General features: G+C 34.4%; 2 protein-coding genes and 2 long non-coding RNA genes across 4 annotated transcripts; 1 reads left to right on the forward strand and 3 right to left on the reverse strand.

Annotated features, from left to right (window-relative positions):
- Positions 1-27,359: 27,359 nt before the first annotated feature.
- LOC115887095 lies at positions 27,360-28,006 on the reverse strand. Its single transcript, XR_004051004.1, has 3 exons — positions 27,896-28,006; positions 27,705-27,830; positions 27,360-27,651 (listed from the first exon to the last, which is right to left on the reverse strand). It is a non-coding gene; the product is annotated as an uncharacterized LOC115887095 (long non-coding RNA).
- A 72-nt stretch (positions 28,007-28,078) lies between these two features.
- On the reverse strand, positions 28,079-29,822 carry LOC115887056. The gene is made up of 4 exons (XR_004050992.1): positions 29,667-29,822; positions 29,308-29,448; positions 28,302-29,249; positions 28,079-28,231 (listed from the first exon to the last, which is right to left on the reverse strand). It is a non-coding gene; the product is annotated as an uncharacterized LOC115887056 (long non-coding RNA).
- Positions 29,823-33,726: 3,904 nt separating this feature from the next.
- Positions 33,727-35,361, reverse strand: LOC115887029 (tigger transposable element-derived protein 7-like). The gene has a single exon (XM_030906352.1). The coding sequence runs from the start codon at positions 35,359-35,361 to the stop codon at positions 33,727-33,729; it is 1,635 nt and encodes a 544-aa protein (XP_030762212.1).
- A 16,671-nt stretch (positions 35,362-52,032) lies between these two features.
- Positions 52,033-53,161, forward strand: LOC115887073. The gene is made up of 3 exons (XM_030906393.1): positions 52,033-52,258; positions 52,352-52,474; positions 52,711-53,161. The coding sequence occupies exons 1-3, from the start codon at positions 52,102-52,104 to the stop codon at positions 52,761-52,763; spliced, it is 333 nt and encodes a 110-aa protein (XP_030762253.1). The 5' UTR covers positions 52,033-52,101; the 3' UTR covers positions 52,764-53,161.
- Positions 53,162-72,089: the final 18,928 nt, after the last annotated feature.

Raw genomic sequence — 72,089 nt, forward strand, 5'->3', positions numbered from 1 at the left:
GTTCCATCCTCTCTCAGATTATATATAGCTTGAAATTCGCTTAAACCCTCCGCCAATGATTCTAGGTTCTGGACGTCTGCTGATTCGTTATTATGAAAATAACCGTGAAATCGTAAGAAAGTCTGGACATCTTCTTGTGTTAGCTCACCACCTGCAGGGTGAATAAGCACAACAACCACTGCCACTATCGCTAAAATAACATACATGTTGTTCAGACAAGATTAGACTGTCAACTGAATGTAAGTAGTTTGTTAACCACCATATATACGGGTTTAAGGTCTATATATCACTTCTAAACGTTCAAGCTCCCTTAAAATCTTGAAAATATCCTCGTTTTTTCATTGGGTCTGATCCAATACATACAGTCTATCAACCAGTTCATTAATGTCGTCGTATTCCAGAGGAGGAGAGTTATCGCTTGGAGGAGAGTTCGTTATATCATCGTATTCCAGAGCAGGAGAACTATTGTTTAAGACTTGTTCGTTTATATCATCGTAATCCAGAGAACAATTGCTTACTTGTTGTTTGTTTATGTAATCATATTTTAAAGGTATATCCTGACTTCCTTGTTGTTTCACAATACGTTTTCTTTTGCATAAGTTTGTGCTCTTCCTTGCCGGTGGAAATAGTTTAGAAATAATATTTACATGTTTCCAGCTTTTGCTTGAATTAATGTGTCTATCCTGATTAAACTGACGTCTATGTGCGTTTGTCAATAACAGTATAAACTTATAATTCTCTAAATCTATTTCGGAGTACTTAGTAGGATGCGATTGAGTAAGAAGATTCAATAATCCGCTCGTCAGTTCAAATTTTTCATCTTTAATCGATAGACCACCATCTTGAACTTTAACTGGCTCGTTACCAATAAGCAGACGTTTGTTCGCCCTTCTAATACCAAATACATTTTGGTTTGGTATATCCAAGAGTTTTAACCTACACCGTTGTTGCTCCATGATCGATGACGTACTAATGATACCTTTCATAAGAATATGTAGTATTTATACCCAACACGACAGTAAAGCAACACGAACACGACAGTAAAGCAACAGGATCACGGCAGTAAAGCAACAGGATCACGGCAGTAAAGCAACACAGACCTGATTGAACTGTCCTGTTGGATCTGATTGAAACAGACCTGATTGAACAGACCTGATTGAAACAGACCCGATAGAGCGGTTTTTGCCCTTGAAAAAGGTTCACGCTAACCAAAGCTGAACGTTTCACATATTTTTTAACCAAATCTTAATTGTATTAACCTGATGGCTGGCGTTTACCCATCCATCAAAATTTGTTATCTATGGTTTAAAAATATTGTTTAAAAATGTTTAAAAATTAATTAGCGATGCTATTGGGTAATTTAACAAAAATATAATATGGGAAAATTGATAATAACATAATTTTTTTTTTGGAATATATACAGTGTGTGAAAAAAATAAACTGTAATATACGGCATAAAAGCAATACGCGATAATTCGTCACCATCGTTCGGTTTTAGCGATAAATATTTAAGTAAAATTAAAATAAATCAAACTTGGTGCTAATACATGTAAAATAAAAAAGGTTTAATCAGTTCCTGTGGTTTCCTGTATAACAGTAATGAGATCATACTTTTTCTAGAATATTTTAGATCAATTTTAACAACAAAACAACAAATTTAACAACATTTCAATCAGATCCACAATCGTATTTTTCGATGGTTAGACAATTTAGTCATCTAGCGGATGTTGTGGTTTTTGAAAGGAAATGATGCTATAGCTCGTGAAACAATAGATATGACGTATTTTGGACGTGTATATGTTTTTTTCTTTTCAGTGCAACGTAGCTCTTTCTGAGTTGCCTTACTGACGCTTAAGTTTCTTGTATTGTTGCTTTTAGAAGATCTCGGGCGCCACCTCTAGTTAATAAGTGGTTAGAGGCCCACCAGTGCCGGTTCGGGTAGCTTTTAAACAGTGGAGAAGTATGGCAGTGTTGCAGTTCTTTTAGCTCAGAGGTGGGGAAAAATAAATTAAACAATAGTCTGTAGTTATAAAATAAAGAGCAGGTCGTGTTTTCCCAAAACTATTTACAAGTCAAAAGTTTATTTTAGATTCAAAGAAAAATGTCTTTCTTCTTAATCAGGGCGGAAGGCAAGGCGATGTGTAGGTGGCTAGTTGAGACACCTAGCGCTTAAATTGGCTCCGATGCGGAGAGTCTCGTCACCGGGTTGGAGCAAATCTACACAGAAAAGAATATTAATAAAAACTAGAGACTGTTAGGGGAAGGACGGCACTCCCAAGTTAATAATAAAAAAAAATAATTTATTCTTAAATAAAAAAAAAATTAATGTTAGCACTTGCTCATAAATTCAAAAAGAAAAAGGAAGACAAAATTTACTTGAGAGTGATAGTGTAAAGAATTGAAAATATTCTATTCAATGTTTTAGTCAAAATATTAAACGTATACGGGTGTGTCAATAAGAAAATGTTGTAATTCCTATTTAATTGAATTAAAAATGTTTCGGAGTTAACAAGAAATTGTTCTAATAATTATTCTATTTATTTTTAAAAGTATGTCGGTGAGAATAAGAAAATACTAAAAAAAAATATTTATTTAACATTAAAAGTACGGCGGGGCTAAGGTCTAAATAAGGCAACGGAAAGAAATAAAAAAAAATTAAATTACGAAGGAAAGGAAATGCGGAAAACTATAAGAGTTCAGCGAGAATATCTATAGTGAAGGGATCGGTGTATAAGAAACCTGCCGGGATTTATCGCACTCACAAATTTCCCACGTTCCTAATCTTCACTAGAGATATGCCGCTTATTTATTAATAGAACTGATAGAATGATTTACTGCGGGTGGTTTTCGGAAAGAAAAAAAACTAAAGACAGTTTATCTGAGTAGTCAATGAGGAACCTGGAATTCGAAGCAACTTGCCGGGATTTTTCGCACTACAACTTACTTATTTTACCTAGTCCTCATTAACAACCCAAATATGTTTTAAGTGATTTAAAAAAAAATCTATGACCTGACTTAATGATTTTTAACTAAATTACCAATAAGGAATTTAGAGTTTGAAGCAAACTGCCGGGATTTTTCGCACTCGCAGTTTACTTGCTTTTCCAAGTCCCTATTGATAACTCAAGCGTATTGGATTTTACAGATTTGCTATTGATATTTAAAATATTTTTTTTTTACTTTTGGAATTTTATTCTTAACTATTTAGACCTTGCCACGGTATAGGATTCCTTTCTGAAAAAAATAAAAAAAAAAAATATTAAAAACCCAAATAAACAATGAATTCTCGATACTCAATACTATACCAAACTAATCCTGAAGGTTACCTTGCGGGCGGTTTCGGAGCGACGGTGAATTCAATAAAAACGGAGGACGGCAGGCTTTCCCACTGCTAGGCGGCGGCTGGTTCTCGGTGCTGGCTTCTGCGTGGCGGGCTGCGGCGACTGTGACTGCTGGTGCTGGAGCTGGTGCTAGTACTGTCGGTGGTGGTGGTGTAGGAACTACCTTCCTCTGGCTAGCGCGTCGCTTCTTATTTTCCCCAGTCCTTCCCTCCAGTTGAAAACCGTCGTGGTGGCGGCGTGCGCCGAGCCGGGTGCGCGTCTCGATACGCCAATCTAGTACTAGCGGTACCAAGCGGGCTGCATCGAGCGCATGGAATGCGTTCAATTATTAATTAGCGCGTTTTAAGCTAATTAATGAGTTCGGTTCGTATGTTAATTCAACAAATAAAATTTTATATAAAAAGTACTATCTTCTCGAAAAAGAATCAACATTTTCTAATGTATGGAAGAGTAGAAAGATAATTTAACTAAATAAAATTCGTAATCGGCGGAAAAATTGAAAAAGTTAATTAAATATATAAAAAAAATAGTAACTTCGTTACATCAGGTACCTAGCGAGATATCCTTATTGTGCATCCTTTCTGAACGTGCCCTTTAAAAGGTTATAAATATACCTTGATTGGTTTGGTTGATATCATTATTGATTTGACCCTTGAAGGGTTAAGACGTGTTTAAAGTGTGTCTCTCTTTAGTGTGATGTCTTTTGTTGTTGACCTTATTAAGCATATCGCTGCCTTACTCGGAATTTTTCGGGAGAAAGGTAACGATGAAGCTCTTCGGGAAGGACTTTGTGCATGTATTAAGGCTACTAGACGTATTAATAAAGCGTTAAAAAAAGCTTCGAGTGTTGCCGAAAAACAACAATTACAAGCGGCTCTCATTAATGTAAAAACTCTAAGGCAACAATTTAAATTAAAACAAAAGAAAGGGGCGGGTCTCAATAAAAAGAAAGAGACGGCATGTTCTCGTGTTAAATGGGAAGATGTACACTCTGCTTTCGATTCTCGCGTTAGAACGGGCGTTATTATCAACCTTTATCATACGGATCCGAAACTGTTTTTAAATGACTGTAAGGCCTTGTTCAAAAGACGAATTCTGAATGCGCTGAAAAAGGTTGATGCTTTAAAAGTGAATGCAGTGTTTTCTGGAGAGTTTACTATGAACAAAGCAGATCAGGTAAAGACTGAATTAAAATATTTAAATACTAAAAACGGAATAATTTATAAAGGTACTAATTTAGAAAATTGGTTTGTTAAAAATATTCAAAATTCTTTGCTAGTTGAATTGGAAGAATTTCAAGAAAAAGATAGCGGTTGGGCATTATCTGAAATTAAGAATTTAACTGTGAATATAAATAAATATAATCCTTTAAGAGCCGGTACCTATATTGATCTTCCCACACAAATTAAAAGAAAAGAGGCTTGTGTAAATGTCCAAAATACTGACGACATGTGTTTTGCGTGGGCTGTACTATCATATTTGTATCCTGTCTCTTCAGATGTTGCAAAAAGAACTTCTTTTTATCCAGATCCTCAAAAAGTATTAAATCTAAAAGGTATTCAATTTCCTATGACTCTTAAACAAATTCCGCAATTTGAAAAACATAATAATTTATCAATTAATGTATATGGGTTGGAAAAATTGTGTAAATCTTTTCGTGTGTTTTCTACTTATCTAACCAAAAATAAACTAGAAAAGCATATCAATCTACTTATGATTCAAGACAATTATTTCGGTTTTGATAACGAAGAGCAAATATTTACTCCTGTTAAATTTCATTATGTATGGATCAAAAATTTATCGCGTTTAATTTCAAGCCAGATAAACAAGGACTGTAGAAAGAAAATTATATGTGACCGGTGTCTTCATTATTTCTATGATGAAGACAAATTAAATTTACATTTAAAAGATTGTATAGATCACAATAATGGTCCTATTCCAAAACTTCCACAAAACGATAAAAAGTGGATTGAATTTAAAGATTTTCCATTTAAAACTAAAGTTCCTTTCACAATTTATGCCGACTCTGAATGTCTTTTAATACCCACCGATGATAACAAAAATAAAAATACTCAAAAATTCCATACACATATACCGTTTAGCGTAGGATACTATGTTAAATGTGATTATGATGATTCACTCTCGTTTTATAAATCATACACAGGACCGGACTGTATTGAATGGTTTGTTAGAGAACTATTTGATTTTGCTGAAAATGTAGAAACGGTTTTTCTTTGCGATTTGCCTATGGATCCCTTAACACCACAACAGACGCGAACTTTTAATAATTCTAAAAACTGTCATATTTGTGAATCAATACCCCTCACAATCGTTATGTTTTTATACTAAATCATTTAGCATTATGTATATAATTTATTATTATTTTTGCTAAACTATCCTATAAACTATTAATTAGAAATTTGGGGCTTGCGCGCACGACAAAGGATAGCGACCTTACGATAACAACCGATGTTTGCCGAAGTCTATGACAGCACTTTGTTTACCTAAACTTTTTCCTTTTGTTTTTTATAGGAAATTGCATCATTAACTTTAATTACTTTATGCTAATAGCGCTTATTAGTTAATAATAATAATATTTTAGGTACTTACCTTGCGCGTAGAAGTTGATATTCGCTGCTGCTGCCGTATCCTTCTCCTAAACAGCTGATGTAGACGGAATAGCTATTGTGGTAAGTAAATAATATTTTTAATATTTTATTTTATTTTTGATAAATTATTAAGTCTTGTTAAAATGATGAATGCGCTAACATTTTATTTAGCATTAATTTTTATTCCCCATTTAGTGGGCTTATTTTTTATGTACTGTTTGATATTTAAACTTCCTTGAATGACACCATTTGCTCATCAATACAAAGATCGGTTTCAAAGGGTAGAGAAAGGTATCGATCTCTGATAGCGTCATATAGGGGTCTTGTTTTCCATAATCGATAATAATTATTATCGGGCTTTTCTTCAATATTTACAAAAGGAATTATGTTGCCGTAATTTGAAAAATCTGTTTATTGACATATTTTCCGAAACGAGACGGATACTAAGCTGGGGTTGCCAGTAGCACCGTAATCTTGGGTAATGATAGTTGCCCATGTGTACGCCCATAAAAGTTTCCATTTCGGCAAGCGTCGTGGGAATAAATTTAGTGTTTTGTTGAATGGCGTATAAGTTAGTATTATCAACCATTAGCTGAAACAGGTTTTCAGAAAAATATTGTTGGAAAAAATACATAGGGCTTTCTAGTTCCATTCCAGGGTCAGAAGTATTCTTCCTTTCATACCAAGAAACATTAGGAGAAACGTAAGTTACATCCTTCATCCATACAATGTCTGTTTTCTTAGTCAAGTGATTCTCCTTCATGAAATTCTCAATTCTTTTATCTTTATCTGCTTTCAACTCTTTTTCCTTACCTTTTGAAGAGTTTGCTCGTCTAAGCGACTACTTGTGCCCTCCATCGGATCATCGTCATCTTGTCCTAGCTCTAATTCCTTATTGGAAAGTTCCGTAGAGTTTACGTTTTCTCCAGGACATTTTGGCTGGTTCTCGCTTTGGGATTCCGTCCTATTTTGAGTTTCATTCCCACTCTCGTTTTCTGAATCTTCCGACGAACGCCCTATGTCATCGTCATCATCGCTTAAAAATTCTATGTCGGAGAGTCCTGATTCCATCAAATCGAGCAATTCTGCATCAGTTAACGGGTTTTTCCTATTATATTTTGCGGCCTAAGCGAAAAAACAAGCAAAATGAATAAGTTTTTTAAAAAAAGTGAGGTTAGGTTTACCATGATTTGAAATCCACCGAGTCACAATGTATTTAATTGAATACACCACTTTTAGGGCCTTCTAGGCGAAAATACCAAACACCATAGAGTAAAAATGGCTCGAAAACTAAAAAAAGTAACCTATTTTGTAAACAAATTTACCTAAGCTATTAAAAAACAATCGGTTTTTACCCGCAAAAAGCGCTGAAAAAAAAATCAATGTTATGGACAGACGCAACCGTCATTACAGATAGCCGTTACAATTTACGTCAGATTTGCAATTTACTTCACAGATGTCGCCACATATTTTTTTAGGATCTAAATGAAGTAAATGAAGCATTGATATGAAATGAGACAGATGGCCTTAGGTGTCCGCAAAAGAATCATAAATTCCATGTATTCAATTGAATACGCTATGACCGAAAGGGTTAACACACACTCAATGAAGTCAGGCACACAACTGAATCATGTCATGCGACGATGTTCTTTCGAAACTACGCCGCAAACAGCTGGTATTTCTTCAACGACGCTACTTCCTCTAGCGGCTATTAGTGCAACTACATTTACATCGTTGTTCCACCATACGTGTTACATATTGTCGCGACCTAGCTGGGGGGTTGTTCGCTAGGATCGCTATACCAGGTTCTCTCTCTTAGTAAAAACAACCATGAAGAACATACACATTTATTTAGCATAAGGTTTACAGTGTGGATAAAATTATTGGGACGATTTCAGGAAATGGAAAAACTTAAGGTTTACTTAAGGGTTAAAGAAGTACTTACAGGAACATCTTCATTCTTCGCTGTCTTCTACTGGTTCTGACTAGCCCACTAACTAACTAACAATGCCACTAACATCGACGGACTGACTGGCCAATTAACTGAACATTGGACTGCAACTGATTAACCAGCTAACTCCCTCCCTATCTTCAGCATCCCCTTTTATCTTTGTCCGCTCGTCCCAATCATCGGCGGGTGCGTGCTCAAAAGTTTTCTTTGTATATTTCCAGCACCGATGTTTAGTACGAGCTTGCCTTGAAACATCACGCTACATCGACCTGACTTTAATTGTTTTAATTAACAATGTTTACTATAAGAGCAAGTCTAGGTCAACGTATACGTGAACGATTCCCTTGGATCTACATCAAATTGGTTTACTGGAATTATATTTTACATGACTTTTCCCAATTTGATGTAAACCCAAGTTGGCCTATATTTAAGTCTTGACAATATTTTTGAGAACACTAGGTTATTTAACTACAATTACCAAAATTTTGCAATTACGTCATTGTTCTTCTGGAACAGCGATATATATATAAAGTGTATCAATTCGTTTAGAAATATAAACTAAAATAAAAACTAGCAAATACTTATTTTTCTACATCATATACTAAATAAATGTCTTATCATAATGTTCGTTTTTTTTCCTACATCACAACCCACTTCTTCCAATATTCTTTTTAACAGCCATCCATTAATTCCGCTTGGCAGTAATGTTTTTCCATCTCTAACCATTCCTCTGTCAGTATGGATTGGCTTTGGTAAATATGTACTAATTTCCCTTAAACGGGCAACATTTTAATTTGAATAAAACAAAAACAAAATTCATGTATTTTTTTATTAAATGTGCTCAAAAAGTTTAACAATCGCAATTTTTATTTTTTCGTGATCACTTTAGCAAAAATACTGTTAGTGTCTTCCAAGATACAACGCCTGATCAAGTAGATTTCATATGATAAAGAGAAAAACAATTCCGCGGCTTACTTCCTGGAACCAAACATAATCGTATTCCACACTTTTTTACAAAATATCACTGTTTGGCCAGTTGTGCATAGTTTACAACTGCCTTTTTCCACAAATGCTGAAAAATATCCTGTCTGGTCATACCTGATATCATCAGAAGGCTTAGCACTGACAGGAACACTAATTTTTTTAGATGGCTGCTCTTATGTACAGTGCTAAATTTATTCTAAATATTTTGAGTTTATCGTATTGTAGATTTCCCTTCTGTAGAGTAGCCAGGCATTGTTAACATCAATATCGATTAGTTGACTGAATATTCCTAAGTACCATCTCTGACTTATAAGGGGTCTTAAACAGCGTCTACACTATCCCCGAAATGTTTTACGAAATATTTCTGAATTTTCTAAATGTACACAACATTATTTAAAAAATCGTCTAATTATCTATTATTTCCGGTTATGGTAAATACTATTTATACTGTAGTCTGTAGCTGTAGCAAAGTTTAGTTTACAAATTTGGTTTTGTTTTTCTAGTTTTAATTGTCTAAATCCCTGCCTAATAAATACTAGTTGAATGGATTTATATCAAACATGCTGGGTGTTAATAAAAGTATCGTTTACATATTTCTCTTAACCCATATAACCCTGAAACTATTTTTTTGCATTTTATGTATTTTTTTCTTGAAAACGGGTCACTTGAGCTAGGAAAAAATGCAAAAAAAAATTTGGTTGTTCAGTTTTCCAAAAAAATGGTGGCCTTTTAAAAGGACAGTAGGTTTAAGAGCTGCTGCTAAATAAATAAACTACAAATCAAAAATATGTTAATTTATTCTATCAAAAAGTTTTACAAAATATTTAAACTCAAAATTTAAACTAATTGGTATGATAGTTGATAAAACAATCTTTTGGGTGAAGAGAAATATTGCATTTTTGACACAAGAAATTTGCTTTTTTGTGGCACACAGCACACCTTCGCTGATTTTCTTGGTATATCACTAAATGATCTAGTCTGCCATAGCGCGTATATTGGTGCGCGTTTTTCGCCAACTTTAAAGGCCCTTTCTTAGTGCTTTTCTTGTAGGATTCTAATAGTTCTGTACCGATATCTCTTCTAAATTGTAGTTGGTCAAGGGTACCACCATCATTTTTATGAAGGTGCCAGGTTTTGTACTACCATGTCGACACAATGCGAAAACAAAGGAAAATACCACTTCTTACCACATATGGAAACTCTGTATTGGCCTATGTTTTGGTCACTGCGATCTACGCCACCCATGTTTTCGTTATATGCTTTAATTAATCGTGGCTGATCTATACTCACATGCTTTTTCTCAGACTGAGAAAATCTTTTCACTTTATGTACTGGAAAAACTGTACAAGCATTAGTGGCCAAAGTAACGACGCTATTGTCATTCCATTTCTGTACCCCAGGATAAAAGTGTACAAAAAGTCCAAATTATCGATTTTTGGGAAAAGCCAATTAAAGAGTTATTTTTGCAATTTTGTTATTTTTCCGATTTGTTTATTTTATTAGAGCATTCAAAATTTTTATAGGAGAAATATTACTTATTATTAATAGGTACCCAATACAGTTTTAAAGAAAGTGAGTTTTTACTTGGGTTTTGGAGTTAAATTTTTTTTTGGACTTAATATTATTTTGTTACAATGTTATGTGAAGTAATAGAACTTGATACTGACATTATTTTAATACAAGCTAGAGAAACAATGTGTTAAGTAACAGTACTGCTTTAAAAAAATGTCATTTTTTGAAGTTCGGTGGTAGATTTCACCGATCAAAACTAAGCTTCTCTAATGGCCTAAATTTCCGATAGATTTTTGAAATTTATTAACACTAGGGATTTTTAATAATTAAAAAATTAAAGTCGAGTCATCCAATTTCGTTTAAATAAAAGTAATGTAACTCTTTTCAACAAGATTTTAATAGTAAATTTAAGGTGTCAAACTAAAAAACATAAAACGTATTTTTCTTAAGTGTACCCACAGGTGCTCAACCATACTTCATTAATTCTCATCTTCGTGTTGACCATCTTCTACATTTGCGTGCTTTAAGTTTTGTAAATTCGTGAAACTGTTTTGGTATCCACTTTAACAATGTTTGAAGATGGTTAAATTTTTTTGAAGATAAAGGATTAGCTTCAAATCTTAAATTTGGAACTTCTGCGGGGAATGTTGCTCTTCTTCCGGTCCGAATTAAATCGATCGATTGGAAATTCATAGCACCAAAGTTGGTTTTAAAGTACAAAATTCCATGGTCTTCTGCACGCACTTGTAAAACTACAACCTTTGATATAGCGAAGTCACTACCTGTGCTATCTTTTTTTCGGGATATAAATGGCGCCGTAGAACTGCAAAACAATTGCTTAAAATCTTTAAAATCCTCTATTTCCATGTTTATGATTTCAAAGGGATTATTTATGCTGCACATTCGTGCTATTTGCTGCCAATCCCATGGCGTCATTATTTGAAAACCAACAGTCTTTTTTTTCTCGCGCTCAATTAGGGAATGACATGCGTCTACCTCTAGATGAGTATGGCCTCTCAATAAGAATTTATGCTCAATCCTTTTCAAAGATGGAAATTTTTTGAGAAGATAAAAATAAGCCATTACCATAATTAAATTTCGGTTCTGGGATGGGCAGTTATCGGACCAGATAATTAGATTTTCGTGAGTTGGCTTTATATTTGACATTGCCCATTTTAACATTCCAGAAGCCATCTCATTAGCACCACGCCCAGATTTAGATTCGTCCCACATTACACATGTAGTGACTTTGTTGGTGACATTGTAGACGGTATAATTGTAGGTCCATAATTTCAAACTATAAAAGCTTTGAGAGTTTGTTAACACTGGTGTAGGAAGACACTTCTGCATATCAACACAAACCATTATGCTTTTGAATTTATCTTCCAAATATTTTTGTTTATCTTCTTTCTTCAACTTATACCTCTTTGAAGCTTCTTCTAAATGTAAATCATATTCCTTCTGCAAAGTTTCCTTTTCTACTATACTAGGTTCCTCACGAAATTTTATTAAAAAATGATCACATTGATCGCAAGTGTCATTATCTGGGTATTTGAAGGAGAGGTTAAATTCCGTATTAAAAATTTCAGCATATAACCATTCTTTGGCGATATGAGCCTGCTCTACATTATTTTCCTCACACTCTGCTTGATACATTCTGTACATTTTTGCGATGCTTAAATGACTTCCCAAAAATTTTCTAGCAGATCTTTCTCGAGAATAGTGCGATTCCTCAACTGGAAACTTCCCTATGTGCTTACGAACATGTTGCTTAACGAATTCAGGCGTTTTGGCGTGTTGGTCATGTTTACCTCTCCCATCTGCAGCAATGATACCGCCGGGCTCTTTTTTGTTTAAAGCAGTGGTTACAAAAGTTTGAGAAATATTTAAAGTATTATGAAAAAACGTCCGGCATACCGAACGGTCAAATCATTCATTTCAAAATAATAATTTCTGGTATGACTTCTAGCATCATTTCTAGCTCCGGTCCTACGCCTCTTTCTTAATATTGGGACAACTTTTACATGGGATGCGACGAACTGTCTCTTTTGGTTTATGTCTTTAGTACCATCCCAAAACCTGGCATGAATGTTTAATCTCTCCTCGTGGCAAACTTTTTCACTGCATTTAAGGCGGCAAGAAATATTACAAGGCGGACCTATGGTTTTTTTAGAGATCACCTTCTTTTTTGATTTATGTTCTAAACCAGAAACTACTTTCATGTGTTGTTCATTGATTTTCCATTTTTTTTCTTGTCGTTTCCGCTTTCTACTCTTCTTATTATTATTTTCATTCCTTTGACTTGCAGTGCTGTCACTCGAGTGATGTGAAAAATCGTTGTCACTTTCATAATTTGGATCTAATAAACTATCATCATCTGACTCTTGCAATTCTGTTTCGTCTTCCATAATATTAGTAAGGCCTATCATTTGTTCCCTCTTATCGCTTGTATAAATAGTTAATTTAGACCTGCAGGATGGGCCATCTAAAAGTGCAAGAGTATTAGGCCGCATAAAACAACGCAACTAGAATACAATACCTTCGGCCTCACTGTGATATTTTTCATTTCCGTTACCACTGGGCAAGTTTCATTTATACAGGATAGACCTTCTAAAAGTGTAAGAGTATTAGGCCGCATAAGGCGTCGCAATTAGAATACAATACCTTCAGCCTCACTGAGATATTTTTCATTTCCGTCACCACTGGGCAAGTTTTCATTTATACAGGATGGGCCTTCTAAAAGTGTAAACGTATTAGACCGCATAAAACGACGCAATTAGAATACTATACTTTCAGACTCACTATATTTTCCATTTCCTTCACCACTGGGCATATTTTCATTTATGTTGACTGTGTCAAGATACTCAAAATCGGCTACTGTATAACTAATTTCTTCTACCGGAATTTCGCTATTTCGGGTCTCTAAAAGTCAAGTTGGTGTTAAAAATAGTAAAATTAAAATGGCACTATACCTTTAATAATCCCATTTTCAGGTGCTACAAGCTATTTCTACTGCAATTATTATTTTTTGCTCAATTATTAATTTTATTTTGAGGTTAGGATAACTTACCATCAGAATTTTCAGGTAGTTTAATACTACTTCCTTCGTTTTTCAGCAGACCCAGAATCCTTTTGCTTCTTGAACTCATGCTTACAAGACACTCTTTCTATTAAAATCACTAAACAGGAATAAATTATTGTTTATGCTTATTAACCACTGATGCACTTCATGTCCAACAAATAACTGCCGATATTGTGGACTTAATACTGTCTATGCCATCATAACATTAGACAAATATGGACTTAATATTATATTTTTTCACAGGTGCCGGTAAGAAAGGGTTCTATTCAATTTAATATTGTTTTCTTCCGGGGACATATTGTGACTTAATACGGTTATAAAAATGTTATTTTGTTTAATATTGTAGATAGAACTTGATACGGTTTTGCATATTAAAGTGAACTAAATATTTCACATAATGCAGCAAAAATCCTATTTTCGAGAAAAGTGGACTTAATACACTTTTATTCTGGGGTACAGATTTGCACAAGGCGACTTCATTGTCAGCAACTCCATATTCAAATGTGCCTCTAGCCTTTTTCTTTAAAACTGTCGAGTTACTGAATGGTGATTTGGGGATCTTATTTTCGCGTATAGTACCAGTTGCCTGAATATTCCTCAATTTTAACTCTTTTAGAAGCGATATTTAGGGCTGATAAGGCATTTTTTGCAACATATCGGCATATTGGAGTACAACTGACGCTCCCAAACCCATATGCTTATATTTTTCTGAAATTGTTGTCGACGAACCTTGGTACGGGTCAAAATAAACTATATATCCTAGTCGTAGAGTACCTACCCAAAATTTATACCCCCACCTTATCGGCTTTCCTCTTATAAACTGCTTGCAGGTATGCCTCCCAAGGTACGGTATCATTGCTTCGTCAAAGCTGTGGTTCTGTTCAATTGGTGCAAAATCAAAAACCTTTTAATTTAGATTGTTAAATAATGGGCGAAGTTTACAGTATTTGTCATTTTTGTCAAGAGTCGTATTATTATTACAATGAAGATTACTCATTATGAATTGAAACCCGTCTCTGGATATAGCGGCTGATATAAGCTTATTCTGAGTATCATCGCAGTTCTGCCAATACATATGCCGTCTTGAAACGCTTGCATAACCACTGACAAGTAACACCCCTAAGAAGCAGTACATCTCGTCTACCGTAATGTCACCGGTGCGGTTTTTTTGCTGTGAATATACATTGCTAAAATTAACAATTTCTTCTACTAAGTCTTTATCAAAAAAGATCTTAAATGTAGTTCCAGGTGAACGATTATTTTTTACATTTTGAATTGGTTGCCATTCCAAAAACGAATTCTCTAAATCTTTATTTAGGGTATAAGCAAACGTCTTGCTATTTTTAGGTCGCCTCTCTATAAAATTTGACAATGGTAAGCCATCATCGCTGTCCCAATCGTTGTCACTTTCCACCTCAAAATCAATTTCGGCCTGAGCTCTCAACTGCACCCCAGGTAAATTATTCGGTACTACATCATTCTCGTCCCCAGAATCTTCGTCTGTGTCGCAGGTATCGTTGGCATTTTCCGGTGGAAAAATCACAATGCCTTTAGGAACCTGCGGTATAGAATCACTTTCTAACTCCTCTAACAGTTCTGCCAAAGTCAGTGGCTTTTTCCAATACCTAAAAAATCATCCATAGTAGTATAAAACCCTACCATCCTTTTAAAAGGACATGCTCAGATGCACAATCAATGGTCAATGGATGGAATAACAAACACAAAATATAACTTCCAATACAAAAAACGATTAGTTTACGTTGTTCTTGGTTAGAAATAAGTAAAATAATAAGAAAATTATAAACAAGTTTGAAGATAACTCACCTTTTGTCACTCATTGTAAACTTGTAGTATTCAATAGATTTTATTACCGTCACTATCAATGTAAAATCAAAAGGAATACGATCGAACCAAATTAATTCTGTTTCAGAAATGTTGAATTTAAAGTGTTAGACTGGCGCCATCTTCAAACTAATAAGTGAACTGGATATTCGCAGGTTTCTTTTTAAAGTCCTTTTAAAAGGACAGTAGGTGTAAATGGGTTAAGAACAATAAAAGAGCATTGCTTCTAAATAATGTCCGTCGACCATACTTATGTTACGAGTTATTACTCATCAAGCAATATATATACTACTCTTATATTAATCAATTAAGGCCGTAAACAAACATATAATACACAATTTTAAAATATTCACCCACGCCCTCACGAGTAGTTTTTAGGCGCTTTTAAGAATCGAAACAAGGTCGAGGCAAACAGAAGTGGGTGACAGAAGTTTGGTGACGAAATGCGACCTTGTCATGTTTCGAAGAGTTTTTCGCATAGTGTAGAGGCTGTTTTATATAGGGCAATAAGCATATCTGCTAAGTCAACGCCCCCTATAATGGGTATTATTTTGTTTTATTATTTGAGTGCATGTAACATCAATCTTTCTTTGATCATCTTTGCTGTACCTTTTGACTTGAACAATTGGACTATAAGAAACACAGGTGCTAATCAAGGTGACACATTTAGTGCCGGCTCACTTTACTACTGCAATACCCGCCGCATTATCCAGTTTGTAGTCAAAAGTTCCTCTACCCATTTTCAACAGTGATTTGTCCTGTTCCAATTCGCAACCTCTCAAGCGGCTACTTCTTACAGTTCCCAAGCTGTTGATACCAAAATGTTCAAACGGAATGAGCTCTAAGGAGGTGAACCAGTTGTCAACATACTAGAGATGAGCAAAACTGCGATTTTCCAATCGCAGTTGAAACTGCGATTGTGATTTATAAATCGCTGCGACTGTAACCTGCGATTGCGATTTTGATATTTTTAAATTGGTATGCTGTGAACTGGTAAGCTCAATCCCAAAATTTTCAATAAAAAACAGAATAAATAGCGGAATCATTTTTTTTTATAAAAAACTTACAAAGAAACTGTTGGGTGTTTCGATGCCATGTGCCTTTTAAAACTTGTAGTGCTTGTTTTTTATAATACTTTTGCTGCACACATATTGCACTTAACATTTTCATCAATTACCAAAAAAAATTCCAAATAATTTAGATTCCTTTTTTTATACATTTTTGAATAGAACAGACCGAATAAATTTAAAAGAGAAATTAAAAATACAAAAAATGTTCAAAATATTCGAATGTGCTTTTAGACAGTCTATAGGTATACTAACGAAAAATTTATTATAAGAAAGGTTGCCGCCAACCTTAATAGATTATCCTACTAGTCAGAAATATAATACAATTATCGCCTTAAAGAACAGGATATTGTATATATCAGATGCATGTTTTCATAAAGAAAATTTAAATAAGTTATTTAATATATTCGTTAATAATGGTTATCCAAAAAATATATTACGAAAACTAATTTATAATACAAGTAAACCGTATACACCAACAAAGACCACGGAAGGTTTGAATATTGTTTATAAAAAATTACCTTACATACAGAACTTAACAGATAACATTATTTCATATTTAAAAGAATATGATATTAGAATTGCTAAATATAATTCGTTAACATCTAAAAATTGCTTCTCTAGGACTAAAGATAGGGTACCAACATTACAAAGGAGTAATATTGTTTATAATATTCCGTGTTTGCAATGCGATAAATGTTATATGTATAGGGCAGACATCACAAAATCTTAAACAGAGGATTACGCAACACAAGAGTGACTGCCGTCTCGGAAAAAAGTCTTGTGCACTAGCTATTCATTTTCAGAACCAAGATCATCAATTTGATTACGACAGTACATCTATACTGGAACAGGAAGGCAATTTCCGAAAAAGATTTTTTTTTGGAAATGGTTCACATTAATAACAACAAAAACTCTATAAATTCAAGATCGGATATTGACAGCCTTAGTTCCATATATTGTAATTTATTAAGGGAGTTATAAATCACTTAAATAAAATAACACACATACATTTAAATATAGCAGCAAAAATAAGATGGGATGCGATGCCTGCAAATATGCAGTTTACAACCTTTTTATAGTTTTTTTTAGTTGTTTGTTTCTTGTAGCGTTCGCTCTTCACTAAAGCGAAAAAATTTGATATTAATACACTTCATGTTTATTTTATATACGTACGTTGTCAATGGTGGTTTGTAGATCAAAGTAGTTCATTTTGTTTTACATTATTGTATGTTTTTTTTTTGTAAAATTTGACTCTAATTGTAAGTATTGTTTTTGTTTTGTTTTATTAATTTGTTGTAACGTATTTTAATGAAAAAACTTTTTATTCCTAAGTTACAATTGTAATGACTATTGTTTTTAGCTGACGCTCCTGATGAAGACATAAATGATGTCGAAATATAGTGCTATTTAGATTAAAGTGAGTTTAATTGAAACAGACCGCTTCCCGATATTATACCACATTTATATATATATATATATATATATATATATATATATATATATATATATATATATATATATATATATATATATATATATATATATATATATATATATATATATATACTAGTAGGGACCTGGTAGGGTCTTTAAAAAATATAGTCACATTATGAACGTCAAAAAAACAATAAAAATTCTATTTTGTTACCTTGAACGTAGATTTCGGCCGTTTTGTTTTAGTTTTTATTTTAATTTTTATTGTTTTCTTTTTACAATTTTATCATTTTCATTCTGAAATCTATTTTTATAAGGTGGCGTGAGAGAAAAAAAACATAAAAAGCCTACCTTAGCGAAGAAAATAATCCAATATCCAACATTGCTATCCACACACATAACATAAACATATCGATACAGTCGTCACAATTTTTGTAGAGACATACACATTGAATGGATTTTACAATACTGAATAATATATTTTACTCAGGTTGTTTAAATCCCTCCTATCATTAACAGAGTGTTGGTTTTTTTGGATAGCAATAGATTCAAGAATTTCTCTTTTTCTGGTGTTATATTCGGTGCCAATTATTTTTGTACTTTCGAAGTTAAAACTGTGATTTTCTTGGATTTCATGCATTTATTGTGGTTAAATGGACGTTCATAATGTGACTATATTTTTTTTAGTAATAAATTTTGATAAAGACCCTACCAGGTCGAAACGTCATGAAATTTTTAATATAAAAAAACCGTTTTTTTCTCATTGTTTACCTGACCTAAAGCCAAGAAAAAATTAAATAAAATATATATTCAAAAGGTCAAAGAAAAGAATTAAAAAATATATATATATATATATATATATATATATATATATATATATATATATATATATATATATATATATATATATATATATTTTTTTTTTTTTAATTCTTTTCTTTGACCTTTGAATATATATTTTATTTAATTTTTCTTTGGCTTTAGGTCAGGTAAACAATGAGAAAAAAAACGGTTTATATATATATATATATATATATATATATATATATATATATATATATATATATATATATATATATATATATATATATATATATATAAAACAATATAAACAAGAAAGAAATAGTGAGGGAAATGTATAAAAAAGAAGAAAAATATTATACGGCTCAGCCCTCAACAACTCGCAACCGTATACACCAGTGCAGACACGCACACTCACAAACTCACACAACCACACACCTACACTAGTGCACACTGATGTTACTGCCTTCAGGCTTCATCAGTACGGTAAGGAACCAGGAAGCGATGAAACCGATCCCAAAACACAAATCAAGCAAATTGGGGCTTTAGGCTCCCGTTTGCTCCTTTTTATTTTCCATCATTTATTTTCGTTTCTTCATCAATTTTTTTTTCCATCTCCTGGGTTGCACACGGTGCCTCGTTGCGTCGTTTGCTTCCTGGTTTTTTGTGTTTTGGGATCGGTTTCATCGCTTCCTAGTTCCTTACCGTACTGATGAAGCCTGAAGGCAGTAACATCAGTGTGCACTAGTGTAGGTGTGTGGTTGTGTGAGTTTGTGAGTGTGCGTGTCTGCACTGGTGTATACGGTTGCGAGTTGTTGAGGGCTGAGCCGTTTAATATTTTTCTTCTTTTTATGTATATATATATATATATATATATATATATATATATATATATATATATATATATATATATATATATATATATATATATATATATATATATATATATATATCGCTTCTTTGGCTAAAATTGAGGCTGCATTCTAACTCTGTTATTTCCATCCCGGAGGACCTGTTCTCTTCTTCATTCATTTTAATAATTGGATCGCTATTAATTCTTGTTGAATCTGGAATTAGTATATCTCTATAGCATGGTTTTTTGTTGTTTAGTATAGATGGAAAATGGGGTCTGCTTTTTTGTACTAGAAATATACTCATGTTTTTTTGGGATGGAAGTATCCAGTATGCTGACTGTTGAGATTTTATAATTTTTAAGTTGTCTGGGGAACAGTTTATTGGCTTCGTAGAATGAGATGTTATGTTTTGCCATTGCTTCATTAATGTTCTTCTGTCTGCTAAGTTCTTCGCGTAATGGACTAGTTGGTGCATGTTTCCCTTGCAGTTATTGCAAAGAATGTCTCCCTCTTTGTTGCACTGAGTCTCTCCATTGTGAGTTTCACCGCAGATTTGACATCTGGTCTACTCCTATACTGTTCAAACCTATAGCAATTTTTACATGATATAACAGGATTCTTATACGTTGAAGCATTGATTGTATTATATAAAGAAAACTCTAAAGGAATAGCGTTACCTTTAAACGTAATAACAAAACCATTGATTTTGACTTTGTTAATGTATCCTCCAGTATATATTCTTTTGTAAATTCTCCTAACATTCAGTACTTTTATTTGTAGGTTACCACTAATTCCATTTCCATATTTTACGATATCTTCTTGTTACAAACCCCAATATCTCTGCAGGTTATCATTCTTGATGTGCAAGATTCTTGGGGTTAATAGTGCTCGTTCTTTAAACCAAGAGGCAGGTTTATTTTGACAATTGTCCAGTCCAGACTTAACATCCTGTATCATTTCACATAAATTTTCAGGAATTTTTATTTTGCCGTCTTTTTCTTCAATATTGCCGTCCCCTATTTTTAAAAGTATATTAGAAAAATTCCCTGCTTCCATATCACCTTGTAAATGTACACTCATTTAATTTTAGATTTAAGTTTACGTTACTTCAGAAATTATTTGGAAAAAATCGAAATAAAAATGAAACTTCTTCACCCTGTATCTCCGAAACTAAGCGTTTTAGGACATACGTTTATACGAACTTTTTTACTTATTTTTATCTGCAGAATATGCTGCCGAAGTTTGCGGAATACAGTTCGGATCACCCTGTATATCACTTTCTTGGCTAAAATTGAGGCTGTATTCTAACTTTGTAATTTCCATCCCGGAGGAGCTGTTCTCTCTTCATTCTTTTTAATAATTGGATCGCTATTAATTCTTGTTGAATCTGGAACTAGTGTGACTTCTATAGGATGGTTTTTTGTTTTTTGATATAGGTGGAAAATGGGATCTGTTTTTTTTTGTAGTGGAAATATACTCATATTTTTTGGGATGGATGTATCTTGGGATGGAAGTATCCAGTGAACTGACTGTTGAGATTTTATCAAGTTGTCTGGGGAACAGTTTATTGGCTTCGTAGAATGAGATGTTATGTTTTGCCATTGTTTTATTAACGTTCTTCTGTCTGCTAAGTTCTTTGCATAATGGACTAGTTGGTGCATGTTTTACTTTGCAGTTGATGCAAAGAATTGCTCCTTCCATATTTTACGATATCTTCTTGTTACAAACCCCAATATATCATTAAGGTTATCATTCTTAATGGAATTTGAACGTTCCAATATTTTGTGTTAGATTGTCGATTGTCAAGAATTTATTTGCATTATCGGGGAAGTTAAAGACCCCCATTTTGTTCCTGCCTTTACTTCCTATTTTCTGAATTCCATCCAGTTTGTTTTCGGATAATATCTTTCCTACATTCATTGGATGTAGAACTAATTGGATATGAATAATTGTTAGAAACGGCGGGAAGCTGGTTATTTCATATTTATTTTTTATCAGTTGTAAATTTTCCTGATATTAAAAAAACACTGTGATATTTGGGCTTGTACTTCAATATTGTCTTTAAATTGAGCTCGTAATTTATATAATTCTGATTCCAATTTTTGGAGTTCTTCGTTGGTGGGTTTTCTACCAGATAAATTTCTTTTTATGTTTTCACTCAAATCGCCACTGGTGATTGATAACAGATCGGCTACTCTAACAGAGGATTGCAATATGAGAGAACATGATGCAAAAGGAGAGCCCAGTGGCTATCCTTCAGGATCTAACATTCAGTTAAAAAAACCTTTACGACATGCTAATATAGGTTATGAAAATGTTTTTGTATTATTTATACTACCAAAGGATGCTATGGGCACTGCAAATTTCATAGTGAAAATGAACGACTTTTTTAATTTGTTAAATTCAAATAGTTTAGAATGTTTTCAAGAATTTATGGCACCAGCAAAATCAATCATTTGAGAGAAATGTTTTTTTTAAACGTTACGTGTTTTAACATGGCAGGAAAAGTTCGGATGGAGATTAACTATCAATTCTATTTTCTATTTTCGTTTAATGGGACATGCTAAAGGAAAAGGGGTATAAATGTCTTTTCATCCGTAACTTAAATCAAGACTATATCGAAAAGTTGTTGGTCAAGTTAGAAACTCTTAGGGGAATGTTAAAAATCCAACTCCAATGCAGTTTTGTAGAGATTAAAAAATATTTGCGCTTGAGTTTGAGCAATATATCTAATTGCTCAAACTGAAGAGACTAACTGCATTGTTGATATCAAAACACACATTGTTAATATCACAGATATTCAAAATACAAGAAACTTATTAATAACTTCATCTTCTTCCAACCATCTTAAAGTATTTACGAACGATTACGCAAATCTAAAAAGTCCTGAGGGAAATAGTTTAATATATGTAGTCGGCTATATTTAAAAAAAAAGATGTTTATTACAGCATTCCTGTCAAACGTGTACTAATTTTAACCCCGACAATACCCCGCTTGGTGGTTTAACTATGCCTAATAAAGATATAGTTGATGCTATTTTGAATATGGAGCATATTTTTATTAAAGACTTTAATAATATGGCTGGTCAAAATGAAATAGGTTATTATTATAAAAATAAATTCTCAAGTTTAATTTTTTCTCATCCCTGTAAGGACTTACCTTATGATTATTTTGTCTCTTTATATACAAGAAGTCGGATTTATTTAACATTGAAATTTTTCAAGTTGAAAAAATCAAGTAACAACATCGGCAGGAAAGGTAGTCATAAAGACATAAAAGTCCAAAAATTATATCTATTTTAAAAATTTTTTAATTTATCTGACTTATGTATTGTACCGATTATACCACTCTATGTATATTTTTCCTATATAGAAGGATGTGGTTAATAAGTGATTATCGTTTGGTGGCCATATTGTAATTGTCATTTTTTGAAATATTAATTCAGAAGTCATTTCTGTCAGTTCCACAAAATATCCCGTCAATTCTTATTACAAAATGGCAAAATATATGTACTTTTTTTATTTCGTTGTATACTCGTTTGAATACAACTCGATGTCTCGGGATTATCTAATACTTTTACCTGACACTCAACGCGATACTGGCAATACTATTCCTCCTTCGGAGTCGTAGTGTTGCCGAGTAACGCATTTCGTGTTAGGTAAAAGTATTATTCGGTAATCCCGAAACATCTTGCGGTATTACATTCGAAAATCATCCCACTATTTTACCTATCGAGTTATATATATACGAGTATATACGAGTTATATAATCTCAGGACGAATTCTTTTGGTAAGACTTTACATGGTCACTAAAACTTGACATATTACTTAAATTTTAATAAAGTGGTGCAAATATTTGAACCCGTTGCTAATGTTTCAAAATGTTTTTAAAATATATATTCAGTTTTGCAAATTAGCTCCACAAATTTATCATTTCGCATTTGTAGGTTTCCAAATGTATCATTGTTTCGATTTTAATATGCTTTTAAAAAGCAATAAAAAGATGAATCATCCAACACAGTGCAAACACAACTTTGCTATAACTTATACAACTTTCACAAGAGTGTATTTTTAGTGCCTTATTTAGGAGGTATCTGCATACATATCTTATAAAAAAATGTTGTAACAATTCATCTTTTGAATAAGTTAGATTAATTATTTATTATTTCTAAGTCTGGGTGCAAATTATATTTTTTAGCCTCCTCATCCTCAGGTACAAAATATTCTTGAAGGTCAGGAAACTTTAAGAGCATCTGATCAACATCTCCCTCGCAATTTTCTGTATCCGAGTTAAGGAGATTAATGCACTGCAATTAACGAAAGGTTCTGTGGTTGTGATGGGGTTGTAACTGTATGGGGGTGGGATTTACGCAGTTGCCATTTAGCCTTCGAATTTTGCCAAAATAATTTTCAAGACAATCTTGATTCAATCTCTTAGTTAATACATATTCGCAGCCTGCAGTGTCATGAAGGAAATTGAATAATTCAGTAGTACTCTTTATCGTTATTTGAATACTTTTAACAAATTTAAGTTTTCTAGTAACATTAATATTATTTTTATCCCTAACCACAAGCTTTTCAAATAAAGAAAAGCATTCTTTTAAAAATTGCAATTGAAAGGGTGTACCTTTAAAGGCTGCATAACATTTTTTCGAGGCAAATTGTTGGGAGGAATTTAATATGTCAAATAGCTGATCCATTTTGTTTAAAAATTCAGCAGTTTCGGTTGCTTCTGCTGGAAGGTATCCAAATCTCACCAGGGATGAGTTTTTATTCATCCCTATATGTACAGGTTAATAGCTGAATATCTGAGTGGCTAATTTTACCTTCGTTTTCTGGAAGTTGGTGGGATAAATATGCGAATCTGTCAATTTACGCGCAGCTTTTACTATTTTTTATCAATTTCATAAAAGTCTTTGATATATTCCAGGAATTTTTTTTGTCATCAACATAAAAATCATATTGCATTAGCATATTTTTTATGGCTTTGATTACATGTGGGATATCAAAAATGTAAAAAAGATACCAATCTTCTAAATAAAAACCTGTTTGTTTGGGGGAGACTTTTAAAATATTTGAAAGTTTTTTAGCCCAACAGTTGTTAACTTTTGCAGTGCATTGGTTAAAATTTTTAACATTAATTCGACCGGACAGGAAATATGACACATGAAATAAGCGATAGGATGCTTCCATTTACAATAAAGACCCATCAGCATAAGTACAGAGGCAGTCAAAGTCGGTTTGAATACCTTTTCCTCGTTAGTACCCATGGCTATTCCGATTATACAATCCTCATTACGCTTGTAAAATAAATTAGCCTTTATAGCCATTTCGTCAAAACATAATATGCAATATTTGTTTTGTTCCTGAAAACTATCAACCTTTTTTATAAATAATTTATAAAATTTTGGGTTTTCGGGCCCTATTTTAATTGCTCTAATTCCACTTAGCAATGTAGTTGGAGAAGGAAGAGCGTATTTTTTCATTAAAAAGTTTTATAAACGCCGGGACCTCCAAAATATATGGATAAGCATTCGATTTTAAAGGATTTGCTATAACCTCTCCCTCTTGGGTGCTTATTCCCATGTGCTATTTGCATATTTATACATTTAGCAGTGTCCACGCAGTTGCAAAACTTATATGCAAGAGACAAATACTCATTAAGAGATATATTGTCTAATTTCTTATCTAATTGGTTTTCAAGTAACTGATTCTTTTGTCGCAAATATTTGTTTTCTAATGTTAACGACCTAATATTCTGCCTACATTTCCTCTTTCTCGGAGTACCCGCAGTCAAACTGGTTGATGTTTGGGTTGATGTTGGAGACATCACAGGGCTAGTATTGCTAGTAGTTGATATCTGAGAATTACTCCTACTTTTCGAGCTCGGTGTCAATTTTAAGAGGCTGAAGTGGCTGATCAGCTGCAAGAAATACACTTTATTTAAACAAGTGCTTTAGCAAAGGATAAGGCAGCTTAGCTTAATTGTTACTTTTTGAATTAAAAAAATAAATACCTAAATCAGCGTTTGCAACAGTTGGAACCAATGGTCTGTCACTTTCTTCAATAGAGGGAACTAAGGCTGGAACTATTATTCTATCATCCAGAATTTGTACTTTTGCAGAATATAGGGGAAGTGCGCTATTCGAATGGTCACTTTTATAGCTGCCTTCAAGTGATGGAAATAAGGTTGGTAAAGCATTAGCTACTAATCTGGTATGAAGATTACTGGAAAACATTCTTTCCTCGATAAATAAAATAACCGTCAACTGCGACGTCATTAAGGGTCTCCTTATAATGCTTATTTAATCCGGTCGAAACCAAAACTCTCCTTAATTCGGATTCTCGATGATGTGCCATGGCAAGGAGTCGGCCGGCATCCCCCAGCCACTCCAACAGATTCCGATCTCCCCCTCCTTCTTCCTTTAACAATGCTGAAATGGCCTTGCCAATAGCAGTCATACCAGCACCTATCCATTTCTGAATATCTGCCAATGTATTATCTCTACTCTTATGCTGATCCGAGAGAGACATCATAATTTCAGGATTTACCTTGGGCGCTGCTACCAACTTGCAATATTCAATGGGCGGATATTTATTAGCTAACATAGCGATCACATCATCCGATAATCCATTTTTTAAAACATTCTCCCACGTCCTTGCCACAGTAGGGTGTATTTTGTCCGATGTTAAGGTTTGCTGATGGCTATCAGCGCCAAGAATGCCCAAAATGGAAGGATCTAGCTGCTCTTCCTCTAAAAAAATAAAAATGTGCTATTTTCCACTAGCGCCATCTTAATTTTTAAGGGATAACAATAGGACGCCATCTATTAGTAGTTAGTAATACCATCAGCATTACAGTATACTGAAATTTAAAAATCCTATTGGTATTTTAAATTTTATGATTTCGGTATTAATAACCGGATCAATAAAAATCTTTGTGATTGTGAGGTTAAGTTAGCATCGCTAGATCCGGTGTCTGACGAGGATGACTCTGAAGACTGCCGTTGCCGCTGCCGCCTTCGCAATTCTTCCAATTTCGCTAATTTTGAGCGAAGATGTTTAATTCTAATTAGTCTTTCCCCGTGTGATAAATCACTTGGTGAAACTGATCTTTTTCTCTTTCCCATTTTTATTCTTATATGCCTAAAACGAAAGACGCGAAACCGATTTAAGTATCTTGACACCTTTGCACAATAAGGAATAATGAAGAAGGGAACCGACGCGCGACGCTAGGGTATGGAGGGCAGGATACGAGAGCTTTCAAAATTGTGGCGACACCTGTGCAATACCGAGTATACTACATAATTATTCTAGAGCGGGAGGCGCAAATAACATTTTTAAATTTAAAAGCAATAAATTGTTTTCTTGACAATTTGAAGAACTTTTTTATAACTAAACTCAATTGTATAACATGATTTTGTAATATTTGTTTTTTAGCAATTAGAATAAAAAATAATTCAGATGCTATTTCTAATTTGAAAGATTATTATTATTTATCAGTTTTTTTCAATTAAATATACAGGTTTTCTAAAAATATCTAATTTACTTATTATTTTGACATACACTAACTTAATCATTTTTTTCTTTCAAGTATTTGTTCTTTTTTAAAAATAAATTAAGATTGATTAAGAACTGATTAAAACTATTTTATTCCAAAAATATAATAACATAAATATATACATATTTAAAAAAATATTTATTACATATAATAAGTACATGTTATTGATAGTATAATACACAAGTTTTTTTTACTAGGTACTATTTATATTTGGCACAATAAGTAGTGGGTTTTGTTTCTGAAAACAATACATTTTTATATTAAGACTTTGCTGCAAATATGTATGGATAATTTATTTACCTTTATATTTTAATGTTCAGATTTTACTGTAGTTTAAGCTATATCAATCAAAGGTATCCTGAATATCTTCCATCCTTTAAATTCTTCGAAACCTTACAGAATGTGTATTTACGAATTATTATATTTATTTTATACAAAGTTTTACTCACTTATAATAGAAATATAAAATACCTTACACATTTGTCCTACGTCAGATAAATTTCTGTAATCTTATATCATTGTTCTGTTAAGATATTCTAAAAAGTATTCGAAAACACCCAAGTTGTGTCTATGCAGGATTTTTTTATCCTAAATCTTAATTTTCAATAAATCTATAAAATAAATGAGTTAACGAAGTTATAAATAGCAAAACAAAAATAAATACCTTTACAAGATCAGTCCTATGCTCTGTGGGAAAATTCCATTCGAGCTATGGGGAAATTCCATCGATTACATTGGTACATTGGTGCCGATTTTCATGTATACGAAGAGAATATGGCCAATATGCTTACTACAATAAGATGTATTGAAGAAAGCATATCAAATCATCAGATTAAGTGGTTATGTAATAAATACTTGGTATTTTTCTATCTCTCACTAAATCACCGTAGCGATTCACACCTAGACATGTAAACACCAACCCAGGCTTGCCGATATGTCCTTGTGCTAGAAGAATAATATAGAGGTCTGTGGTCTAGCAAGACTGACACTTATATCTCATATGATCGAAAAAACGGCGTCCAGTTGGCTTGGAAATGACGATCGATGACATTCCCTATATAATTTTACATATGAAAGACATTGATCATATTGTACCTACCAGGTACCTACCTTTCTCATATATAATATACCCTATGGCTATGCCTTATGATTTTAAAGATGATAAATTGTTTTTGTATTATACGTATATAGCTGTAATTTAAAAGAAATAAATTTCGTAAAACACACGATATACTGAATAGATTCATAATACAATACTTACTAGTTTACTAACTTGCCAGTTTAATGGTACTTAGTTATCAGTTTTTAATCAGTTTTCCTGTGAGTTTGAGATTTCTTTAACCTTAAAGTTCTCATCTCTTTTAAACCATCTCATGCTTAATACATGCCCGTGCTGTTTCCTGAAGAATCAATTTTTGTAAGCTACAACATATAGATATAGTATTTTGGGGTTTGTCTGTAACCGTCCGGATGCATCTGTCAGTTATATCCAATGTGGACATGAAAAAAGTTTTACAAACTCGAACTTTGGCTCCTTCCTGGTCTGACAAATGAAATGCGTTATTATTGCGCCGGGTTAGTGTTTTGTACTGATACTTGGGAACATTGGCCGAGATATTGAATGCAATAAAATTCCTTTTACTTTGCAAATCCGGTAGTCTATAGAAAGAATCGAAGATATGTTGACGAGTGGCATGATCAAATTTTGTAGAGCATTTCAAATGGCATTTTTCAGGACAACCTAGTCCTAGTCTTCTTTGTCGTACAAGTTTTTTGTTTTTACCTAAATACTCTCCTGAATTTCTTAAACGTTTCGCGATATTACTCTTCCAATTTTGTGGATTGGCTTTTATCTTTCTGGATAATTTATTTTTGTCTATTTCCGGTGTCCTTCTTCTTCACTAGATTCTGATAAGTCGTTCTTCGCATCCCTACAATCAGGATCTGTAATGTCATTATCTGATGAAGTCATTTCTTTCTTCTTTTCCCGATCCATTATTTTCTTCTATCTTCTCCTCTACCGGACTTTTCCTTTCTTCTAAAATTACTTCTGAATGGGCGTTATTCTTCATGACATGGCTAGTTTGACTGGTTTCATTGTCAGATGAATTTGAAGTCGAACTCGTTGAGGTGCAAGAACATGACGACGAGGATGATGAAAATGAAGATTTTCGACTTGAATTCAATCTGTTTTCGTCGCTGTTATAATCTAAAAATCAGTGATTTATTATACTGATATCGAAAGAAAATATTTTTTATATTAATACCAGCATGATCATTCGTTTGTTCACAGTGAGCCGTTTCAGTACAGTTTAGAATGTTCACATCATTCTCCATGTTTTCTTTGGGATTTATTGTAGAAGATGATGGTTGACAAGAAACTTCTAGGTTTTCATCGACACAGGTTTCTATAAACATGAACACTTAATAATTCTATAGTAAGTTTAATAGTAAGTGCGTGAATGGGGATCTCCAGGTAACTAGTAGGTTGAGTACCTACTCAATATTATGTATATATATATATAATTTCAATATTATGACAAAAATGATGTTTTGATACGAAATTGTGACCTTTTGAACCCGCAAGTTATAATAAAACTGCTTTTGACTATACCTATAATAATACCTGCAGAATAATTATTTTTCTGTTCAACATTAGCTACTGTTGTCGAGGTTTGTGGTGTTTCATCCTCTGGATATAGGTAAGTTATGGAGAAAAGTGATGATAGTTCATCCGGCGAAATTGATAAATTTCCATTAACACAAGGTTCTAAAAATAAAAATGTTTAGAGTTTTTGTTGGCGCATTTATTGTAATAGAACGAAAACATAAAAGTTAAATAAAATGGTTTGGGGCTCTTCACCTTTTACCGATAAAGGGAATGGCTCGATAAAGTATCACAAATCATTTCAATAGACTTTGAAAATAATACTATACCATTGTTTAAAATATTATGTTCGTTGATTTACGAAGTGCTGCTTTTTTTAATTGCTCCATAAAAAGTGCTCTCTCTGCCATCGTGAGATCTTAATCCTGGCCGTCTCGATGATTCTTAACGTTCTTGATCATAACTTTAAAAAATTTAAAAAGCATAATTGAATAAATTTTTAAGATGATCTAAATCAATGACATTTACCTCAAAATTTGATTAATAAAGACGCATTTCAAAACGAGGAACAGAATTGTGGTCATTCTTTCGAAAATAACGAAGTTTTTTAATTACGACAAAATAATTTAGTCTATTTGTCATGAATATTGGCTTAAGTACGATGGGTTAGTATCAAAGATAAATAATTAAAAAAAAAGATCATATTTTTTTCAAGAAAACAGACATATTACAAAATAAGACAAAAAAGAAACTTACCTTTAACACAAACAACGACGAATTTCGAAATCCGCCACTTTTCTTCATGAAAATATTTAATATTTCACGCCCGAATTCGTAACGCCCGTTCGTGTTTTCATTGTGACATAAATGGAGCAACTAATTTACGTCGATGTCCGCGAGAAACATTGGTATCTTTTGTCTCAAGCGGATACTGACGCTTTCTCTTTCTAGCTTTTTTTCGGCGAATTTCGCTGTAAGTCTTTGTTTACGATAAAATATAGGTGATTTATGATCGTTTTCTGTATTTATCTCAATTTTGGCAAATTTTGAGTTGCGTCGTTATTCTTACAAACCAGCGATATATGACCTATATACAGGGTGGCCCATCGAAAATGTTCCGCAAGGCATAACGGCCAGGGTATTTTTTTTTTCAAAAAATCCAAAAACACGTCAATTTTGTTTGTGAGGGGGACAACTTTTGCCCCAAAAATGATTGCAAAATCTTCAACCCACTAAGCGGGGGTGTCATCCCCCAACTTTTTTTAAATGGGAAGGGGGGTCAAGTCGCGTCGCAATGAAAAGAGCTTTCTATTCTCTATATTTCCCCGCTTCGTTTTTGAAAATCGGTCAAGTCATTGAGGAAATATAAAAGATTGAAATTTGAAAAGTTTATTTAAACATTTATCAGAGTAAATGATAAGGATAAATTCCTTCGACCAATTTGCTGTTTTTTTTCTTATTATTTCTAGATGTTTACGCATTTTTTCACTTGCCACAAGGTTGAATGATCAGGTGCGGTAGTTGCTAGAAAGCTGTTCTGTGACTTGTGCGTTGAAGTTCTTCTCAATATCGTTAAACTGACCCACAATAGAATTTCCAAAAATACCAGCCCACGCGTTCAATTTCGGAGGGTTTTGTGTGTGTACCTCGTGAAAAACCCTGGGGTTGCCCAGTACCGACAGTTGTGCCGACTGAATTTTGTACGGATGGAACTTGGTGTTTTTTTAATATCCTTTATGGACACTTGTACGATTCACGCCGGTCTCATTGGCTAATTTTCTTGTACTCAGCGTACTATCCATGGCAACTTGGCTATCCATGGCAAATTCATTTACTACAGGATTTTCCCTCTGCCTCTTTTTATTAATAACGGAACCAGTTTCGTGAAATTTTGCTACTATCTCGCGAACGATACATTCAGTATTTTTAAAATAGTTCGATTATTTCCACTTTTTATGCAAGTGAGTACAGCATAATTGTTAAAAAGTTTTACGATATTGAGAAGAACTTCAACGCACAAGTCACAGAACAGTTATCTAGCAACTACCGCACCTGATCGATCAACCTTGTGGCAAGTGAAAAAATGCGTAAACATCTAGAAATAATAAGAAAAAACAGCAAATTGGTCGAAGGAATTTATCCTTATCCTTTACTCTGATAAATGTTTAAATAAACTTTTCAAATTTCAATCCTTCATATTTTCTCAAAGACTCGACCGATTTTCAAAAAGCGGGAAAGTATAGAGAATAGAAAGCCCTTTTCATTACGGTACCACTTAACCCCCCTTCCCATTTGAAAAAAATTGGGGGATGACACCCCCGCTTAGAGGGTTGAAGATTTTGCAATCATTTTTGGGGCAAAAGTTGTCCCCCTCACAAACAAAATTGACGTGTTTTAGAATTTTCTGAAAAAAAATTACCCGGCCGTTATGCCTTGCGGAACGTTTTCGATGGGCCACACTGTATAAGAAATAAGTAAACAATTCTGAAAAACATATATGACCTACTAGGAAATAAATAAAATAATTCTGGTAAACATATGACCTACATCTAAAAAATAAAAAAAAATCTGAAAATCATATGACATACATATTGTAAGAAATGTTTTTTTTTGAAAAATATCAACTACATCATGTATATCTAAAAAATAAAATAAAAACTCTGAAAAATATGAAATATATAGAAGAAATAAAAAAATTCTGAACAAATATTAACTATATCTAAAAAATAAAAAAAATCTGAAAATTATATCTATGACATACATAATGTGTAAAAAATATTTTTTTTTGGAAAAATATCAACTACATCATGTACAAATATCTGTACATATATCTAAAAAATAAAATAAAAACTCTGAAAAATATGAAATAAAAAAAAATTTAAATTCTGAAAAAATATTAACTATATCTAACTATATCTAAAAAATAAAAAAAATTCTGAAAAATATACCTAAGATCTTAATCTAAAGAGAAAAACATACTTAGAATCTAAATCAAAAAATAAATAAAATATTTAAGTTATAAATAAAAAAAAAAATTTTTTAATATTTTCAGCTAATTGCCTTATATTCACACTTATATCTGTCATGGCAGCTGCCATATCTTTCATAGCAGTTGCCGACAGATATATATGCGTCTATATTATATTTGTGTCTATATTACCGTAAAGTCCCATAACATTGACCGCTTTTGAACTTTATTTTGCAAAATCTTATTAACCTTAAGCGATAAAAATTAAACAAAATTGGCAATATTAGGGCTATACTTAAGCTAATAGACATATGTAGTCATTATTTCGATATCGTGAACATAGTCCCATTTTTTAAAAAAAAATGCTTGGTGGTCAAAGTTACGACGTTAGAAGGTAACTTTGACCACCCACCTAAAATCTATGACAAGCCAATTTTGCCGTCGCGCAGAGTAACATTGACCGCTAAAAATGTTTTTAAAAAAATGCGTTAGCTATAAAAAATACAAAAATCTGATTTAAAGTGAAAAAAATACAAAATATTTTTATTCATAAAATATCGCTTACAAACAAAACAAATTTCCCTCTTTATTAAATAAAAAGGCACTTAAACTTAACAAATAAAAAACCCTGCCTAGCCTTACGTCTTAAATAAACTAACTAAAAGGGAATTCTTTGGTTTAAACCGTAACACAATCAATGAGGAAAAGAAAGTTAAAAAAATTAACCTAAAAGATTATTTTTTTAAAATACCTATCACTCTATCTTTTGAGTCTTGTTGTGAAGTTCTTCAAAAACTAAATATCGTTTTCTCTCAAGAGGTTTTTTTAATTTTAAGACGATCTGTTTTTTTTCTATGATTGAGTGATCCACAACGTTGGGCCAGAAAAATTTTAAATTTTTGTTTCGCAAAAATGATAATTCTAAAATCGGATCATTCGCAACTACCTTCCCAACATAGTATTTGTTGCTGTTACACTTTGAGGAAGTCTTAAAACTGACAAGTAAGTAATCATCAACCTCTATACACTCATTAATATCTCTATGGTATTCCTCAACGTCAATTTGCATTTCATTTTCTTTACTTAATGCCTTGAATTCACTTGTTTGTTTTAACTGGGTTTCATTTTTTTCGATTGCGTTAGATAATTCTGCCAAAGGCGCTCATCATCAGACGACCATTCTCTTTCTTGTTCCTTTAACTGTTTTTCACAATAAGTCTCCCAATTTTCATCTTCTGAAGAATCCATATAATGTATGTCTTCTTCAGAAACCGAAGATTGGTCGTCACTCTCATTTTTCTTTGATGACTTTTTAGGTCTTTTCTTCGTAGAGACAGTGGAACAAGAAGGCAGTGAAACCTGAGGCGGCTTGTTCAGCAATAAATCCTCTACAGAAATGCTGGCTCCAGCCTGAACATTAACTTTAGATCTGCGTTTTTTTGGGGCGTCACTATTATCGCCGTATCTCATGTTTTTTAACATATCTACTACTATTGAGGAAACCATAGTCGATGCGGGAGTAGAATTCTGGTCGTGATTGTTTTCTTGGGGTAGGCGGTTTAAAACTTCTTTAGAATTAAAAGGACTAATTCCGCATTTTTTAAATCCTGAAATTAGGTTTTGTGAATAATTGTTAGGCGCAACGACCTCTGTTAATTTTTTTAACAAACGTGGAAAGTGATCTTTTTGAATCGTTTGAGAATTTTTCTTTTGCGATTGCTTCCAATTGTCTAAAATCTCTCTCCATCTTCTTTTTAACGGACCATAGAAACCTACATCTAGAGGCTGGGTGAGATGTGTTGCGTTTTTCGGCAAACAAGCAAACGTTATATTGTTCCTCTCAGCTGAACTAAGAACCTCCTGAGTAAAATGACTTGAAAGATTATCTCCCAATAATACTACTCTTCCGTTTATATATTTTTTTACATATGGCACAAAGAGATTTAAAAACCAGTCAGTAAAAATGGTGGCATCGAACCATCCACTTTTACTTCGATTGTAACGAGTGTTCGGCGGCCCTCCTTCCATCCAAGTTAACCATATTTTTTCAGCTTTGTATACAACGTATGGTGGTATTATTTTACCGGCCGCCGATCCACAAAACATGATGGAGACACTAGATTTGGTAGAGTCTCGAATCCTCTCTGGGTACTTAACGCCTTTTTTAAAAATATATTTCTTTGTACCAGGATCGTCAGAGAGGTTCGTTTCATCGTAGTTAAAGATACGATCAGGGCTAATAAAGTCATTATTCTCCGTTAAAGTTATTTGTAAAGCGTCAAAATATGCCTTTATGGTATCTGGTGAAACCTGTGCTTTGGATGTTTTCAGGTTTTGACACATTCTAGATGACAACATATTTTCATGGCGTCTTATGAATTTGGTGCACCATTTTAACGTTGGCAAATTACCCTCTTGGAATTGAGGAACCTTCACACCTTTTCTATTAAGAAACTCGCTGGCTAAATGTTGCAAATCAACTCGGGAAAAAGGATATCCCCATTCACTAACTTTTAAAATGTGTGCTACCATGGCATTTTCTTCTTCCTTTGAAAAAACAAACGGGCGCCCAATTTTACCACAGTGCTGACTTTTTAACCTATTTATTATTGTTCCTTTTGAAATATGAAACTCATTGGCGGCTCTTGTTCTTGAGATTCGTCCTGATTTTATCATGCTCAAAACTTTGTCCAGCAATACTTTATCTTCCCTGTCCTCATAACGCCGATATTTTCTTTTAGGCATGTCTATAAAACCAAAAATAAAACAAAAATCAGAGTGGGAACCAGATTTTCGATTGACGTTATCATAACTTTGACCGTGGAAGTAACTTTGACCGCTGGTCAAAGTTGAGAACAGAAAAAAAAAGGTTATGTTTAAGAAATAAAAATCACCATTATCATAAACAAAAGAATAACAAAATAAAAAAAAGGTGGATTAGACTACTAACATACTAGACTACTTACCGCAAGGAAAGATTTGACTTATGTCTTTTTAGTTTCTCACCCACAATGGAAAGTTTTCGGACTCAAAATTTTCACGTGTTTCTCGTCCAAATATTTAACGGTAACTAGCGTATAATTTCAAGCCGATTTGTGTTGACGGGGCATAACGACATCTATGGGTCATTAAAATAACTATTTGTATACAGAAATGACCAACATTATAGAAGTATGTGATGCTGTGGTGCATTATACCGGTCAGTGATCTTTTGGTCAATGTTAGGTGTCCGGACAAAATTAGGGGAGTTTACGGTACTTAATTTGGCTATAAGCTCATTGTGCATATGTGTCAGTGAGACAAACCTTCTTGTATCCTGGGAAGGGTTGGCAGGACGGCTCCTTTTTGTCGGAGTCCCCTCTGTCTCATCTGGCGTCACACGTTTTCCATTGGGCGGCATTGGTTTAACATTGGGCGTTGGTTCAGCCGTGCAAGTTGGAGTGGGAGTTGGTCTGGCAGTGCCCGTTGGAATGGGTCTGGCAGTGCCTGATGTACTTGCACCCACATTCTACAAGAAACTCATGTACTTAGTCCCACAATAAAAAATGATCAAATACTGATAAATATGCAAAATAGATATTAATTATAACTTACAATTATCAGCCATCAGCCTCTCTTCCAAAGCAGATAGAGGAGAGGCTGGAAGAGTACCACCCCCTGTTCTCTCCATCTCCACCCTCAAAGTAGCAGCTTTGGCTTTCACCTTGCTCTTCCAACGCCCAAATGTCTATTAAAGTCCTTATAAGTATTTTCAGATTGGTTATATAGAAAAAACTTACTTCCTGCCACTTTTCTGTTGTTCGGGCCCCCATTCCTAACAAATGAGATGGTTCGTTAGTTGGGCCCAGATTTTTTTTTGCCGGGCCTAGTCACCATCTGAATGATGGAATTTATTTTTCAATAATACTGAATAATTCTCCATATACTCCAGCATTATTCTCCAGTGTTCACTACTGGTCCTGAAGTCACGTGTTCTAGAAAGATGTAAAAAAGATATAAGTTATCCTATTATATATATATATATATATATATATATATATATATATATATATATATATATATATATATATATATATATATATATATATATATATATATATATATATATATATATATATATATATATATATATATATATATATATATATATTACAGTTGAGGTTTGGAACCTTTGGTGTTACACAGCAGAATAAAAACACTAAATCACCACAATACACCAAAACACTTTTACTTTTACACTGGACGCGCGTTTATATAACCATGTTAGCATCATCAGCTGTCATCAATATATATATATATATATATATATATATATATATATATATATATATATATATATATATATATATATATATATATATATATATATATATATATATATATGTTACTGTAAATGTCCGAATTGCGGTAAAACCTAGGATAAGCACGGTAAACCTAGGATTTACCAAAAACATGTCGTAAAAGCCCGACAACTTTATTTTGCTTCCATTTCGGACTTTTACCGGACCCAAACAGTAAATCTTAGGATTTACCACACCGCACAGTGGTTCCCAGATAGGTCATTACTTAGAAATATTAATTTCAAAATGTTTGCATGAAACTGTTGCTAATACTTTGCTTATATTTCCCTGTAAACGATACATAATAAATAACAAAATGAAGTAAGCCTAGTGTAGCGCTTTTTTTATTAGATATGTCACATTTTTGCTACTGGTATCAAGCTGACATAAACAGTTTTCAGATAACGCCAATTAATTACTTATTTTATTAAAATTGATAAAAGCTGTTGCCTTTTCTGTAATGGACGTTCGAAAAGAATGTAAAAAGAACTGTTTTTTCTTTTTTTCACTTAATTAAACCTAAGTAATATTAGTTTATGGTAATTTATTTCAAGGCAACAAAAATAGTATTTTTACATTTTTGCTTGTCCCTCTTTAAGACTTTTAACTACTTTCCCTTTCAAATCCTCTTAAACGACATTATAATACTTGTTGCTTAAAGTATATTGCATATAAATTAATTGCCACTAGCTGCCGCGAATTGCCGCCGGATCTTATACCGGGTGGTTAAAAATTGACTTTTTGTCTTAAAATAAAAGTAACTTATTTTTTCCTCTTCACTTCATCGCGGACACACTGTATATCAATTTACAATAAAATTGTATTTATAAAATGAAACAACTATCTCTTTTATTTTTTCAACATTTAAAATAAATTTGGCCTCTTCAATATGAAAAAACATGTACATATGTGCAAACATAATCTGTATACCTTTCCGAATAGTTAGAACTTAAAATGCAAATCACACGAACTGAGCCCAATTTTTTTAATTCATATTACACTAAGTTTTTTATATACATCTATTTAGCATTTGTTATCAATTTCTATTAAAAAAGGTGCAGTCAAGCTATATCTAGATATCTAACAGTTATGACCGCGCAGCTAATTAAGGGGAACCACTGTGCACCGCATTGGTAAAAGTACGCATAAGCAAGTGGTAGTAAAAACCAACCAACCCCACCAAATAACCACCTAACCAATGCTTTAACACCCCCCAAATAACCAGGCTAACCAATGCATTAACACCCTCCAAATAACCAGGCTAACCAATGCATTAACACCCTCCAAATAACCACCTAACCAATGCAATAACACCCTCCAAATAACCAGGCTAACCAATGCATTAACACCCCCCAAATAACCAGGCTAACCAATGCATTAACACCCTCCAAATAACCAGGCTAACCAATGCATTAACACCCTCCAAATAACCAGGCTAAACTAATTAGTTAATACTTTTGGTAAATCCTAGGTTTAGCGCGCTTATCCTAGGTTTTACCGCATTTCGGACATTTACAGTAACAAATATAAGATTGATACGTTACAAAAATCGATATCGTGAAACGATAATCGTTAAAATTTCAATGCCTAAGTAAACAAAAACAGAGATGTTCAGAGACATCCTTAATTTGTCGATATTGTTGCTATAAGAAAAATAATTCGTACTTTTACCAATAATGCGGTGTGGTAAATCCTAAGATTTACTGTTTGGGTCCGGTAAAAGTTCGAAATGAAAGCAACATAAAGAAGTTTTCGAGCTTTTACCACTTGTTTTTGGTAAATCCTAGGTTTAGCGCGCTTATCCTAGGTTTTACCGCATTTCGGACATTTACAGTGACATATATAAATAGTATATCAATATTACCCATTATTACTAAAAAATTGAATTAAATATTAATGCACGAACAACAATTTGTAAACAAGCCAATGTAGGTATAATATTATGAGACAAGTTCTCATAATATTTATGTAGTCATCTGGCGTATAAAGCCTCTGATGTCTTTTGAGTTCAGACTCGATGTCACTGAAATCCGCGTCATTGGGAAGAAAACTATGACCCGACATTAAAAAGTTCATAGTTATAGTTTCCAGGTTTGGGGTTCAGTGCAAAATAGATTTAAGTAACAAGGTAATTTTTTTATTCCTATTCTGCCCTCCACATGCATCACTCCAGAATATTAGATGTTTTACAGTTGTTGTCGATAACTGACACTTAACGTGTTTAAGTAAACACGACCCCACTTCTTGCGAGCCGCGACCAGCCTGTCCTTCGACCCATACGTAACAGTATCCTTGATCCGTCTTACCGCTATGAATTCTAGCATTGCTGGCGTTTATAGAACACAATGTTTGTTGGAATGCGAGGTAAAGGTAAAGTTTAAAGAGACCGCCCATGGAAGTTTTTCAAAGCCGTATTAAATACCCTGAACGTTGATACTCCTAAAGTCTTGACGAAAGTATTGCGACAGACGATCTCCTCACCAAGCTTGTATTTTCTGGAAAAGGTCCTTTTAGTGGCATTCCGTCCATATAGTCGTTGCTTCGGGTATTCGATAACTGCGGCGGCAATGAAGTTTGTTTGTGTTTGGTTTGGTTTCGTTGGCTTCTTGTATGCCGATTTCTTGGGGATTCGAGAAGTCTGTTGGTCTGTCACAAAATTCGCTTGAATGTGCTTCAAGTTGTTGATGCAAATCTGGGATATTTACATAACTATCTATTGCAACAAAATTATTGTTACCAGAAGAAACATCCAATAAACCCATTTCTAGCACACCGGTACTTGTAGGACCTCGATATGAAAAATACAAAAGTGTGATCTGTAAAAACCAACCAACCCAACCACGAAATGGGAATTCTATAACTATTTAACTAAAACTTGAACAAAAAATAAACGTGTGTTGCTACAACTAACATTGAATTCCCGGTTTAAGAGTATTATTTGCACCACTTGTTTTGATTGGTTTTATGCCGTAATTCCTTTGCTATTTCTTCAAACATTTTCCTTAGATTCTTTATTTTTAAAGATCCAACCTGCTTCCTGTAATCTTTATATAAATCCAAGAACATGAGTGTTGTATTATGACTCCATTTGAATGACTCTGCTTCATTTTCATGGCATTGGGAAGTTGGTTAGTGTGAAATTATCCATAAAAGGCCAGCTATAAAAGTTTTTGAGTCCTGCAAATTGTCCTCGCCCGGAATAATAAATAAATCCAGGCCAAAATTTTTGATTGTCATTAAAAAATAATCAGTGAAAAAATTACATTAAAGATATTAAAATGTCATAGAATGTTTGAATCCTGAAATCATTACCTGCATTTGAGAAGCAACAGAAATATTTTAATGCTAAAAGTCACATAAAATAATAACATGGATGTACTCACTTATATCTGGCATTACAAACAATTTTTAATTTTTTGTAATGCCAGAAACATCCAGGACAAAAGTTTGTCTACGGTCTATTTATATTGTTTCCATATTTTTAGGTTAATGGCTGCACTAATATCTGAGCATTATTTAGAATGTGATAGAAAAACATTAAAAGAAATTGTCGCTGAGTGTTTCAACCTTAAATGGGAGGATTTATGTGTGATTTGAAAACTACAACGCAATCTCAAAATCAAAATGTGAAAGATGCTATTCTAACCATAGCTAAATTATCTTTTATAAAGTAAGTTCACAGAGTTGATTGACAATGAATTAACTACAAAGAATAATAATTATACCTTACCAGCTGATGACTCAATAAGAAGCGAAAAAGAAGCTTTTCACGAATACTCCTTAACAATCATAACATCATGTAATATTCGAGAAAACTTAAACAGTACTGATGATGAACCAAACCGCTACTTTAACAAACTTTTGCCTTATGTTTCATTGTGGGCTAGCGTCATTTCTAAGGGGCAGCGCGGTTCAGTTTTAGGTCCAATCCAGTGGAAAGATGGTTCGGTATATTGAAAAATGAGACTCTGGATGGACTTGCAAACCAAAAATGCAGCCGAGTTTAGAGTCACAAAAGAAGCGTCTTTTGATATAAAAAATAAAAGATGTACTAAATCATCCACAGTAAGTGGCGATGATCTTAACCAAGATTTCTCTAGAAACGTGGGATAAAAAAAATAAAAATATACAAGTTAGTAATTTTAGTGGCAATGAACTTAAAAAAGTTGTGAAATTTCAAAACCTAGAGGAGAAACTTCATTTTGAAAATGTTTTCTGCATATATTGTTGGCATTATAATGACGAAAACTGTGAAGGACCAATTGCTTGGCTCGGCTGCGATCAGTGTAGTAACTGGATATACAGTACATGTTACGGAAAAGATTGGCTTGTCTACAACTTCAGATAAGTTTTTATGCTCAAAATGCATAGATAAATCTACAATTTACAGGAATTTTATTATTTCTCATTATGAAAAAAGCTCTACAGAAATCGAAGAACTTGAAAAGACAACTAGGAGTCAGAGAACCAACGAAACCTGGAGAAATGAACGAAGTTTCAGGATAACTGCTTCTCATTTTGGTTTAATTTTCAAAGCTCGGACCGAAAAAAGGTTGTGTATACTGACGAAAAATATTATTCATCCAAAATCGCTAGAAAATATTCCAGCAGTTAGGTATCGGATTGACGCCGAAGAGAAAGCCTTAAAGAAATATGAACTTCTGTCCGCAATAAAATGTCAGAAGTCTGGGTTGTGTGTCCATACGAAGTGTCAATATTTTGCTGGTTCTCCAGATGCACTTGTAGGCTCAGAGCGTACCTTGGAAATTAAATGTCCATTCCTGATTAGAAATGAAGACCCGTTTGAAGCAATTCAATCAGAAAAACTACACTATTTTGACAGCAACGGCAGATTGAGAATAAACAGTGATTACCTCTTCCAAATACAGGGTCTACTAGAAATTACAAATAGGGAGTGGTGCGATCTGTTTATTTTCACCAATCGTGGAACTTATTTGCAAAGGATTTTTAGAAAAAAGGAGTTTTGGAAACATATATTTCCCAAATTAAAATCTTTCTTTTTTTCCTTCATGGTGCTTTCACTTGTTGCAAATAAGATAGAATAATAAAAAACCTATAAAATGGTCAACGGAAACCGAAATCAAAATTTCACGTAACGGTTTGGTTGAAGATCCTAATTTTTATTTGAAAGAAATCAATAGAATCGCTTATATAGGGTTTTATTCGCATACAAGTTGCGATATTAAAGAACTAACCAACGATGACTTGTTAATAAATAATAATCATTTCTGTTTAGCCATAGCTGATTTCCAGAACTACGAATTTGTGTTCCTGGATCCATTCGGAAATGAACAGACCTCCAGTCTCACACAAAAAGTATTCAAAAACTTGTTAAACTTTTTAAACAAGTACAAGTCTATAAACACGAATGATCATTTTATAACTCTCGAATGGAGATTAAAATTGGAAACGCACGTGTTGCAAAGTGACCAATACAACTGTGACATTTTTATCATTCGCTACTTTCTACAAATTTATGAAAATAAATCTCTAGATGAATACCTTAATTCCAATGAATTGAGGCAAAATCTGTTGACTTCGTTATAGATCGCTATTTTGCTATAGATCGGATTATGTAGGAGACAAATGTCTTTATTGCTCGCGACCTGAACATGACAAGATGAAAATCATAACGTGCAACTCATGCAAAAGATTCGCACATGCTCAAGAACCGGGTTAGTATGATTTAAATCATGATTTAAATCGTGATTTAAATCAAGTGATTTTTAAAATTTTAATCATGTGATTTAAATAAAAAAGAATAATTTTATTGAAACTTTATAATAAATAGAAAAATACTGTAGAAAACTATAAAACATATTTCTATAACAGCTATAACAGTTATAATAACAGAAAAATATCTATTCATCAATTTAATTGTTGGACCGATTTTTGTAAGTAATTTCGTGTGAATCCATTAGACCGCTAAACGCAGGGAATTATTTAAAATTTATGTATAAGTGACAAAAAATCGCTGTTCAAATACATATTATTTGTAAAGTCTAGTGCAGAACTAGGTTCTTCTAATATAGAGACTATGTATTCATTCCTGAGAATCTATAATCGTCAGAAAATATGTTGTTTTATTTTTTGTTGAAACGGTTTTATGTTACCAAATTCCTATCGATATTTTGATCTGCAGTAAGTACTTTACACTTTGACATTAGATAATACATACTAATTTCATTCTCGACTTAAGACTAACCGAACAGTAGTGTATTGTTTTATAAGGAGTAAAAATTATACTTTTTTTGACGATACTGTACCTTTGAAAGGCCATAGTAAGCTATTCCTACGTTACACGGAGGCACAAAAAGTACATTTTTACTCCGAGTAGAACATAATATTTTTTTAAAACATTAAAAATAATTTTTTAATCAATTTCAAACATTGCAAATAATATAAACAGTTATCGAGCAACAATTTGTACACTGGTTGAATTCGACACTTGATCAATCATCAATTTAATAAGATATTTTTGTACTTTTGTGCTTAGACGTAACAGTTATTTACCTTTATGCTTAGACGTTAAAATGACAAAAAATAATACGTTTGAAAAAAAAATCCTCTTTGATCTAAAGCGGGCGATTTTTGGCGGAATATATTGGTGACCGATTGGAAGACACGCGCCGTAGAATTGTTAATGTTACCGGTATCGGGCAGAGTTATAAACATTTAACTGGTCATGTGGAAATTCGATTTAAATATTGTTTTGAATTAAAATCAAAAAAATCTGATTTTTTTTGGTATTTTAAAAAAAATCATGATTTTTTCCAACCCTGCCCAAGAAGGATGTGCAACAGCGAACGAGTTTGCCTACGGGATTTGCGACCTATGCAAACATTATTAAAAATCTATTGTTAAAATGAGTACTGTTTGAAACGTGATTAAAAAGTGATTTCTTTTCTATTGAATTGGGCCTATAGTGACTTACCTGATTCAATAAAAAACATTAACAGGCTTCTGACGACGTACTTTTGAATTTGGCTGAAATATGTGAAAAAAACTTAAGCCCTTTTAAAGACATAATCGATTCTGTTACAACCCCTGAAAATCCCCATGAAACTGTGAGTATTGAATCTGAAGATGTTAACTTGATCCATCTCTTACATACAGATAATGCAACCAATGGTAATGAAGATTTACCGTTAAATGACGTGACTGACAATAATACACAATTTGATGTACCCAATAATAATAATAGAGCCGTTGAAGATTTATTAGATAGTATTGCAGTTGTTGCCTCCAATCGTCCTCCAAAGAAAAAGAGGAAGAACGTGAAGAAAAGACTTTGTAAACCAGAAACATGGAAGATTAATCGAAGACAGAAAATGTGTCAGTCTGGAATAGAATACAGTTTCAGCTAAAAAAGTGGTTAATAAAAAAATTGCCTGGGAGCACGTAAATTTTCTTGTGGAAAAAAAATTGGGGAAACATAATATTTTTTTAATAATAAATAATACAGCGTATAGAATCAGAAAACACACCCAAGAAAAATATGAGAGGGAAAACTGGAAGCAGAAAAATTAATGACGAAACAAAAAATAATGTTATGGGTCATATATCAAAGTTTCCGGTTATTGGGTCCCATTATTGCCGCGCTATACTAGTTCAAATAAGAAGTTTTTAGAAGCTACTTTGTCGATTTCAAAAATGTATGACTTATACTTAGAACACTGCAATGAAAACAATATAGCTAACCCAGTGAAACTATTTATGTGCAGACATATCTTTAACACAAATTTCAAATTTTCTTTTCATAAACCAAAAAAAGATGTGTGCGAAAGATGTTCACGGCGTTATCTAAGAAAGAAAGAAAATAACCTGGATAAAAAAGAAGAGGAAGAAATGATGCAGCACATGGCTGAAAAAACAGCAATGAGGACAGAAAAAGATCAAGACAAGAAGAGTGGAGTTCCAGTACTATGTTTTGATCTAGAGAATGACTTGTCCCAGAAGTTATGTTGGAAATCATTTTTATTTACCCAAACTCAGTATGTACAATCTTACAGCTCACCTTTCTTCGACCAATACAGTTTATTGTGCAATTTGGATCGAGAACATGCAGGGTAGAACTGATAACTGCTCAGCCAGTGCTTTTCGAAAAATTGGTTTGGAAAAAGGTTTTGGAGGATAACAACATAGAACATCTTGTAACTTGGAGCGATAGCTGTATCCCCCAGAATAGAAATTCGTTTATATCGTTTTGTGTATTGGACATACTTAGACAGAATCCAGATTTACAAAGCTTGACAATGATATTTTTTTACAACGTTTTGTATGTTTTACAAACTTTAACACATCAAAAAAATCCTGATTGCATAATTTCAAATTTTTTGTTTTTAAAATAACGTATATGAATATTTTAAATTCAATAAATGAAGTAAAAAAAAACTAAGTTATTAATTGCAAACTGTACAAAATTTTAAGTGTCTCCTGTAAAATTTTGTATTCAGGACTTACGATATTTGCCGATTAAGCCGACGATATTCTATTTTTTAATACAAACATATATTTAGTAGTATAATAGGTACTTCAAAAAATCAAAAGTCAATATCTGAATTCCGTGAGAAAGAGGATGACAAATTATTACTAGGTACTGCTAGATTGTGTCTCATTAGAATCAGGAGACAGGAAAGGTGAAGATGTGATGTTAGTAGATATGGTAAACTCGATGGAATCATTTGATGATGTTGACTGGAGACCCTGGGTAGCAGTGGAGTGTATGAAACCTCCGAAGAGGGATATTGCTGAGAGCTCTGCATTGGATAGTTGTAGGGGTACTGTTGTGTGTGTTGTTGAGAGTATGGAGGAGCATAAAGCTGCAGCTAGTGAGGTTGGGTTATTGGAATAAAGACATTGTTCTGAATGTTTTTAATCGCATGCAGAACTTCCATCTGAAAATCTACAATCTGGTTGTCAGTGAACTTTTGAACAGAAGAAAGGATGCCCTTAAAAAATTGCATATGACGATCCTCTTGGTCTCCTGCCTCCATCGATTTAAGCATCCTTAGTTCAAATTCGTTGAGGGTTCGCTTCCTCTTCCTCGTTGACTTGCACAGATGTAATCTTCACGGTAGGGATTTTTGCAGATGAAGTCTGCTCAGTTGCATCTGGAGTCGTCGTCTGCTGCTGACTGGAGTTCTTCAGTCTGCTGCTGACTTTCTGCCTCGTCTGTGTGGACATAGGCCATGCTGGAATATGCTAACCGGTGATATTACCCTTGCTCTAGAAAACTTAATTGTTCGTGATACAAATACTTTCACAGTTTTGACGCAGCAGCTCCTGATTTTTTCGAGTTTTTATCTCGGTTCCTTCCATTTAAGCCTCTTATATTATTCCACCTTTTAACAATGAGTTGACCTGTAACAAAAAAATATTCAACAATAATACTAGACTTGAATTTTTGATTTTCAATTTATTGTTTAGTTTTTTTTACTCTCAGGTACCTGGCTAGTGGATGTAGCTTCACAGATCTGTATTATAGCTATCGATTGGGAATTTCTACAATTACAAAAATTGTTCAAGGGGTCTGTGACATTCTTTGGTCGTGTTTAGTTGAAGAATTTATTCCTAAACTTACGAAAGAACGTTGCGAGTCAGTTGCTGCTGGATTCGAAAAATGAGCAAATTTTTTCCACTGCATTGGCGCGGTGGACGGGAAACACATTAGAATTGTAAAACCCGGGTTTAGTGGTTCCTTATACTATAATTATAAGTCCTATTTCTCCGTTGTGTTGGTGGCAGTTGCTGACTCAAATTATCGATTCATTTATGTTAATGTAAGTGCCTATGTGAGTGTGATTCCAGTATTTTCAAAGAAGGTACTTTGTGGAAGACTATACAAGAAAAGTCCTTGGAATTGCTACCTGCAAAGCGTTTACCTGGTTCTGAAGCTCCAAACGTACCTTATTTTCTCAAAGGCGACGAAGCTTTTGGATTAAATACTAATTTACTGCAGCCTTTTGGAGGAAAGGAACTTTCACAGAAGAAAAGAATTTTCCACTACCGCCTCAGTCGAGCCAGGAGATATGTTAAGTGTTCCTTTGGTATACTGACAAACAAATGGAGAATTTTGCATAGGCCTTTGAATGTTAATACAGATTTTGCCGTTAGTATTGTTAAACCTTGTGCTTCACAATTTCGTGAGGGAAAGAGATGGCTATAACTTTGAGGATAGGGTCAATGTGGGTAATTGGAGATGCTTTTGAAGTTTATATGTTTTTATACACAAAAAAATGTATATTTAATTAATTATTGCTCGCAAGTGGGTCGTAAAGAGATTTATAAGCGTTTTTCCAATATATTTTTGTTTAAAATATTATTTAAAAGAGGGTCTTTTAAATAATATTTTATATAAGAAAGCTAAGAAAAATATGGTGTTTTTATTTACCCCAAAAAAATGAATAAATCGGGAAGTCGGGGGCAATTGAGAACAAGTTTGTTGTTTGTTGTTTTTATGCTATTAAAATAAAGAAATACTGGCGGGGGTAGATCGAAACATTCTAAAAATATTCTTTTATAGGAAGCTTACATAGTTGATTCGTTTCCATTTACCCCTGTGTTGTATTGTCTCATAAAACAGAACATTGGTTTATTGAAAATGTGAACATATTCTACCTAAGGTAGAAACAACGTTTTAAGTGACAAAGTCTAAGGCTAAAACTAAGGCTAAACACAGTACTGAAAGGCTTTGGAAACATTGCAAAAATAAAATTATAAAAAAAACACCTAGACCCTTTCAAAAATATCGAGGGGCTTGGAAAATTTGTAGTAAACTCGTTCTCCCTTCATTACAATGATAGGGTCGGGAGTAATTCCAATTATTTGGTCAATTCTTTCAAACTAATATCATTTTCCGAAATAGAAAAAATGGTGGAATCATCATTTGTACATCTTAAGGTCATAACTTTTACTTCATCTTCATCTAAGTCGATTTCTTCTATTACGCATAAGTATTTGTACAAAGTGGTCAACTACCACCCTTAAATACAACTATGCCAAATTTCTCTTCCTTTAAGTTAGTGTTTGTGTCCGCCGGTTGTAGGTCTTGATAATCTTCTTGTTCTTCCCAGGGGCTGTCGTCGGTCTGCATAAAACACTTCCTTTTCACTTGCATCTGAAGATGAATCCTTTTTGTTTCTTAATTATTTTTTTTCATTTCTTGGCTTCTTTTTTTCTGGAGCTAATGACTTCAGTTTCTTCGTTCCTTTTCTGTTTTCCTTTTTTATTGCCTTTGCCAGTTGTTTTTCTTTATTCTTGAATTGTTTTCATTCTGTTTAGAACCCTCATCAGTTGTTAACACTTCCCCATATGCCAGTTGCTTTAGTCGGGGCACTACTTCAGTGGAAGCTGGCTTAGATGTTATCGCTGCATCTAGATTTCTTTTTGCAGGTATGATATCAGTAGATGTTCTAAATATCTCCATTAGATCTTTTTTTGTAGGGCTGATAAAATCTTCTAAGTTTGGGGTAGAAGCCAAATTGGTCGTACTAGTAGAAAGAATGTCTATAACATATAATTTGGTTTGATTTTTCGTCACAGTATGTCAGTGGCTCTTCACCTGGTGAAAAAAAAAAGATCAAGGGTATTGTCTGCCTTTGAGATAGACAAAGAAAGCAGGCACGCCATGACGAAAAAATGGCATTAAAAAGAGAAATGTTCGAATGGTTTAATTGGTCAAAAGTGGAAAGCAGTTCGAAAATAGTTCCATAGAGTAGTTTATTGTGTTGTATTTTTAAGTCAATTTTAGATAATAAAACATTTTTTATTAAACATATTTTATTCAGAAATTGGAAAACAATTAGTAGAAAACTAGACCAAACATAAAGTTAATTCTTATTGCTGCCCATGGAAAAGTTGCTGAGAAATTAACTCTCTTTTATGTTGTCCTAGTTGTAATAAATGTCTTTGTTCAAATTGAATGTTATAATTATTATTAGGTTCTACGAGGATCTGTTCATTATAGGCAGGTACTTGTTCAAGATCTATTAAATCATTGTTTAATATACAAATATTATAAAGTACACAACAGGCCATTATATATTTTGGTATCCATTCCTCTTTTTTAACGTCAAAGAATTTTAAGCATCTTTCTTATCTTCTCCCCTTTAACAATCCAAAGGCCCTTTCAATAACGACCGTTTCGTCTGTTGATGCTGCCAAAATAAATGTGCCCTCAACAAAGGTTAAATAATAATCGATATTCTCTCTTTCGTCATCGGACAAGTCTAGCAAGTCTATAATTATTTTAGTAAGACTTAAATGAACAAGGAAGTGCGCCCGAAGCACCCTGGAATACGCATGACCAGACAGTATCTTGCCGACTCAATTAGGGGCATATATAATCTGCAGCACATCCTCCAATCAACTACCCGCCATAATATAACCAACAGATGCAAGGAACGAGAGGAGGAGATGGATCCAGTCGGACAACCACATTTGCCAATGTTGGTGACGTTCCTGGAGCCGCGATAATGTCGCGCGCTTTTCAGTAGAGCGGTTGATCAAATGTGACGAAGCAGGTGACTTGATTATACTTTCTCGCCTGGGACGCCGCTAAATGTAACGATGTATGTATTGTACTATAATCTGACGGTGAATCATGGATAAACGGCAGAAACAGAATTTTTGTTCGTTCGAAATATTTATCGGTAGTAGCCTTCTGTATAAAGCCGTTCCATCCTGGTACATTAGGACTGCATCCCCACTTTCCATATAACCACATGAAGTCTCCAATGGTTGGCAGCACTTTACATAAAATAGGCCGCATAGCCGCAACATCACTTACAACCAAATGGTTCAGACCAGCATTTTTTGCCAGATTGTACGGTATTATTTGCAGTTTGTCATAGTCATCGCTGAGTACTGCTGATTGCAATTTTTTGTTACGTGCAACTGGTACGTCTGCTTGGATGACAGACGAAGGCGTGATGCAATATACATACCTCTAATGCAATAGATACCTCCCATTCCGTGAAAAGTATTGTGACCGTCCAATATATTGATATTGAAGTCCGCGTTATCAAACACAAATTCCATAAACCCATTGTCCGATATATTCCGTGCGGGTCGTTCAATTGAAGCTATCTCGTAGTGGCGGATCTCGCTATATGACGCTGATATACACAAAGATGAAAGAATGTCTATGAGTAGCCATGAACCAAATTGTTTATAGAGAAATATACCAATCCCTAGTCTTAATGGCGACAAAAATGAGCGAGGTCGCATTCCGTGAATAATGAGATGCCAAATGGTTGTGCATAAACATTTCCACGACGCGATGTTAGCTTTTTTGTCCGTAAGAATAACTTCATCCAGAAATGCATCAAGTGCTTTGGGAATCACACCTTGCACTCCATCCAAAAACTGGTCGGAGGGAGGATATGAGCTGGTGTCGTAGGCTTTCTTACGTATATAGCGGCGGAGAATACGTCCTGCTTCTCTCATTGATTTTTCTATATCCACCTCAGTGTTGATGTTGTCACTTTTTAAAGATTCCCTCAATATTTTTTCCCCTAAAGTTTAAAACACACTACAGAGCCCATTCCCCGACTTTCATAGAACATAAGCTCCTGACCGTAATGTTCTTCCAACCGAATTTTAACAGTTGCAATGGAAGGCTTATATTCCCCGCGAATTTGATCAATTAAATAACCAACAGTAAATTGACACTTGTCAGCATTTTCCTCTAAATTATTATTATTATTGCAGCGGCCGAAATAATTTTTGAGTCTGTGTAATCCCGACGACACTTAACATAGAATGAACTTGAATACACACTGCTCAGCATGTTTTCATGGCCAACGTTGCCCCTACCCACACTTGCATTTAGAAGCGGGAGAACTGTGACAGCCCCAATTAACTGTTCACAGTTCATTCAAGTCGGATATGTTCTTAGCCTGGATCTGATCGGTAGGTTTTAACAGTTCCATGATGATCGCTGCCTTAAGGTTGTCAGGTCGGGTTGGCTCTAGTCTAGAAAATAAAGCGATCTTCCTGGATATAAAGATACTTACTGGTTCTTATGTTCTGCTTGGCCTTCGCCGTATAACTGAGAAGTAAGTTGTGCCAGTCAACAATATATTATTAAATCTCTCATAAAAGCCCATTATTACCCATCTTCAAAGTTTTTCCCTGTTAAATTGAGGCAGATGTAAGGCTCGTACCACTTTCTTGCTTCACCATTTAGCCTAGACACAGTAAAAGATACTTTTTCTTCATCAGTTATGTGGTTTGGTTTGGTTGCTTTTTCTTTAAAATACTTTTCTAAAGCATCGATAAAGTATATGGGGTTCTCATGGACAAGACCAGTAAAATTGTGGGTAAATTTTGTCTTAGGAGAGTTACATGTTGCTTGTTGGAACAGTTTTAATGCTTCGGTGAAAGAATTGGTTACATTTAGTAGGATTTGTTCTGTTGTTGGAGTCTTGTTATATTTGTCAATGCTTAAATCTATAATATCTAATTGATTTAACTGGTCACTGCTGTCTGTTGAGTCTTTGAAAGGGTTGTGGGAACTCTGCTTATCGAAGACAGAAAAGTCTAGAAAATCACCGTCATTCTTGGGAAGCTTGTGCGTCTCGTCGACAACCTTGAACGATTTCATCTTACTTGTTAGCAGCTAATTCTCTAGCTTCAGCTCCACGTTGTTGAGCGCCATGAATACGAATGCTTTTCGTGGGTTTTCCTTTATTCAGAGTCAACAATTTCAAATAATAACTCTTTATTTCGTACTTTTTTCCACCTCGACCAGCCTCGACACCCTTGTCGCGTCGTCTTTTTTCCGAAGAGAATCGTTAGGCTCCTCCTCTACTTCCTTTACGTTTTTCCCGTCAAGACAAGGCGCCAAATTTGAATTATAATTAGGGAGGGGCGTATTTAGTGCTATAGCGATATACGATAACAGTATACAATGTATACATACATCCTTTTTAAACAATACCTAGAATATTATATTCTGATGAAAAATATAGTTTTCCGAGGATGTTTGCTTCTTAAATAGATAATATTAGGTAGGCACTTATAATTATTTATTTAAACCTAAGGTTTATTGTAATTATAGATATGGAATAGAACAGTAATATACACAGAAAAGGACACCTTATGTAACAACATTTATGACATGATGAAGGAATTTGAAAATCGTAAAAAGAAAAAAAAAACATTAGTTAGTTTATCAAAAAATTTGAGAATAACTGCCAGAAACAATTGGGCCCAAATGTTGGATGGATCAATAGAGGATAATAGCTTAGAACTTTGCATAATCCATGATCATGGTGGTAAGTTTAAAAATAGTTCACTTATCGTGTTTTTCAAAGGATTTTACAAGGGTTTTTATGTGACAAGAAGCTGTATGAAATATTTTCTTTAAGGTCTGAGTGTCCCTGTGGAGGAAACACCTGAGGAAATAATAATATATTTTATTGAGTATTTTTTTGAAGCAGTGGATTCAAATAGCCACGAAAAAATGCAAGAGGTTAATGTACATAAAATCGGTAAGAATTTCAAATATTTTGCTTAAGGTGAGCTCGACAGGTACTTGAACTTAGCCATTTGCATTCCATTTTATTACAATGTATTGCTGTCAAAAATACATAAAATTTGACATATTTTGACAGCAATCCAGATTAAATGGCCGAATTCTACTCCTACCAGTTGAGTTCAGCTGGACTATAATTTGAACTTGCAAAAGGAATTCGTGTTGTATCTACACAGGCCAATCTGTTTTTAGCTAATGAGCCTCCAACACCTAATTCAAAGCCTGCAAAATCTTTAGGTATGTAATTTTTATAAAATCAATAGGGAAAAATAATAATTATCCAAGAGTAACATTTATAAATGCACCTGGACTTATTAGGGAATAGCTTGGGGAATAGTATATCAGTATCATCACCAGCCGCCCCCTCCTGTGACCGGTTTCGGTGCCTTTACACCTCATCAGACAGGCTATAGGCAGCTGGTGACACTGACATAATTAGCTGTTTTTAGCTAGTGAGCCGTCAACTCCTAGTTCAAAGCCTGCAAAAATTTTAGGTATGTAGTTTTTATAATAATTTTAAGTTACTTATCACAAAATCAATATGGTCAATAATTATCTTTTTTTAGCTAGTGAGCCCCAATACCTAGTTCAAGGCCTGGAAAGATTTTAGGTATGTAAATTTTCTAAATAATTATTTTAAATTATTCCAAAATCAATAGGGTAAATAATTATCTTAAGTAATGTTTGTTACAGGTGCAGTTAAAAGTAGAAAAAGTAAAGCTAATACTCAAAGGCAAGGACTAGCATACTTGGAGCAATACGATAAGCAACAAAGTGACATAAAAAAACAATTGGAACTAGAAGAACGAAATATAATAGTTGCAGAGAGGATGGTCGAATTGCTTGAAAACAACATCAATCAGCCGAATTCCAAATTAAGAAACAGTTTGAATTAATGGAACAAACAAATAGTTTTGAAGTGCAAAATCAACAAAACTTATAGCTATGTCTGAAAGGCAAGACAAAATAATTAATTTACTTATAAGTAAGATAACTTAAACTATATCCAACTTCATAATAGAGTAAAATTGGGTTTTGTGCAAGAGAGATTGGGAGATTTGATTACAGGGAAAATAATCATATGATTGTTACCTTGCATTTTAAGCCAATACAATGAATCTCCCTGTGTCCAAATCACCCTCGCACTAAAAACCCAGCTTAAAATAAATGTAAACAAAAACAGGCCTAAACACATGACATATCTGTCACATTTACCATTTACCAATTAAATTAATGTATATCCATAGAGATGTATGATTACCTTTTTTGAATTGATGACTTTTCACCTAAGTAATACCAAAGAATATTATGTAATAGGTACATTGTATCATTTGGATTTTTTAGTTTTTTATAATTTTATAAATGGAAACATAGAGAGGAGAATCAGTCTGTTTCCATGTGGGGTTAGGGCTTGTGGTGACAAAAAGCAAAGAAAGGGCTTACCGGTTTATTTTTATTGCAACAGGTGTGGAAAAGAAAGGTTGTTGCTGCAAATAAAAGAAAGCGTTCTTTGAAGTCACAAGGGTCTTGTAAAATTAGTGCCTCCTGCACATCAGCGATTATTCTAAAGCATGTTGAAGATGGTATAAAAATTAAATATTTCAAAACACATTATGGTCACAACCACAAAATAGCACACATTCCTTTATCTAGAAATGATAAAAACATCATAGCCTCACAAATTATACAAGGTAATTATAAAATTTCTTTGGACATTGATCCAGTGCATTTTGAAATCTGTTTTACAATTTTTCAGGAGTTTCCCATACGGAAATATTGAAGAAAATCAGAAAAACTGTGGATACCAATTTTGAAAGGATTCATTTGACAAGACATGATATTCAAAATATCATGCAATCTTATAATTTACAGAGTAAATCTGTAAGACATTCAGATGATTCACTAAGCGTGGATTTGTGGGTGAATGAGGTTCAGAATTCAAATGAAAACAGTGTTTTACTGTATAAAAAACAAGGCGAGTGTCATCAAGACTTTTCATTGAAAAAAGAAGACTTTGTAATGAAGTTCATAAATTTTGGGGCTCATTTCTGGGACACCCCGTATACTGTACTTAAATAATAGGGACCTTTTCTGTAAACAAGGTTAGGCAATGTATTTTATTGTTAACTCATTATGGTAATGAACTTCATTAATGTTCTTACCGTTGAATTAAATGCGTTAGATATTTAATGACCATATTGTAATAGAGTTTTGATCGGCGTTACTCGCTATAGTTCGGTACGGCAGCCGAGAAGCTGGCCCTACCAGTACCGGTCGAGTGGAGGGGAGGGTCGTTTGAGTATACCCTGGCAGCGAGAGCGCCAGGTAGTCAGTGGTGTGATCGCACGTGAACAGTGAAGTTCGAGTCCGGAGTGCCCTGCCAAGTACCCTGCTGCCAGCCGCCGTTGCCGCTCTGAAGAAGGTAAGTCCAGCCGCCAAAGTGATCGAGAGTAGGTCGTTTTCTTTTTATTGTTAATACGGTTTGTTTTACTGCCTAAACGCGTTATAGAATAAGGGAGATAGAGATAGTTAAATTCGCTCCAGGTGTCTCGTGTCCTACTGTAGAAGTAAAAATACGTGCAAGGTAGAGGCATCTTGTTCCGAAACGCGCGTACGTAAAATTTAACCAGACTTGTATCCGCTCAAGGTGTCAACTGTCCTACTATAGAAGTAAAAATACATGCAAGGTTGAGGCATTTTGTCCGGATCCCGTGGACGCGAAGACCGATTTCTTTTGGTTAAAAGGGAGACAGATAGCGGTTAAGGTAGTACAACAAATATACGGGCGCGAATATCCTTGGAGCTAAGGCAGGATCTCGTCCATCCCGAGACTGGTTCTGTAGTTCCCGTATTCTCATCAGGAGCGCCGTGGGATCTCGCCGACATCCCGAGGTGGTCCTGACCGGGCGGTGTGGACTGTGCTTATCCAGACGACTAACCGAGACGCCGTTTCGTTCTACTGCGAACGATCCAGGGCTCGCGTGCGTACCTATCCCACAGGACTCCGTTTCGTTCTACTGCGAACGATCCAGGGCTCGCGTGCGTACCTATCCCACAGGACTCCGTTTCGTTCTACTGCGAACGATCCAGGGCTCGCGTGCGTATCTATCCCACAGGACGCCGTCTCGTTCTACTGCGAACGATTCAGGGCTCGGGTGCGTAATTATCCCACAGGACGCCGTTTCGTTCTACTGCGAACGATCCAGGGCTCGCGTGCGTACCTATCCCACAGGACTCCGTTTCGTTCTACTGCGAACGATCCAGGGCTCGCGTTTGTTTATCCCGGGACGTCTGTAACGACGTCGCCGACGTTTAGAAAGTCGGTTTATAAAAGAGTATGTCGCTCCGGTACGTACATGTCTGTGTTTGCTAGGACGCCGTTAAGTTAGACGCCGGTTAGAAACTCGCGTCGTTTTATTTACTAGAACGTCATGTCAAAAACGCGCTTTGAATTCGCGTGATTAAATCGGACAGTGAGTTGCATATCGAGATTATACGGTCAAAACTCTAGAGGTGCTCGATTGTTGTTGTAAATTTTATTTTACGAGTCTTTAATTATAAATTTTCTTTCACTTTCATTACAATTTAAAGTCGTGAAACTTCATGGGGTATTTAGCATATAGTTAATTAATTAAATAAAGCCTTAATGTTATGTTATAGTTGACTGTGTGTTTTATTTCTTTTCATTTCAACACTCCCTGGTATCTCCACTGTATAAAAGCTACCCGTATTGGCGAAACGTGGTCCTCTTCCACTATAAATAACAGAGGTGGCGCCCGAGAGATTTAAATTTCCTACTGTACGCCAGTAAGGCTATTTATTTTTCACTGAACCAAAGAAAAATAAATTGAGACTCTTACAACTTTGTATTGGGTATAATGACCAATTGTCAAGGTCAGATTTTGAAAAAATTTGGGACTGGTGGTATAATATGCATGGATGCTACACATGGGACAAACTCATATGATTTCAAGCTTATATCTATTCTGGTTGTGGACGATTTTGGTGAAGGCTTCCCAGTAGCTTACTAATTTTCAAATAGAGGAGATTGTATAGTGTTAAAACTGCTCTAACAGGTGATGCTCTTATCGTACGACTTATCGAATCAGACAAGTCGTATCAAGTATAACGGCGCGTGTGGACCACAAAACGTACGTCTTGTATGATCGAAATAGGTTGGTACGATTTGACGAAAGTTTAAAGCGCGAGGCATCATTTTATGAAAATTGGATCGACAAGTTGGAACGTGTGCGTATTTGTTGCAATAAATAATAAAAAGTAATATGTCTGATCTTCGGCAGTGTTCCCGACCATTTTTAAGGGAATTTATTGAACTGTATCGTAGTTTTCCTTGCTTGTGGCAAGTTAAAAGTGCCCAGTATAGTGATCGCGATAAGAAGTCACAAGCATATGAAATAAAGGTTGAAAAATACAAGGAAATAATTGATGAAACGGCAAACAAAGAGACGGTTACCAAAAAAATTAACTCTTTACGCACTGTGTACAAAAAAGAACGCGCCAATATAATGAAATCCACTAAAAGTGGTGCTGGTGAAGATGATATCTACAAACCCACGTTATGGTACTTCGATTTGCTGGAGTTTCTGAGTGACCAAAATTTCTGTCTTTTTAATAGCCATTTCCTAGACCATCTAAGTCTTCGATTTTGTTTCTTTCAGGTCTTTACTACAACGCAAATAGCATAGAACGACCAAAGAAGCGCTTCTTCCATGACTGAAAACGTCGCGAAACTATATAAAAATGGACCGATTAATTGGAAGCGTGTGGACGCGCTAATTTTTGTACGTTTTGTCGAACGATTTGTCTGTACGTTTTATCGTCCGATAAGACGTTGTGTCTGGACCGGCCTTTAAGGCTGTATCATTCATGAGTGACGATGCAGAGCAATATTTTGCGGCCTGGAACTCGGTGATGGGTACTACTGCAACTAAAAACTTTTATGCATGTGGCATGTTGAGTGAAGCTAAGGTGATTATGATGCTTTAAACAAAATTATCAGTCAAACAAAATTTTCAAATTAATGTCCACTTCTCGGTTCACTTGAATTCAATATTTTTTTCTTTTTGAGACATAATATTGATTTTTTGTAATAACAATAATATTAACATCAGTATTGAAAATCATACAGAAAAAAAAATTCACAGATTTTGCAACATGCGCAACTATCATACGCGTATTGAAAATACCAGACATAAAAGTCGACGGTGGTCGGCAATCACCTGTTTTTTACATTTTATATTAACTTGTAACGTCATTTCGAAGAGCTCAATAGAAATATAAAAGAACTAAACCTTATTTGGAAAGCAATTTGACATTCGTGACGTCAGCATTCTGGCAGTCTAACGTATCGCTAGTCGCCATTCGCAAATAATAGGGTCGGCATTACTGGTCTTGTGTTCCGATTTTCGTGTGTACGAAACGTAAAATAAGATGTACTGAATAAAGACAGAAGGCAAGTATTTTCCCAAGCGCGTGGAATCTAGCGTCATATTAAAGTGATTATACATATAATAAATACTTCGTATTTTGGCTCTCTCCGACTTAGTAGATTGCCATAGCGATTCACTCCTATACATGTAAACGCCGACCCAAGGTTTTGCTCGCCAGTAGGGTATATTCTAGATACGTATAGTGACTAAGTGAATCGTTCGCAACGTTAAATAACTTTGATATTTAATTTTTATCGTGATGGCTTTTTATAAAAGTGAAGAATTTAGTAAGAAAAATATTAATGATGGAGATGGACGTGTGCGGATTCATGAATGGTCACGATCACGGTCAACTTCTTTTCATCATACCTAATAAAAAACCGTCACAACCACTACTCATAGAATGATGTATACATATGTATTTTTAAACATCATTATGAGATTTAAGTATACATAGGTGCCCATAATATGAGTAGCGGTATTGACGGTTTTTTGTTATGATGAAAATGTTGTGTGATATGAAAAAGCAACAAAATATATTATCGACTGCAGCAACTATACCTAGTTTACATTCAGTATGTCCAATTAATATAAGTATACATAGGTGCCCATAATATGAGTAGCGGTATTGACGGTTTTTTGTTATGATGAAAATGTTGTGTGATATGAAAAAGCAACAAAATATATTATCGACTGCAGCAACTATACCTAGTTTACATTCAGTATGTCCAGTTAATATAGAACATTATACCTATGTATGATTTTAAAAATTTGCTACCATTATATTTTGATAGTTGAGTTTTTGAAATTTTTTGTTAGCTTCTTAAACAAAACAGACCTCTAATAATTCAAATCTTTATCATCCAAGACTTACAAGAATTATAAAGTAATCTCACGTCAATTTTTTTTTTAAATTATTGCATTATTTAAATGTTTGCAAAGTTAACAAAAATATTTCTTTGAATATCTTGCAATTAATTTATTTGGACCAATTTATCAGTTCTGCATCATATCCGAAATTCAGATTGTGTGTGACACAACGAAGAGTCAACGTGCAACGTGAACGACAAGAAAAATGGCAAGTAAAAAATTGTAAAGTCTTAATTACTAATTACACAGTCCTTCCCTTGAGTTCTCCTGCCTAAAATATATATTGCCTTTCCTAAGATTTTAAATATAAATGATTGAAACTCATATAAGTTTACCACAATTTAAAGTTAAGATAATTATTTAATTATTAAATCCATAATTATATTAAAATATAACACTTACGAAGTTACTAAATATTAACTATTTCTACTTAATTCAGTAGCGTAGCATAGGCCCTGCAGCACACGCAAAGGGGATCCCGCAGGGGTCTCCAATTTTATTTACTAAATACATATATATGTGAACAGCGTCCCCTACAATTTCCAAAAATGTTGTGTTGATTTATTTTTTAATGTTTTATTTTTTATGTTCCTTTATTATTATTTTTTCTTATGTGGAATAAGTTTTTTTTTGTTTTCATATTTTAAATGACTTGATATACGTACATAAAGCTATATTATGTTTTTAATGTGTTTTTTTATTTTAATATAGTGGCCCCAAAACATCTTGCGGGGGGGCCTCACATTTGAAGTTACGCTACTGACTTAATCATTTAATAATTTTGATAAAAACACGCTTGATTATTTATTTTAGAAATCATGCGGGCTATAATCATTAATATGACTATATTAACAAGCCGTTTAGCTATAGTTTGATTTCAGATAATGCAGATTTTAATGTGCCATTTGTGTTTTTTTTTATTGGAATTATTATTTTTAGCATATTTTGCATACTCTATGAAGTGATTTTAAGAAGTGCTCCTGTTCATTTTTCAATTATTAAAGTGCCTATTTAGATACATTTAAAATTAATTAATTGGTGTATAGTATTTGTATTATGGGTTTCTTTATTTTTTTTGAAATGTATTTTTTTCTTATTAAAATAAACATAGCTTACTAAATCACTAGCTAGCCATTTTTAAATACAGGGTGTTAATTAAGTATCTGGCCAAACTTCAGGAGGTGATTTTTTGAGAGTTTTTAAGGTAAAAACTTCATATAAGCATGTGTCCGGAAATGTATAATTTTAAAGATACAGGGGTGTCAATGTGTTTTCTAATAGACCTTTTTTATTAATATCACCCAGATCCGTTGGCCGATTTTGTTGAAATTTCGCCGTGTTGTGAACTTTGATAAGTTAGCACTAATTAAATGATAATTATTTTCAACAATATTCAAACGATAAAATCTTATCCCAATAAAAAATATTTGGCACCGCCTTGGATTCATTTGTTTTTACACCTGTTGGCGGTGGAAACCATGCAAGCTTTTTCTTTGTCATAAGTTGTTAATTAAGAAAATAATAATCATATAAAAATATAAATAGCCCAACTGTACCTAACAACCCATGCCTTGACGCATATTCTTTTTTATAATAATATCGGCTTTCCCAGACTAAACATCCATATCCATAAAATAGTTGGCCCACACACACACTAATAAGACCTCATTTCAGTCTTCGGACGTCCTTGTTCTATTCAGCTATCGACTTAAGTGTTGACAAGTTGATTAGGCAGGTTATTGAACTCATATCGCCTCTAGCATGTCGTTTTTTCAAAGATGGGTCCCATATAAACGCGGCCAGAAGTATTTTCAATACTAAAATCTTAATTTATTTTTATGTTTTTGCACAATGAAGTCTACAACATATACCAAACTAACATGGATTTTCATTTTCAGTTATATAAAATGTTATGTATCCTCAGGCAAGAGCCAAATTTGGACGTGTTCACAGAATCCGTGGTAGGATTCAAAGAAACTCTGTCTCGAGATCCGGATTTAAAAAGATTCAGAAATTATTTTGAAAACGAATATGAGAAAAGCTGTGCAGTTTGGGCTAATTGCTATCGAGCCAGTGTGGGAATTAACACCAAGATGTATCTGGAGTCAATGCATAAGGTGTTAGTTTGGTTAGGAGAGATATCGATTTTTGAATTCAGAGTTCTAATAGCGCGACCATTGTCGAACACCAACTCAATTCCACTTATTTTTACCAAAAGTGGAAGTATTTTTAACTTGCACTTAAACATTTACAAGCTATAAGGAATAAAAGTAAAAATAAACTAAAAGACACAGATGCGAGCGACTCGCCGCCATGTCTGTATCTTTAAGTTTAATGGAGCTTAGTGTGAGTGGAAGGAATTTGTCATCACATGAAAATAACTATGACTTTTTTAAAGCTGGCGTTCAAAGGAGCATGGCCTTCGCTAACCATGGTAGCATCAGTAGCAGTTGATAAAAACTAGTATGTACTACTATTATTTGAAAGTACCTATGGGAAGAAAACTACTGAACAATTACATCAATTTTCAGCAATTATTGCACATTTGAATGCATTTCCAATAAAAGTAGCTAGGTATCTGTTTTTACTGCTTTTTTAATATGGTTCCCCCACTCAGTGAAACATACTTTATAAATGTTTGTTTTAGGAGTTACTTGTAGAAGACTAGACAAAACTATACATATTCTACTGCAATATGTGAAGGATAAACAATTTGAAAGAGTGATCAAATTGGAAAAAAATTAAGTTACTGGAAAAATGAGTAGACTGAATAAAAGTCACATAACTGCGGTTAACTCGAACATATTTGTGTCAAATATCGAAAATGGGTGGATTGTACAATCTGAAAAGTCAACCTACTTTGTACAAGCAACAAAATTAGAAGGCTATGAATGCAAGTTGAAATGTTCAACATGCGTTTCTTGTGCTCACATGTATACATGTACTTGTATGGATTTCATTATTAAGACGAACATGTGTAAACATATTCACAAAGTGTGTATGAGTTTGCCTCAAAGTGATACAAACCTAGATTTGGACAATACTGGGAATGATGAAGAGGAGCTCAAGTATCATCTTTTATCTTTAAAAAATGATAACGAAACAATAATAGATTAAAAAATGATCATGAAAAAAATCGACTATCTTTATTCCTTTGATTGATATGCGGTAGTTTGATTGAGTGGCGATATTAAAAATAAAATCAACACTTGATTCTGCTATCAATCTAACAAGTTTAGAGAATACAGAAATAGCTCCTGCTATCAATGTAAAAGCGGCTCCATTCCCAGCTAATAAGAAAATTATAAGCCAGCATAGGTAAGTATAAATAGGCGCAAATTTCAAAATTGACTTTAAAATATTTTTTAGATTTTTTCCACGAAAAAACCCAACAAGGCAAAGGCACCTTTATTAGCGCAAACCCCACTCACCAAGAAAAGGAAATAATTCAAGCTGAGTTGAGACAATGTTAAAATTTATAATTTTATTTGATTCATTTTTGAAAAATTGTTGTTTTTGAGAAATGAGTAAAAAAGAGACCACACAAGAATTACAAAAAAAACATCTTTTATTTTTATTAAATACCTATGCTCTAAATTAATGACAATTGATCAGAAATCAACTGTAGAATACTTACATTTTCGGAATCCTGATACAAACAATTTATAGCTTTTTGAACATTTGCTTATGCTTTGTCTACATAGTACTCACATTCTTTCGGTACCTGCCTTGAAAACCTGTATCTAGCAAATAGATTGTCCAATTATGACCATCGGCTCAGTTTCTTGTCCTCAGGTAGAATGCATCTCAGCTCACATACTGTTAGTTCACAGTTTCCGATAAACACTTGTACAGTAAATGTACTGTCAATAATGATACTCCATACAACAATAACACTATCTTAAGTCTTCAATACACATATTCAACAGAAAAAAAACTTTCCCATCTGTTACGTTAAAAATGTCTTGTTGTAAAATTTGAAAATTTGTATGTTTGGCAACGTTGCGCCACCTGTACGCATTTTTCCTTCTTCTTGTCATGGCTGCCGGCAACTACACATTGCTTTGTATTTGATTCGCAACAATTTGTTATTTTTCCAATATTAAATAAGTTTAAAAAGATCTCGCGAGTGTTTTATTGAAAAGTCGAGTGACGAGAGAATCAGTGCAACATAAATATAATGGTCCAATCGAACCGGATATTTACATTCGGGCGATAAAAGTGTTTTCAAGGTTATGTGTTGTCGGCAGCGCAAGAGAGCAGGTTAGTTCCTTTGTTTATCCATTTAATTTAACCGTTACCCTTGTATATCCATTTTCAAGAGTTGTTAGTATTGTTTTTGTTTGATTGAGAACTGTCGTACAATGGTAGAGCTAGACTTATTAATCCGGCAGCGCGCGGCTGTTAAGGGAAATCTTAAGCTTGAAGAACATTTGACCGGCCGGTGTCGAACGGAATCGGAAAGCAAAATTTCCGATTTGAAACTTAACCCTTGAGCGCCCAGCCTACCACAATCAACGTACATGCCCAGCTGGGGTCCCTGGAAGACCCCATAGCAAATAAATAGATCGATGAATATTAAAGCTTATTTTACCATATTAAACAAAAGTTTAGTGTTATGAGATAAAAATGTTTATTAAATGTAATTAAAAAAATTAAAAATTCATCTCATAAACATAAACAAGAACATGACAAACTAAAAAAAAACTTAAACAAAAATATCAACATAACAAAATAAAAAAAAACGTAAATGTTAACTTTATATAAGATTATAACTTTTTAAAATTATAAATTTGTATAAAATACATTTAAAAAAAACGTTTAGCCCCTGTTCAACTGCTCTAATCATTTAAGTAAATTAATTAACAGTGTGGACGTAAGCTCAGATTTATTTTATTTTGTTTTTATTTTCAGCTAAAAAATATAAAGATTCACAGAACAAAGTGCACTGCTGTAATTTTGAATGTCATTGCACCATGTTTTTTGGATGATTTAATTTGTGACATTGGAAACGAAAAATACTCTCTTATTATAGACGAAAGTACCGCTATTGACTGTGCAAAAATGATTTGTGTAGTGGTTAAATACTTTAGCAAATCAAGTCATAAGATTATTACTACAGGCTCATAGAAATTGAAGCTGGCGACGCAGCAACCATATGCAGTGCATTGTGTAACTATTTTAATAAAGACAAAACACCTGTTAAAAATTTGATAGGAATCGGAGTTAATGGATCAAATGTCATGATAGGACAGCATAATTCTGTCTCAACATTGCTAGAGGCTATGACTAACCAGGATCTGGTTGTTATTAAATGTGTGTGTCATTCCCTCCAATTGGCAGCGAACATTCGTTTAAATTGCTACCGAAACATCTAGACTACATTATTAAAGAAACACACAATTGGTTTAGCTGTAGTTCAAAGCGACAAATTGCATTAAAGTTATATGAAACAATGAATGAAAATCTACCAAATAAAATTGACAAATCGAGTGGAACCAGGTGGTTGGCAAGGTACAATGCCATTGATAAAATAATTGACCAATTGGAAGTCCTTAAGGTACATTTTGAAATGGCAAAAGAAAATGAAAGGTGTTTTGTAGCACAACAACTTTATGATATGCTAGCAGATAAAAGAAACTTTTTATATATGACTTTTTTAAAAAAGATACTTAGGGACTTACAAACAGTAATAAACATCATCAAAGATTTTTCGTTTAAGACCGAATTTTGTGGGATTTTTTTCTAATAGGCTAATTTTTGGGGGATTTTTAACAATTTATTTTATAAAACATTTTAATTGCATAAAAAATCTTGAAAAAAATCTATGGAAAAGCTAAAAATAAGTAGAAAAAAATTTGGGGGATTTTTGCAATTACCTGGGGGATTTTCAGCAAAGCAACTTAGCAACACTGCAGTGAGCGGAGGGAGGCAGTTGGCTGGAAGAATCTATAAGAAGAACACGCGCGGCCCAGCCGATTCATAGTTTTTACGTTCCATTTGTTATTCCTCAATATGTAATACTAAATTTATTTGTTAACGTTTTGTTTTAACAGTTGGTGTTTTTGAAAGTTGGAACGATAAAAGGCTCGATAAAATTAAAAAAGATAAAAGGCGAAAAAATACAGTCCACTGAAAACGCCCGACATATTTGGACCTTCTATCGCCGGATTGAAAAGAGCTGGTGGGGTGTTTTGTGTAGACAATATGGTATGGTCGAGTAGTCGACCATACCGTTAGGTTCAAGAAGCAAGTGGGTAAGTCCCGTTTCATACATCCTTTGTTTTTAATTAGATTTGAGGCGCCTACTAGTGTTTTATTTACTTTTGTTTATCGTTTGATTTGGTTTTGTTTTTCTCAAACAAAATGGAGCCGGCTGATAACAAAAAAGTCTTAAATAGACGCAGGGGTGCTTGTCATGGACAAATGACCAATTTTAAAAAGTATATAGAAGACCTCCAGGGAAAAACCTCTTTAAGTGATGTAGAATTGTGCAAATTGCAGGAACGGCTGAGTAAACTTGATTTGACCTACGATGAATTTGAACACTTGCAAGATGAAATTGAGTTAATTACGGATAACGAAGAGGAGGAGGTAGAAAAGCGTTCAAAATTTGTGAAAATAATTATTTTGGTTTAATGTCGCAGGCTACTGTTATGTTAAATAAATTCATGGTGAAATCGGATGGTTCTTCTAGCTCTTCTAGTTCTACTGATAAAAATAGTCGAGATACAAGACCCTTAAAAGGGGTGAATTGCCCTTAATAACTTTGCCAAAGTTTTCCGGTGATTTTAAAACATGGCTAGAGTTTAGGGATATATTTAGATCCATAAGAATGAGTGTTTGACTTCAATACAAAGGTTTCATTACTTACGAGCGTCATTAGAGTTTCCACGAAAATAAAATCACGAGTTGAACAATTTCAAACAAATCTTTCCTTTTTAGTAGTGCCAGCAATCACGGAGAAACTACCTTTGATTAAATTTAATAAAAACAAAGTAAATTATCCATCTAATATTAAGTTAGCTGATGAAATGTTTCACGTACCTAAACAAATTGATTTATTACTCGGAGTTAGGATATTTTATGAACTACTTAAAAATGGAAAAATATCATTGGGTAGTGAATTGCCAGTTTTGCAAGAAACACATTTAGGTTGGGGTTTTGCAGGGAGAATTGCATTGCCGAAAATTGTCAATCAAAACTCAGTTTGTAATTTATCTACAAAAATAACGAATAAAGATTTATACGAAACTTTAAACAAATTCTAGACTATTGGACTATACCAAATAAAACTTTTTTTTCAAAAGAAGAACAAAGCTGCGAAGACATTTTTAGGGAAACAACAAAACGCGATAGTGAGGGTAGATTCATAGTACAGTACCCGTTTAAAGAAGAATGCGGGAACCAAGTTCAAAGTCAGTAGCTTTAAAAAGGTTTCATAATTTAGAAAAACGGTTTAGAAAAAATAATGATCTTGAAGTTCAATATAAAGATTTTATATTGAATTATTTATAAATGTTAAATTTGGAAATAGAATTATCAAAATTACACAACAGATAATATGCAATGCTACATAGTATATGTTTTTGATATTTCTGTATATTACCCACAGTTGAGTCATTAATATTTTCTAATAAACTTTCAATATTTGCATTAATTACAAAAAAACTAAATTTTAAATGTTTTTAAACTGATCAAATTTAACATATTTTTCTTTTAAAGTTGGTAGAGTAATTTTAGTTTTATTAATATTTTTACATGACCACATATGTTAGACATATTGTTGCGGACCCGTGTGGACTCGACCTAACCTAACTATATGTCCCGCCCTCAGATGACCTTAACATCGCATTAAAGAATAGACACCGTAATGATTCATTCGTTCGAGAAGAATCAAGTCCCACTGGAATGGACTAGTACATACGAGAACATTCGAAAACCTTCTCTACGCACCTAACGATCTAGACTATTCTAGAGTTCTTTACCTGTCGGTATAAAAGCCGGCGGCTGTGGCCTACAGGGGGCAGTTATAAATCGACAAGTGCAGTTGACGCGCTAAAATTCAAAATAAATTCTTAGTTATAAATCGTTTGTAAATAGTTCTATAAGTCTTTTATCGTTATTGTTTTTGTTAATTAGTGTTAAATAAATAGTGTTTAAATAAATTGTGACTTTCTATCCACACGGAACCGACGAAAAACGTAACAATTGGTGTCAAGTGTGGCGTGTGTAATAGACTAGAAAAATAAAAAGACTAACGATGGCCCCGAAAAAATTATTGAAAGACCTGAAAGTGTCGGAATTAAAATGCATACTGGAAGAGAGGGAATGCGAGACAGATGGAAAGAAAAGCATTTTGCAAGCCAGACTGAGAGACGTTTTGGTGGAGGAATGTGAGGATCCTGACACATTTTGCTTTGAGTTGGAAGGTGACCTTGACTCGTGCCTACATAAATTAGACGACAACTTGAACAATTTGAATAGTAAAATAATTGACTTGGAAGTTAATTTAGAAGAGAAAATCAGTGATAAAATTATGGAAAATTCCCAGGATTTGATCAATACATTAGAAGATAAGATCATCGAAAATTCTAAAGATATACAGGCCAGCTTTAATAATAAAATAATAATTTTGGAAGAAAGTTTTAACAATAAAATAACAGAGATTGAGGAAGATGTAAATAGAAAAATCGAAAGATTTTTCAAAAAAATTTTGAAAGAACAAATAGCGAAGTCAAATTCACCAAAATGTCAAGAAACATCGGAGGCACCGAAACTAGTCGAAGATAAGTATATCTCAAAGTCAGTTATTAAGCCTCCACAGTTTGACGGAAAAACCGCTTGGGCCAATTATTTTTGCCAGTTTGAGGCCGCTGCGAGAGCGAACGGATGGACAATCGCTGAAAAGGCTACCGTTTTGACTGTCGCACTGCGAGGAGATGCGACTGATATTCTGCAGACACTGTTACCATCGGAACAGGGAGATTATCAGCAATTGGTACGACATTTAGAAATGAGGTACGGCTAAGCTCATTTGGAACATGTCTATCTTTCCCAGCTAAAAAATCGCATTCAAAAGTCAAATGAGTCTCTGCAGGAGTTTGAAGCCGACGTAGCCCGCCTAGTTCGCCTTGCGTACCCTGCTACGCCCGAGAATGTTATGGAGCGGTTGGCAGTACAGGCATTCTCCGATGGCTTACGTGACAACAAGACAAGACAAGCACTTCTCCTAGCCCACCCAACGCACTTGGTGGATGCTTTAGCACGTGCCCTAGAATTTGAGGCCGCGAAACAAAGTTCTCGGTCTTTAGGAAGAGTACGGGCCATCGACGAATGTTCCGACGAATCCGTGGAAGGGATTGTTCGGAAGGTTATGGACCAGTACATGGGCAAGAAGGGACCGATTCGTTGCTGGAACTGCGGACAGGTAGGACACGTGCGAAGCCGTTGTAAGGAGAAGAACGAAGAACCGGCTTCGTCGAGGTCGGAAAACTACTAAGGGTCGAAATGAAGGGGCACACGTCGACCTGTACCCAACATGCCCCAACGAAAACTGCTCAAGTCGCCTCGCTACAACACAAATTCAACAGCATTTTTGTGGATGGTTTTGTTGATGGAGAGTTCCGGACCATGCTGTTGGATACAGGTGCAACGAAAACTATCATCAGACCGGACATTCTTAAAACATCGAAGAAGGTTAAAACAACACAATGGCGACTACGTACTGCTACGGGGGGCTCCTCTGCTGTCCATGGAGAAGTAAACCTTAATTTTGTTATTGGGAGCACCAGTTTTGAACATCCAGTGTTAGTAGCAGATATCGAAGATGAACTTATTCTCGGAATGGACATCATGACCACTAAAGGTTTTGAACTAAACTTCAAACAGGGAATTTTGAAAATAAATGAAGAAGAAGTAGTTCTACATCGAAAATGTGAGGAGACGCTTCGCGTGGTGGTAGCAGAAGATGTTTCGATCCCTGAGCGCTGTGAGATATTTTGGATGGTTGCCTGGAAGGTAAAATGAATAATGGGAGTATTATTCTGTTGGAGCCAAGGAACCATGACAGCGAAATAGGACGAGGGATCGCTGTTGGAAAAGCCCTGCTGCGAGCGAAGAAAACTGTACCGGTGAGAGTAATGAACACGAATTATTATTCTGTATGTATCCTTGAAGAAGGGAGCCCTTTTAGGGTACTGTTGTTCGGTCTCCTCAGTCATTCGAAGCGTGGAAGCCTCCAAAGTTTCGACTTCAAAAATTCCGGACAAAATGGTGAAGGAGTTAGTAAACGTTAAAGGATTATCTCCCGAAAATAGAAGAAAATTGAGAAACCTGATAATCAAGTATCAAGATGTTTTTGATAAAGGAGAAGCAGGACAGAGGTCGTACCAATTTAGTACAACACAAAATTGATACCGGAGATGCACGACCAATCAAACAAAATCCGAGAAGACTTCCGCTCGCCAAACGTGAAGAAGCTGATAAAATCCTTTGAGAAATGAAAGAAGAGGGTGTCATCGAACCATCTAACAGCCCGTGGACATCGCCGGTAGTACTAGTAAAGAAGAAAGACGGTACCTCCAGGTTCTGTGTTGATTATCGGCAGCTCAGTAACGTTACCAAGAAGGATAGTTATTCCCTGCCGAGGATAGACGATACTCTAGACACGCTGGCGGGGTCAACGATATTCTGTACGTTAGATCTGAAGAGTGGATATTGGCAAGTCGACATGGCGCCGAAAGACAGAGAGAAGACAGCGTTCTCGGTGGGCTCCGGACTGTGGCAATTTACCGTCATGCCTTTTGGATTGTGCAACGCGCCATCTACCTTTGACAGACTAATGGAGTCTGTGTTAAAGGGACTATCCTGGACTACCTGTTTAGTGTACCTGGATGACATCATAGTGGTTGGGAAATCCTTTGACGATCATCTGAAGAATTTGGAAGAAGTTTTCAAGCGACTAGGGAGCTCTGGTTTGAAACTTAGCCCCAAGAAATGTCATCTGTGTCAAGAAAAGGTACACTACTTGGGACATGTAGTCTCCTCCCACCGATTTGGTTCCACGAGGGTTTTCACGACTGGCTAGCTAGGTTCCTGTTCAAACCTTGGACGTTCCAAACCAACAGATAAGCTAAGGGGAAGCCACGTGGTTGGGCCTTTTGTTTGTGCGGCAGATCCGGGCGTAGGGGATTTTTGGGACCCTTACGTATAAAAGCTAAGTACCAAACTCGTTATTAGCTCCCTCTCGTTCCTGCGTACTTAATAAACATTGTACCTATATTTTTTTGTTGCTTTTGATTTATAGTTTTAGTTAAAGATCATTTATTTAGTAATTATAAGCATCATTTATGTAGTGGGTACCCCGTTTTTCATTTGTATTAAATTTTAGTAGACTAGGTAATTTTTTAGTCTAGGTTACACGAACTGGTAACCAGTATTACCAATTATTGCAAATAATTTAATTTATAATATAGTCATTTAATTTCTCTATATTGTAATAATTATTAAAACCATTTTAAATTGTATTGTTTCAAATGATGAGCTACCCTACATCTGAATAAACGTCTGTCTTGTTAATTTCTGTTTTATTGTGTAATTACATTGAACTAAAATTTGGTGTTTTATATAGGTACAATTTTGAACCCACCTCCCAAACGGGAAGGTAGCAGGTTATTTTAGTAAGACCTTGTCAAAACCGAAAAGGAACTACTGTGTAACCAGACGAGAATTACTAGCAGTAGTTAAAGCAGTGGAACACTTCTACAAGAATCTCTATGGAAGAAAGTTCTTGTTAAGAACAGACCATGCTGCTTTGAAATGGCTGTTGCAGTTTAAGAATCCTGAAGGGCAGGTAGCTAGATGGATTGAACGATTACAAGAATTTGACTTCGACACAGAACATCGAGCTGGGGCAATCCATCGGAATGCCGACGCACTTTCCAGAAGACCTTGCGTTAAGGACTGTACGCATTGTGCCTGAGCAGAAGAGAAAGAAGTGAAACTCCTAAGAACAACTGTGGTTAATGATAGTTGGCAACCCGAAGATCTTGCAAATGACCAAACCAGTGACCCAGAATTAGGTTTAGTAATTAACTGGAAAAACACAGACCAAAGACCAACGTGGGAAGAAGTTTGCAGATATTCGCCGAACGTAAAGTCGTACTGGGCCCAGTGGAATTCCTTGGTAATAGGTAACGGACTACTTCGCCGTGTGATCGAGAGACCGGAGGGACAAGAAGAGAGAAGACAGATCGTCATTCCAAAGAAGAGGGTCCCAGAAGTCTTGGAGGAAGTTCACAATGGAACCAGCAGAGGACATCTTGGTGTTACCAAGACACTTGGCAAGCTGCGTGAACGGTTCTACTGGGTGAACTGCAAAGAAGATGTGAGGGCCTGGTGTAAGAAATGTGACATTTGCGCAGCCATTAATGGGCCACAAAAGCGTGGTAAAGCCCCTATGCGCCAGTACAATGTTGGTAGTCCCTTCGAACGAATAGCGATCGACGTGGCTGGTCCTTTCCCGGAGACGAACGATGGCAACAAATACATTGTGGTAGTAATGGATTACTTCAGCAAATGGGTCGAGGCCTACGCGTTGCCAAATCAAGAAGCGTCCACGATTGCTGATGCCCTTGTTAAAGAATGGATCTGCAGGTTTGGTGTTCCCATGGAGCTTCATTCAGATCAGGGAAGAAACTTTGAGTCCAATCTGTTCCAAGGCGTCTGTGAAGTCCTGAACATCCGCAAGACCAGGACGACTGCTCTACATCCACAATCCGATGGGATGGTTGAACGCATGAACAGAACTATCAACCGTTATCTGGCCAAAGTAGTCTCTGACCACCAAAGAGACTGGGACAAATTTCTTCACCTGTTCCTGTTGGCCTACCGTTCATCCGTCCAAGAATCTACAGGGCAAACTCCAGCCAGCATCGTTATGGGACGGGAAGTGCGCCTACCCTGTGATCTGAAATTTGGTTGCCGACCGGGAGAAGAAGTCGCCGGAGAAGATTATGTCCACACACTACGTCAAAGGATGGACGACATTCATCAGAGAGTCCGCCTAAATATTCAAAGTGCTAGTGACCGAATGAAGGAACACTACGACATTCAAGCTGAGCATGGAGGATACCAACCAGGGAAGTTGGTGTGGCTATATAACCCGCAGAGACGTCGTGGGTTATCTCCGAAGCTACAATCCTCGTGGGAAGGGCCATACGAAGTCATGGATAGAATTAATGACGTCGT

Source organism: Sitophilus oryzae, unplaced genomic scaffold, assembly GCF_002938485.1.
Source record: "Sitophilus oryzae breed Bouriz unplaced genomic scaffold, Soryzae_2.0 scaffold_551_pilon_pilon, whole genome shotgun sequence".
Classification (NCBI taxonomy): domain Eukaryota; kingdom Metazoa; phylum Arthropoda; class Insecta; order Coleoptera; family Curculionidae; genus Sitophilus; species Sitophilus oryzae.

Coding starts and splice junctions, on each gene's coding strand:
- LOC115887073 (XM_030906393.1), top strand. CDS start 52,102: ATGATGAAGGAATTTGAAAATCGTAAAAAGAAAAAAAAAACATTAGTT. Junction 52,259..52,351: donor CATAATCCATGATCATGGTG/GTAAGTTTAAAA, acceptor ATTTTCTTTAAG/GTCTGAGTGTCCCTGTGGAG. Junction 52,475..52,710: donor GGTTAATGTACATAAAATCG/GTAAGAATTTCA, acceptor ATCTGTTTTTAG/CTAATGAGCCTCCAACACCT.
- LOC115887029 (XM_030906352.1), bottom strand. CDS start 35,361: ATGCCTAAAAGAAAATATCGGCGTTATGAGGACAGGGAAGATAAAGTA.